Here is a 72,089-nt window from a genome sequence, read left to right as displayed (position 1 = left end):
GCTTCTGCATCAGTCCTTCCAGTGAATATTCAGGACTGATTTCCTTTAGGATTAACTGGTTTAATTTCCACCACAGTTCAAAGGCATCAATTATTTGATGCTCAACCTTCTTTATGGTCCAACTCTCACATCCGTACATGACTACTAGAAAAATCATGATTCTGTATGGACCTTTGTTGACAAAGTGATGTCTCTGTTTTTTAATATGCTGTCTAGGTTTGTCATAGCTTTTCTTTCAAAGAACAAGTGTGTTTTAATTTTGTGATTGTAGTTACCATCCACAGTGACTTTAGAGCCCAAGAAAGTAAAATCTATCACTATTTCCACTTTTTCCCATCTATTTGCCATGAAGTGATGGGACTGGATGCCATGATCTTAGTTTTTTGAATTTTGAGTTTTAAGCCAACTTTTTCACTCTCCTCTTTCACCTTCATCAAGATACTCTTTAGTTCCTCTTCACTTTCTGCCATTAGGGTGGTATATCTGCATACCTAAGGTTGTTGATATTTCTCCTGGCAGTCTTGATTCCAGCTTTGCTTCATCCAGTCTGGCATTTCTTGTGATGTACTCTGCATATAAGTTAAATTAGCAGGGTGACAATATACAACCTTGATGTACTCCTTTCCAATTTTGAACCAGTCCCTTGTTCCATGTCCATTTCTAACTGTTGCTTCTTGACCTGCATACAGCTTTCTCAGGAAGCAGGTAAGGTGGTCTGGTATTCCTGTCTCTTTAAGAAGTTTCCACAAGTTCATTGTGATCCACACTATAAAAGCTTTAGTGTAGTCAATGAAGTAGCTTATACTCTGGTGCCTAGCATAGTTACAGGCACATAGCAGCTGCTCATTAATACATGCTATATTTGAATGAGAACTGAACCAGGAAGTGAAATCTCTACATTCGGTTTTTACTTGATTACTTATTAGGAGTGTGAACTTGGACTACTCTGTGTACTTTATCCTCAGACCACAGAAGGGGTACTGCTGCAGATTCCAGCCCTATAATTATACACCAATGGTATATGCCCCACATTCATTGTCTAACATAAAGGTCATGTATTTTCTTATCATAACTAAAATCAAAGGTTCTATTCAAATGGTAGTAGCTTTGAGTCATATGTAGTCCACCAAAGCCCAGTTTGGAATGACGACAAGGCAAATATACCAGGAAGCCAAAATCATTGAGAAACAAAACCAAGAGAAAGCAGGAGTTGTTCTACAGAAAAAGATGCAATAAGAAGCTGAGAGAGAGAAGAGAATGTGTAGCTAAGGAGAGAGAGAGAGAAAGAAAGACAGAGGGAGGGAGATGCAGAGGGACAGACAGAGCATGTGATTAACTGTCTTGTGACTTTCCAGTTTTCTCTGAGGCCTGACTCTATTCCCAACTTCACTATTCCATGATATTTACTGGTGTCCTTGGAAAAAGTTCTCATTTCTTTCTGAGCTACACTTTGTGAGTTTCTCTTCATTTCAGCCAACAATGCCTAACTAAGACGTTGAATTTAAGTGATCTGATTCTCAGTTGTCTCATTTTAAGTGGATTTTATAGCAAGTCTGCTGCCTGTTTCATAGTTTATTATAATAAACTTAAATAAGGCATGTGAAAGCACATTTATTCATACTATTTTGATTGACATATTCCTATACTCATTCAATAAACATTCATTGCATGCCAACTATGGGCCAGATATTGGGCTTAGTCTGAGATTCAACAATGAGTTAGTTGCTACAATACAGTCTAGTCAAAGCTATGGTTTTTCCAGTAGTCATGTATGGATGTGAGAGCTGGACTATAAAGAAAACTGAGCATGGAAGAATTGATGCCTTTGAACTGTGGTGTTGGAGAAGACTCTTGAGAGTCCCTTGGACTGCAAGAAGATCCAACTAGTCCAGGAATGTTTTACTTTCCATTTTTTCTGTAACAAATTATCTAAAATTCCTTGTGTCAGTTACTAACTAATCAATCAAGGACAAGATATCAGTTATTTCACTGAAATCTATTACCTCATGGCTGTATGGAATTGTCATTGCTGTATGAAATTTAGTATGTTTTACTTAATGTAAATAAGTATTTAATTACTCAAAAAGATCTAACTAATCACAAATGCAGGGAGCTGACTGTTAAAAAAAAAAAATTCCCAACACAAAGCACATATGACAAATATTACTCAGTAAAGCCTTAATCCTTCAGAAGAGATTATAGTCATGCTCACAGTCTGAGTATTTGAATATAGCATATCCTTTGAGAGTCAATTAAGTGCTGCTAAAAGTCTGCTACTAAGACCCTAGTGGTCTGCAAGATTTTAGTTTGCATTATGTCCAAAAAAATATCCTGAGGTAAACAAATAGATTCATTCTTAGTTGTTTATTTAAATATATTATATATATATATATATATATTTATATAGATGTGTATATAATATATATTTGTTTTAAAATGTTACATTCTTAAGAAAATTTTGGGCACCAGCTATCAGCAATGATGGGTTAATTAGTCTCCCAATTATTTAAACCATATGCTAAGTACTTGGGACAGATATGTTGGCAAACAAAACAGTCATTGCTCCTGCCCTCTTCCTCAAGAAGAAAATAAATATATAGTAAACAAGAAATGTACAGTAACAAAGTATGATAAGAACTATAAGCAGAAACAATAAAATTCCATGTGAGAGCATTTCTATGGGGAGGGGTTTGAGTCTATGTGAGAAGGGAATAGGAAAGTACTGTTATAGGAAGTAACATTTAAGCTGAGACCTGAAAAATGAGATTAAGTTAGTTAGTAACACAGATTGTGTTCTCTGGAAAGCAGACTTAGAGATGGAGATTGGCATCCAGAAAGTCAACATCTGTACGGGGCAGCAAGTGTGCTGAACTGTTGCAGGGAGAAATTGGGCTGATACTGTTTCAGTGGATGCCTCTGCAGTCCCCACAGAGACCTCTGAATCTGGAGTGGCCCCAAGGAATTGTCCACTGTTGGGAGGAAAAGTGAAGATGAATCAGATGGTGAGGGAAATGTCCATTGGAATTAGTAATACTTAGATGCTCTAAAATAAATGAAATGGAACACTGCTGAATAGAGTGGTAAGGTGTATCTGAGGTTAGAGATCATGACATGATGTCCATATGTGTTGTAGAACTGACCAGACCCATAGAAGACAGATTTTAGGATTTTTCCAAGTAGAGAAAAATGAGGATAATGGAAATTAATCTATTTTACATGAAATAAGTACAATGATGAACTATGGACTGTAAGAGTAATGAAGAGAGAATCAACAGCAGGAGGATGCTAAAGAACAGAAAGAAAGTGAAAGTCACTCAGTCGTGTCCAACTCTTTGCAACCCCATGGACTGTAGTCTACCAGGTTCCTCCGTCCATGGGATTTTCCAGGCAAGAATACTGGAGTGGGTTGCCATTTCCTTCTCCAGGAGATCTTCCCAACCCAGAGACTGAACCCAGGTCTCCCGCATTGTAGGCAGACGCTTTACTGTCTGAGCCATGTCAAATACTAAGAACAAAAAGGAGTCAATCAATTAACTCAGTTTCTAAGATCTAAGATTATATAAATCAGCACTTGCACTTAAACTGAAGAGAGAGAAAGATGGAGTCAGAGTCACATATTTAGAATGATGACATTCCTTCTTGTCGAGAATGATCCTTGTTTATTCCTGTTGTTTCAGCATATGATCGGTAAAATAATTAATAGGATATCCCTTCATTCTCAGATTTTTCCCAAATTGGATATTATATGACTACTGAAGAATATTTAAATTCATGAATTTTAATGTAGTGCATATTCTGGTGTTGACAATACACTGAATGAGACCATGGAGATGTGTAGATAGTGTGGTTGGAGAATCATTGGCAATATGATGGCAGTGAGCTAGGGAGCCAAGATATCATTCACATAAATGTTGAGTCATCAAGAAGGATGAGTAATAGGAAGTTGCCCAGACTGAAATGAATGAGGAAATTTTAGAGCAGGATGCATTTGGTTTGGATTTTTTTTTTTTTTTTTTTGAAGAGGGCAATGGAAAGTTATTCCCTGAGAGTTATTCTCCTAAACTTAATTATTCAAAATAAATTTCCAGATGTCCTTTATTCATCATTCATCTCTATTCTGAGGAAGCATATATCTTGTATGATAGAATCCGATAGAAATGTCTTTTCTAAATCATCCTATTACTAACTGTCACTAGTGCTGATTGTCTCTGTAAACTGAATGAACAAGTTTACTACTTATCATTTGTTCACATATAAATAGTAAGGAAAGTTACATGAAATAGGATTTAAAGATATGGTAAATACTGGGGAGGAAAGGAGAAACAGCTTGCTCGATAAGGTAGAGGGATTTACCACTTACCAAGTGTATATATGTTGCTCCATATTTTCCAGCCTCTTTCAGTTAGGTAGTGTTATGTGATCATTTCTTTGTACAAAAATAATGTGTGTCATTTATGAGTCAAAGCATTTAAGAGGAGATTTGAGTCCCATACTCTCTTCTCCTGCTATGGAAACCACAGGTTGAGATCATGGAGCCAACGATGGAGGATTCCTGAGTTCTCACTTGGATGCTACCCTGGGAAGCCTTTGGATATACAGCAGAGTTTGCATGAGCTCTAGTATCCAAAGTCTTCGAGATTTCAGTTAGGCAGCATAACCTAGCCCATTGTGACTCACATACCCAGTGCACAATATTTGTACATGGAAAAAAAAAAAAAAAAGAATGGAGCAAACAAGAAAAGTGAATCATCATAAGTAGTTATTTTAAATCTCTGATTACTATGGCATATTTTAGAACATCCAAATCAAAACTATAAACCATATGAAAGGACATGTTCCTTAAGGAAATTTAACTAACAGATATTAACATCACTCCTCTTTGGAAAGGAACGTCCTTGATATGTCCTTCCTTCCAGACAAGGAGAGCTGGTGAACCCCACACTTGAAGTAGTCCAAGAGGCCTCTTTGAAATACTTAACAAATACACACTCTGACATTTTTTTTCAAAACATTCATTATGCTACATCCTCCTGCCCTTTACCAAATAAATCTCCCTTTGTAAACAGAGAAAAGCCCTGGTTTTAGTCTGAAGTGATTATGGGAACACAGATTTATTGTTCTCCTAGACCTTGTGTTCCTTGGATGAATTGTGCAATCTTAGCTTCCTAGCTCCTCCTTGTAGCCTCATGCTGCTGCTTGGGTAGAAGGCAACTGATCACAGAGTCCTTATTTCAAAAGTCCAGAACATATTGGTCTTTCGGGGCCCAATTCTCACATATCGTTGATTTGAAGAATGACTACAGTGCATACCTGGAGAAGCAAGTGGCACTGGTTGGAGTAGGGGAAAAAACAAAGGCAAAGACAATTCTGCTTTGTGAGACCCCAAAGAGATCCCATCGAGACTCACCAAAATTATGAATTAGATCTGCATGTCACCTGTCCACTGAGCCCTCTGACTGCCCTTTTCAGAAACTGCATGGGGTGATGGCAAGGCCAGGACAACTGTGGCAGAAACCCATGAGTGACCCTTCAAGGAGACCAAATGGCCAATACAACAGCATCTGGAATCACTTTGCCCTCAGTTAATCACATATTTTATCTCTGCTACATGGTATCCTTTCTAATAAATCTCTTGTTTTAGAGCAAGGAGCAGGGAATTTTTTTACTTTGTTTTGGCAAACTCTAAAGGGGTAAATAAACCCACATGCTTTGAAAGAGGATAAAAGGTTAAATATCAGGATGGGACTGCCAAACCCCTCAGGAGCCCTCTCAGGCAAGAGCAAGAAATGTAGGCTCATGGATGGAAAGAGACTCACATGAGGACCCTACATGCATTCAGCATCCCAAAGAATTCAACAAAGCAATTAACAATTGGGTAAACTCTGTATTCAGCATAATCCTCACAACCATCATAAGACCATGCTATATCTCCTTTGTTCACCTCATTACAAATTTTCAGCTCTTTTTTCCTCAAAAAATGTAATGCCTTCAGGCTTCCCTAGGTCTCTGATGGCATAAAGAAAGATAATTAAGTGACAAATCAATTAGCATTAACCTGTGATTACTAAATGCCTTCACTAATATTTCACTAAATAATAAAGAATAAAGAATACTGTGAGCCTGTAACTGCAAGACAATGCAACAGGGTGAGCTCACACTATTTTCTACAGAAATCTTAATACATAAGTGACCATATATATATATATATATATATATATATATATAATGGGATAATATTTTGGACAGAAGAGCATTTCCAGCAGTCATCATATGATCCTGGATAGCTGAACACATAATGTGAATAGAAATAATGGCAAACCTAGAATCTAAATCTACTTTGTTTCCTTTGCAAAAAAAGTATCTTAATTAAATTAACATATTACTAATACTCCAATCTTCCAAAATTTAGAACAGTATCTATAACATAATTTTCATTTATCAACTATTTGCTGAATGTTTAGAAACTACCTTTTGATAAATGACAGCTGAGTTTTGACAGGTGCTTTATAGCTATCTTTTTATTCTTTTCAAAGAGCCAGTCACAAGCGGTAAAGAAAAAAGTAAGCACCTTTCTCCAAGTAAAAATAGACATATCTATGAGTTTAATAAATCTTAAATTCCTAATAGAAGAGCTGTCCCTATTCCCAAACTGGCTCACTTTCTTATACTAGATTATGATATTTTCATCTACCTAACTGCACACTGGAAAGGTGACTGATGTCAGCTGAGCAACAAATATCATCTATGCACTATTTTGGATGTTACATTTGTTATAGATTTTCATATTCATAATAGTGTTGACTAATTACTACTATAACCACATTTTATAGACAAGAAAACAGACCCAGAAAAGTTGAGTAATGCTCAAATTCTCATAGCTAGTAATGTAAAAAAACTTAGGATTAGGATTCAGACAATTATTTTCAGTTCTAAAGCCTGGAGATTGTCTACCTCGATACTGAATAAGAAACTCTGCTTTAACACTGGATTATAGGACAAAACTGAATCTTAAATTATATTTGTATTCTGATCCATTAAATTATCTTCAGTGGATATTGTGACTATGTACATGCAAATAAAACAAATTTTTGTTGTAAAGATAATAGAATGTGTAAATAAACGTGCCTGAGTAACCACGGACCCTGCAAGAATTTCAAAAACTCAGAACATCCACTATCAGTCCCTGTGCCTGTGTTTTCTCCTCAACTAACAAGGTAAATTCCATCATTGTATCCAGCATCCAAAGACAGGCAAAAGGTCTTTACACACAGCATACTAGCAGATAACCATGCACCAGAAAATAATGAAGGAAGGCCAGCATCAAGACAGAGAGGCACAAAACTTAAAAATACTTTTTTAAAGAGATACAGTTCATTTGTTTATTTTTAATTTTTTTCTTTAACTGTGCTGGGTCTTCATTGCTGCCTTAGGGCTTTCTCTGTTTGTGGCAAGCAGAGGGGACTCTCCAGTTGCAGTGCACAGGCTTATCATTGCAGTGGCTTCTCTTGTTTCAGAGCATGAACTCTTATGCTCTGAAGAGTTCGTGGGTTCAGCAGTTAGGGCACATGGGCTGAGTTGCCCTGAGGCCTGTGGGATCTTCCCGGACCAGAGATCGAACCTATCTCCTGCACTGGAAGGATTCTTTACCATTGACCCACCAGGGAAGCCTAAGAGATACATATTAAAAAGGCAAAAATAATCAATATTTTCTTTAGAGACATTTAGCGAGATAATGTTCCCATAAAATAATACAGAAATGATTATGATATTGGAAATAAAATTATTTGATTAGCAAAATGAGTAAGAAAAAAGTCAAAGACAGGTTTAAAAATAGAATGGGACAACAGAAAAGCTAGTTAGTAAGGAAGAAGATAGCCAGCCCTTGGTAATGTACCATGTTTTGAAAAGGGTTGAAAAATATATGAAAATTCAAGAGTCAGAAAATAAATCTATATAATCTATATAATAGAATTTCCAGAAGGAAAGAACATAGCCAAAACAGAAAAGACAGTAAAAAGTAAAATAATAGAAAAAATATTCTAGAGTCAGGCGTCCCTGGGGTGGTAAAGAATCTGCCTGTCAATGCTGGAGATCGGGGTTCTATCCCTGATCTGGGATGATCCCTCATGCTTTAGTGCAACTAAGTTGATGGCCCACACTGTTGAGCCTGTGCTCCTGAGCCCTGGAGACAGTGTGGAAGCCCACGTGTCCTGAAGCCTGTGCTCCACAAGAGAAGCCACCATAATGAGAAAACCGCACTGCAAGGAGAGAGCAGGCCCTGCTCGCGGCAACTAGAGAAGGGTCCATGCAGCAAGGAAACCCCAGCACAGCTGAAAATAAAAAAACAGTTTAATAAAAACTTTCTAGAGTTGAAGAAGAGCAAAGATCAAAAAGCTCATCAATTTCTATGAAAACTATGACTGACCAATACTAAAATATACAAGTGGGAATTTTTTTTAACCAATAATAATAATAATAATAGCTTAGCAATGAGATAAAAGTTTAAAAGCTATCTACTAAAGATTAATATTCAGATTAACCCTAGGTTTCTCATTGATTAGAGGCTATAAGTCAGAGAAACAATGGCTCCTGACAGAGTGAATTTGAATCTCAAATCCCATGGTCAGTTAAATTAGCTTTCACATGGGAGGATAAATTGTAGATATTTTCTTCAAATGAAAGAACTTACGTTTAGTACAAATACACAATTCTAAAAGAGTAACAAAACAAATCAAAATTTAAATATGAATTCAGAAAAAGGAAGGCATGGATTATAAGAAATAATACTGAGAAAAATAAAATGAAATAAAGTGACACTTCCAATTAAGTATAAAGTGTATATAAATCAATAAAATAAGTAATAAATATATTTATATAATAAATATAAAATATCCAATGTTATAATTTTAAGATATATAAGATAATTTTATATAATAAACTAAGAAGTGTACAATAAAATAGAATTAAAATTCCAAATTAAGCATGGAATTTAGCCAACTGATGGAAGAGCAAGGAAGTGATATACTATAATTTTATTAGAAAACAAGAAAAATAAAAATGTAATGACCCAACTATATAATCTAAGAAAGTGTGGCAGGGAAATCTTAAAAATAAAATTTAATAACATTGAAAACAACAAAAGCTGAATTTTTCCTGTTTTTTTTTTTTTTTTTGCTGTTCTGATCAGGTAATTATAAAAAAAAATACATAGGCATATCATTAAGAAAAACAGAGACAAAGCTAGAGATAAATAAGAGTTTTTTTAAATTCTGGGAATAATAGATATACTTCAGTAAGTGTATTTGAAAAACAAAAAAAATTGAAGGATTTTGCATTTAAATGTAGATGATCAAACTTGGACCAAGAAAAATGAAAATACAAAAGTTAATCAGACCAATACTAGAGAAGAAGTGTAACATGTCAAAGATCCACTATAACAGACATAAAATCAAGGTAAATGTGTAGGAAAGTTCTATCAAAACTTCAGGCAATAATTATCATTTCAATTATTCCATAACATAGAAAAATTATTTAATAATTTTACTCATCCTAACATTAGTCTGGGTTTCCCTGGTGACTCATTGGTAAAAGAATCTGCCTGCCAATGCAGGAGACCTGGGTTTGATCCCTGGGTTGGGAAGATCCCCTGGAGAAGGAAATGGCAACCCACTCCAGTATTCTTATCTGGAGAATCCCATGGACAGAGGAGCCTGGCAGGCTACAGCCCATGGGGTCGTAAAGAGCTGGGCATGACTGAGCAACTAAACTACAACAACATTAGTCTGCTGTGAAAATCAGTGGTGATGAATACAACAAACACACACACACACACACACACTCCTCTAGCCCAAATTTCATGAGCATGTATTTGGAAAAAATGCTAATGTAATATTAGCAATTAGAATCCAAGAAAATACTAAAAGATTAATACATCATGGCCAGGGTTGATTTACTCCAGAAATAGAAAAATATTTCAATATGGCTATTTGTTGTATTATGATGTGCCTGCATGCTCAGTTGTCAGTAATGTCCAACTCTGTGACCATATAAAGTGAAAAAGTGGTTATCTTCATAGATATTGATTACATATTAAATAAAATTTGACATCCATTTCTAACTTTAGAGAAAGAAAAATACTCAGTTTGTTGTTATTTGCTAAGTTGTGTATGACTCTTTGTGACCCCGTGGACTGTAGCCCACCAGGCTCCTCTATTCATGGGATTTCCCAGGCCAGAATACTGGAGTGGGTTGCCTTATCCTTCTCCAGGGGATCTTCCCAACTCAGGGATCAAACCCACATCTCCTGCTTGGCAGGTGGATTCTTTACCACTGAGCCACCTGGGAAGCCTGATGCTCTCTTAGGAAGCTGAAAGCAAAAGTTAGAAACAAGTTGATGATGCTTCCTATTGTCATTACTTGGAGAAGGCAATGGCACCCCACTCCAGTACTCTTGCCTGGAAAATTTCACGGATGGAGGAGCCTGGTAGGCTGCAGTCCATGGGGTCGCTAAGAGTCGGACACGACTGAGCAACTTCACTTTCACTTTTCACTTTCATGCTTTGGAGAAGGAAATGGCAACCCACTCCAGTGTTCTTGCCTGGAGAATCCCAGGGATAGGGGAGCCTGTGGGAGGCCATTTATGGGGTTGCACAGAGTTGGAAATGACTGAAGTGACTTAGCAGTAGCAGCAGCAGCAGCATTGCCATTACTAGTCAACATTGTTCTAGAAGGTCTAAAGGTGTTAGGTGAAAACAATGCAACAATTCTAAACAATGAATATAGTAAAATAAAGAAAAACAGCTATTATTTTTTTATTTTACTGTAATTGGGCTTCCCTGATAGCTCAGTTAGTAAAGAATCTGCCTGCAAAGCAGGAGACTCCGGTTCAATTCCTGAGTCAGGATGATCTGCTGAAGAAGGGATAGGCTACCCACTCCAGTATACTTGTGGCTCAACTGGTAAAGAATCTGCCTGCAATGCAGGAGAACTGGGTTTGATCCGTGGGTTGGGAAGATCCCCTGAAGAAATGAAAGGCTACCCAATCCAGTATTCTGGCCTGGAGAATTCCATGAACTGTATAGTACGTGGGGTGGATCGCAAAGAGTGAGAGAGGACTGGGTGACTTTCACTTTCACTTTTGCTACAGTTAAACATTATAAACTAACCTGCTATAATTGTCTAACTATTTTTTCTTGAGAATGGGTAGATACAATTTGTATTTTTAAATTAAAAACAAAAAAAAAAATTAATCCCTGGGTTCTCATAGAACCACCTCCTGAATTTAAAGCAGAGCTTTCTATCAGCTGGCTTTTTAACTTATTCCTTCCTTCAGGTAGAGAGAAAATAAAGAAAGGAAAGGAAAACTATGGATAAGGATAGGAGAAATGTTTTTATACCTATGCTACAGTCCTACAGGATTAAGACAATTGGAAATCATTTCTAAGTGGCAATCATTCCTTTCTCTTAAGGAGATTAAGTTCACTGATGCTAGGCTTGTGCAGAAATCTATCAGATTCTAAGAGACTGAATTCCAGCCTGAGATAATGGCTTTAATTGTTAAGATATTGAAATAGTTCTACACTCACTAAAGGCCCAAAGCAGTTTCCATCTTGTTGATGTCCATCTCTGTGCATTCTTAGTTCAGTTCAGTTCAGTCACTCAGTCATGTCCGATTCTTTGCGACCCCATGAATCGCAGCACCCTAGGCCTCCCTGTCCATCACCATCTCCCGGAGTTCACTCAGACTCACGTCCATCGAGTCCGTGATGCCATCCAGCCATCTCATCCTGGGTCGTCCCCTTCTCCTCCTGCCCCCAATCTCTCCTCTGAAGATAAAAGTTATTAAATGTTTATCTTGTTATCCTCAAGCTTCTTAATCTTTAATCTCATCTAGACTCAAGTCTTTAATCCAGTTTAGTAGTTACAAGGATTCTGGGGATAGAACTGAAAGATAAAAAGCTGAAAAAGAAATTACACTTAAAAACCTCATAAGGATCGAAACTCTGCAATTAAAAAATGAAAGAGGTAGCAACTGTAGACTACCAAGAAAAGGTTAATGAGATTCAATCCTTAGCATTTGGGGAGGTAAGACAGCCTAGTAAATGAAAGCATAAACTATCTGCCCTTTGTGGATCCTCTTGGATGCTAACCAGCTGTGTGACATTGCTCATTTTCATATTGCTTCTCTGAAATAAAGTCTTTATTTTCTATAAACAATAGTAAAGAAAATGTATCTCAAAATATTGCTGGAAATGTGTAATGATACCTTGTTTCTGATATATGATTAACAATATAGGAATAAATATTAGACAAAATAAAATATGTCACAATGTATTATGACAGATAAGATAACTTTTTAATTGTCTGATTCAAAATCAAAATTCTTTGTGTCCTCTATTAGGTGACAAATCTAAATTAAAGTTAACTGTACACACTTAGCATAGGCATTGAGTTTAAATTATGTATGCTGGATTGTATTATTAAAAGGAAACATTTTTAAGAGTATAAAGCATTTAGTGGTATTCCATAATACATTATAAACTGCATTTTTTATGCATACCATTAGTCTGCATATGATGAGCAAATGCATTTTCAAGATAGAATGAAACATGTGAAGTTAAATTTTTAATGGAAGCTCTACATTTCTATTAAATTTGGTTATGGGACAAATGGGAGAGAGCTCAAATTGCCTGTGCCATGCTGATTTTGCTTGATTTTATTCTACTTCCTTTATAATAACCTTAGAAAAGTTTTTGTATAATCATTCATCTCTTTTTCAGGAGTTGTTCTTGTTTAATCATTTTACACAGTTATGTCCTTGTGATCAGATCTTATGTCAGACTAGTCAAGACAATTGTCCTTGATTTATTTTAGTAAAAGACAGGGTATATATAAAATCTCTGTTTTCTTCTGGCTGAAAAAAAAATGCATGAGGTAGAAATCATGAAATCTGAAACTTTATGAACCAAGAAGAAATGGGACTTGAGATACTAGGTGGATATGTATACTTTTATCAAAAAAGGCTGAACTCTCTCTTCAGTAGCATATTATGTAGATGAAAAAAGTAACTGAAGAAAATAACATCACAGGTGGTGCAAGAAATCTCAGCTGCAGCCATTGCGCATGTTAATTTCATTGGTATAGCATCCAAAAGGCAGTTTGGCTGAGGGGTTCGGTATTTGGGCTTTGGATTCAGGCAACCTGGGTTTGAATACAGCTCTGTCAATTACCATATTTGCAATCGCAGACAATTTATGTAACCTCTCGAAGCCTCAGGTGTCTCATTTGAAAAATAAATGGTACCTACTTGAAGAATTGTGATAATTAGTGAGGTGATATATGTATGAGCACTTACCATGCTGTCTGAACATGATCAGAACTGCATACACATATTATATATTATATTAATGAATAATTATATTAATTAAGATAAGTGTGTGTGTGTGTGTGTGTGTGTGTGTGGAGGAAGGGAATTAAAGAGGAGAAAAGTCATAGGTGGGGGACACAGCATCACCAAAATATTCCATCAGTTTTTCAGTTTTTTTTCCCTTACTTTGAAACACTAAACCCTGGGAATCAACTTCTTAATCACACCTCTTTTTCCTTTATTGTAAAGAAAGCCATTAAATGAAATGAAATATGATCAGAGGAAGGCATTCCGCTTCTCTTATTCTATTTAGGTTGCGATTTTATTACTAAATAGTCTTCCTCTTTTGTAATCAATATATTTCTAACCTTGGCCATTGATCTACTTCATTGATTTGGTAGGAGAATCCACTTATTAACACCAAAACTAAGAAACGGGCTTCCTATCTTGGCTCTGTTACTGAATACTAGTGCAAGATTGGTAGCATCTTCAATATGACATTTATACTGTTGGAGGTTTGAGGGCCCCCATAATAATAATACTTCTATTCTCCTACCAGACTGAAAGCAAATTGAGAAATAAAGAAAATAAGGAAGATGGAGTGGGGACCTTCATTACTGGTAAAGCAAAGATTAAAGAATATGATATACATGCAGCATAATTGAGCCTCTTGATGTGATTGGCTCGCTTGCATCTCCAGCCCTTCCTGGTCTCTGAACTCTCTCTCACCTCCACCGCCAGCTGTGAAGGGGCCCAGTGTGTAGCATAGCAGGAATGCTCTGTAGGCAGCTTACTCCTAAAGAAAGGAAAGAGAGAGGGACCTGACTACTCTCTTTGAGTTACCTGTAGTATCTCCTAGCATCTCCTCATAGCCAAGAAAGGCATGAAGGAGGGGATGGAGAGAGACCCGGGATTAAGCTAATATATGTTTTTAGGTGTAAGGAACTATTGACAGCGGAATTAAATGCATCACTAATTAGGATTTCCCAGTTTAACCCCTTGATTAAGCCTTAGCCTCATTTTGCCTATTATCTCCCACGGGTGCCCATTAGAGGGGGACTGAATGGAGACCAACAGACTATCAGGACAGGTTGCTTGGTACCTTTCTGGGTCCATGCCAATCCCTACTTTCCTTGGTATTTTCTTGGGGGAAAATATTAAGGAAAATATAGACACCCTCAAAAGTTATTAAACAGTACACTAAATCAACTACAAGACCACTCTATACCCAAAGTTAAACTGCATTGTCTGCTCTGTTTCAAATCCTAAATTATATCTATTTGCATTTTTCATTATATCTAACTAGAACTTCTATAATATGAAGTATCATAATATCATAGAGACATTCCAACAATAATACGGTAAATTTTACAATAAAATAATGTCAGAAACAGAAAGAAGCTCCACATTTGAATAAAACACCCCTCTTCTTCATATTCTCTGAGAGATCAAGTTTAAAAACCACTTATAAGACCAAGTTCAAAGATTAAAGGAAACTAATATAAATAATTTTCTTGTTATAAGCTGAAAGTCCAAGGTATTAAACACACATACATACACAAACACACCCATTTTATTATTATCCTATTTCAACCATAGAGATACTTAGTGCTGAGGTGAAGCTGAAGTTTCTTATGCAACTACACCATCTTCAGTGGAAATAAATGTGCTTCCTTAAAGACTTCAGAATTTGAATTCACCCAATGCCAAACCTCTGCTCTGTCATACTTTTTAGAAACTCCAATAAATTAATGGAATGTGCAAGATAATCATAATATTGGCCTCAAAGGAAGTCATTCCCCAGTGTCCAAAGTGATTATCCAGGAGGCAGTGATATTCCTAAAAGACAACACATACGTTTCCAAAGACTAGCGATGACTCAGAAGTGTTTGAGTGAAGTAGGACAAAGAAAAACCTTCCTGGTTATAGCCTCAGGAGGATGCTAGTCAGTATTTGCTAATTGCCTGTGAATTTATTTAACTGGGAGAATTCTCTGAGCAAGATGTTAATTTTTGCACAATTGCTATTCCACTATCTGGGGAAAATTAGAGGGAGCATGCCTCCTCTAAGAATAGTACTTGTATATTGAAGATATCTTCAAATGTTTATAAATCTGAGAGGGCGACCAGTCATCTTGGAGGTGTCTTTCTTTCTCTGCCAGTATATTGACTAACCTTGATTTCCATTTCTTTTATGTCCTGCCTACCTGTGCCTGACACTAAGAACTCCACTCTAGAATTTCATCTGTGCTCTTCAACACAGAACTCAGCGTCATTGTGGCTTAAAATTAATAAATTTTGTGCCATCTACCTAAAGACCTATAGAGAAAAGGGACCTTTACTCATTGGCTCTTGACCACATTTATTGCAGCTTGTGCAGCATGCTTGAGTCTGCAAAGTTTCCTGGAGAGCCTGTGTATATATATTAAGAGGCTGGCGTCTATGAAGTTCAAGATCAAGCTGTAGAAAACTGTTTGACAAAGTCCTCTTTATCAATAGTAGCTCTTTTCCTGAGACCAGTGTAACTCAACCCATGTTTCCTGAGTTCCACAATATTCTGCCTACTTCCCCAGGTAACAGAGAGAGATCCACTAACAGATGTTATTCTTCAGGAAAGTAATTATTAGGACCAGGAAAGGATCACTCCTTCCCCTTCCTTTAAATGTATTTGTTAAAAAAAAAAAAAAAAAATAGACCCACAGAAATCACTTCAGTTGCAAACTGGCCAATAGGATGTACTCACATACTCAAAACACTTACTCCAGAAATAAAATGTTAATAAGCATTATTATCATGAGCAATTACATTTTATTAAAATTCAATGGTATAATTGTGAGTTTAAAAGCTAAGTTGTTTTAAGTTTATTAAGCTAAAACAACTTTTTTTTAAATTTAACTCGTTAAGAGAGTTTATTAACTCACTTTTCTTTTAACTTGCATATTTGAGTTTAATTATAATAGGCTTTTCTTTCAATAGATATAATTAATGTTTGAATCCTACAGCACCCTTAAGTGGACATGATCCTACCAATGACCAGTTAGTAATTATCCTGGAGGCTAATGCTACAGTGGGAGTTTTTACAAATAGCTAAAACTAATAGATGATACAAAAACATGTGCTTCTTCTTTTACTTATAAATGATATGAAAGTCATTTGTATAAAGATACCCATGTTCAGCCATAACAATAAAAAATATTTCTATAGATGAAACATGACAAGTGTTTCCCTCATTCCTTGTAACTTCACTGGAGTAGGTAGGGGTTTGGTTGCTGTATTTACCTTTTATCCAGTGCTGCTCCTGCTTATCTTACTTACCTCTTTGAAGCTGAACATTAAGGGTCCTTGAGGCTTTGCCTTGGATACCTATTAATGATTTAAGTACATCTAATTTTTCTTCTTTAGCCATTGTACCATTAAAAAAAAAAAAAAAATCAAGACCACTTTATTCCACAACCCAAAAATGTTATGGAGGAGGTAACTAACTAAATGTTTAAGAATGTGTTATTTTAGTTATCATTGTCATTGTTAACACTCATTAGAGCTTTTTATCTTCAAAGTGCTTGGTAGGCATGAGGAACCCCCTCCCTCTCACCTCCTGTCCACCTTCCCTCTCTGTCTCAAGAACTGTGATGGATCTTTAACTCTCCGTGACCTTTGCATTTTTATAAAGTTCAGTCATGGATGATGACTACCCTTTCGGGGTCAGTCTTATCTGGTGGTAAGGAGGAACATGTGCCTTAAGGTTCAAAATAATTAATAAGAAATAAAATGCTTTCCCAATGGAATTCAAGAGCTCCTTTGAAATACATCTTGCTTTACTCACCTCTCCAGCCACCCCCACTACATGTCCTTAAAGTAATGCAAACACACCCACTGCTCCAAGACACAGGGTTGTACATGGAACAGCAAGCCACTATGCCTGGGCCCAAATATTTCATTGTTGGGAGATAACTGAAAAGCCAAAGTTTACAAGACTACAAAGAATTCAACTGAAAATTAATCACAGTGTAGAAGAGATTAATACCAGAAAATATTATTTGTGAAATAACTGTTTAAAAGAAATGAGGTATTGTGGAATCTAAAAAAATGGTAAAATGAACCTATTTGCAAAGCAGAAATAGAGACACAGACATAGAAAACAAACATGGACACCAACTGGGGAAGGGGAGGTAGGGTGAGATGAGTTAGGAGATTGGGACTGACATATATATACTATTGACACTATGCATAAACTAGATAACTAGTGAGAACCTACCGTATAGGACAGAGAACTCTACTCAGTGCTCTACAGTGACCTAAATGGGAAGGAAACACAAAAAAGGGGCGTATATGCTAAAGTATAGCGGATCACGCTGTTGTACAGCAGAAACTAACACATTATAAAGCAACTATACTCCAATAAAAAAAAAAATTTTTTAAAGCTCCTATATAGAAGGGATGCCTACTGTTCTTCCTCTATGTCTACCTCTAAAGGAATATTATTCATAAAGGAGAATTCATTACCAAAGGTCACACAGGAAAGATCAGCCTTAAACATATAGACGCTAATCAGCTAACTGGCTGAACATGCAGAAGCCAAAAATAGGCATGCTGCTGCTGCTATTGCTGCTGCTGCTGCTAAGTCGCTTCAGTCATGTCCGACTCTGTGCGACCCCATAGACGGCAGCCCATCAGGCTCTTCTGTCCAGAGGATTCTCCAGGCAAGAATACTGGAGTGGGCTGCCATTTCCTTCTCCAAAAACAGGTATGGATGTCAAGAAATGCTGAAGAGGTATTCCTGAAATGCAAATAAGATTTTATTTTTGTTAAAATAAGCCACAATTCAGGGTCTCACCTGGGAAGCACTAAAGCAGAGATAACAATCTTGTCAGCAAAGCCTGTTTTTTTTCTGGGGCACCGCCCTGAGGACAATGGGAAAGGAAAGTTCTGATAGAATTTTTGTGTGGGGGATGCTTTCACATATGTGATAACTCCAGAGTCAGACTGAAACGCATTTGCTATTTACAGGTGTGACTGGTGCTTTTAGTATTAACTACGATTGCAAGGGTCTGAAGAAAGGCTAATTCCCAAGGTCTCATCTGAAGTTATCTAGTTTTGAGACCTTTTGGTCTTCTTCCCTTAATTCTGAAAGGATCACTCTGCAGCAATGAAAGAATGTGTTTCTCCTTTTTGAAAAAGAAAGACAGGCTTGTGTTTTCTTTTTTAACTGTTTTAATCTGGGATAGGTTAGCAGGGATGTAAAGTGTTTGCCTTGGGCCAAAAAAACAAATATTCAACATTCACATTGTAAAACTCTTCAGCAATGATTTAATGTTTAGCAAATGGCAGTCTAAGGAAAGTTAACTTTTGATGAATTATTACAATGTTTCAAAGAACACTCACAATTATAGATTTTTGTATCCTTTGTTTTGTTTCTAGTCTTTTTTTTTTTTTTTTTTTTCCTGTCTGAAGAAAGTATTTGGTCTTGGTTAAAGTCACTTTGATAACCGATTGCAAGTTAATCAGTTCCACATTTCTAATTGTTTTCTCAAAGAAGCTAAGGATTATTAATTTGGTGAAAGTTGTAAATGTTTGGTGCTGGAGTTTCCAGGGACTACTCTGGTAAGATTTGTTGGAACCATGTATTATAAACTATGCTCCACACTCTACATTGATAGAATAACAGAATCTGATGTTTGTAAGCCTAATTGCTCTGTAGGGATCAAAGACATGTTACTCATCTTATGCTGGGTTTTGGGATCACAAGGAAAGTAGTTGATCCCCCAAAAAGCTGTTCTGAGGCAAAAATGGAGTGCAATAACCCATATTTGATCCAGGAAAAAGGAGCAGAATTGATTTCCAGTCAGTTTTATACAATGGAGGATATAGGAACTATATGATCAGTAGAAGGAAAAACAACCAAAAACAAATGTAACACATAATTAACTTGGCAAATATAATTAGAAGGTTTATAAAGAAAGTTAGAAAGTATTTTTTATAAAGATTTTACAAATCGCATATATTAGCTTAGTTTTAGATTAACAGTCTTTTCCTAAACTTAATCATTGAAGAGAAAAGCCTTTTGTCTGGCTTAAGGTTTTTTACAGGTCTAAACTTCTAAAATCTTTTCTTGTTTGCATAAGAAATGGTGACATTTTAAAGAATCAAAAACACCTAATGAAAAACATGATGGTTAGAGTCCTTAAGATATTGAGAAGAGTAGAACAATTTATTTCCCCAAACTTAAAAAATGAAGTAGCAGAACTTCTTAATATTTAAATTCAGAACTCGTACCCGCTGTCTGTATATATTTGATAAAGACTCACAGAACTTTTCACTGAATTTTCTGAAAAAAAAAAAAAAAAAGAAAGAAAGATAGGAGAATTTGCTCCTTTCCACTCTTCCAATACATACACTATTGGAGTCATACTTTTCACTCCTAAAATGAGTAATGGTATATTTAGTTCAAGAAAATCTAAATAATAACAGCTGACATTTATCAGGCAGTCAATAAGTCATTGACCCAGATTTAAGAATTCCACATCTGTAATCTCCTTCTATATATAGAACAAGTCTAAGGGGTAGATTATAATTATCCTCACATTACAGATGAGGAAACTGAGTCAAAGAAGGTATAAATGACTTGCTCGATATAACACCAAGATGGCAGATTACAGAATTCGTATTTTTGGTTGCAGTCTCCAGTTTTGTAAAATCAGAGACACTATTTATTTTACTTGTATTAATTATGAATCACATGTAGATACACACTTCACCTAAACTGTTTCTAATTTTATTCAATTTCCTTATTTGCATGTCTGCCATTGCATGTCCTCCCTTATCTGCCTTTACACCAATGAAGCATCATTTAATATCTTGGTACCTCATGGAATACAAATACTTTCCCAGATCAGATAGTATATATGAAAATTATATGGAAAAACACTGTAAAATTGACTCCATTCAAAAGAAACTCTGATCTTCCAGCTAATAGATTAAAACAATAACAGCAAAACACACACACATAAAACTTCCCTTAACAAGTAAGAGATTTTCTTTTCTTATTCAAAATATGCAAATTTCATAGTTTGCATTCTATTTATTTCTTCCTTTATCTTTCCTCTTCCTTTCTTTCCCTTTCTTTCTCTCTATCCTCCGTGTATTAATTTATTTGCTACTTCCACACTATCAAAACTCATCAAAATTCAAATTTATGATCCTTTAGAATGGGATTGGGCTGACCTATAGACCAATTAACTGAAACAAATAACAGGAAATAAGTGATATTGACAGTATTTCACTTAAATGCTCAGCATACTAAAAGACAGTGAATGTTTGTGTGATACATATATCTACACAAAATCATAGAGCCAACTATATTGTTAGGGGAAGCACACTGATTGAAACCTTCCACCCTGACCAGGCACCATGGTAACCATTTGCATGAGTTGTTTTACGACAGGAGGTCCTGGTAAGGACCATGGAACTAATAAGCCTCCACCAACTGGAATAGTTCGGGAAAGATCAAAAGGAGACACCACAGGTCCGACCACCTCTCAGAATCCTTTTCTCTGGCATCCATCTTGGCTGAACAAGGCGTACACCACCAGGAAAGACTCTTGAGTCAGAATGATTGGCTAAAGACAACCCAGAAACTAATCCCATCACCATAAAACATGAGACTGTGAGCCACATGGCAGAGCTGTTCTCCTGGATTCCCTTACCCTACTGCTGTCCACCCGGGTGCCCTGTCCCAGTAAAATCTCTTGCCTTGTCAGCACATGTGTCTTCTCAGGCAATTCATTTCCGAGTGTTAGACAAGAGCCCAGTTTCAGGCCCTGGAAGGGGTCCCCTTTCCTACAACAATATCATAACTTAAAACTAACCAAGCTAAAATGGATTCCAACGGACCATTGCCATATCTTTGTTAACAGAGTTGGAGTTTCAGATTTGAATTTGAAATAAGACCGTTTCTGTTAAAAATTCAGAATCTCAATTAATCCAAATCTCCAATTAAGTCAAATCTCCAACTGGCAATTTGACCCATATCATTAGACTGCTGTGGTTGTGTTTCACTATCCTATGGGTAATTTTTTTTAGTAATTTCCATTTCTCTTCATGTCCTTAATATATTTACTGAATCAACTTAACATCTGTTTAACTGTAAATATTCAAGATAGGGACTTCCTTTTTACTTGGTAGACTAGAATTGGGAATGCTTGAATGATTAATAAAATACCTGATATGATGACTATAAGGATGATAAAATGACAGTGATAATCTGAGTTTGAGGTTTTAAATCAATAGGTTTACTTTATAAATTTAAAATGGTCTAAAGGAAGAACAGAACATAAAAAGGGGGGAAAAATTCTCAACACTGTCATTTGTGCCTTTCCACTTTAGTAATTATTTATTTTTGAAATATTCTGATTATAGGTATATTCCTTTACCTTCTTCCCCAGTTGTATGTTTTTGTTTTTGTTTTTGTTTTTTACCTTAACTGATTCCTTCCCTGGGTTAAAAACAGAGCACATATTTTGCAAGGCTCCTTCAGATAGAAACAGCTTCACCACTGCTGTGTGACCACTGGAACTATCCTTATTCAAGTCTTGAGACTTCTAAAACAATGTCTGCCCTGCGTCCACATTGTTTCCAATAGGCAGCATGTATTTGGGAAGCATTAATAATTTTAAAAGGCTCTGGTTCTTAGAATTTTTCTTCTTAAGATCCTTTGCATTTTTCTTTTCAAAGGGCTTCAATATGGAGACCTGGTAAAGGAGGATTAATGTAGTTTAACAAAGTGAAAAACTAATTGAATCATTAACTCACCATTCAGATTCAAATATCTTCATTCCAAACCTTATTCACTATTTACACTTCTGCTTTGCTCCTCTGCCTGACTCTTTTCTTCTCCCTTATTGGTAAAACTTCTTAGTCTTAGTTCTAACCCTGAAAAGGTCATGTGAAAATGCACATTAAGCATGTAAGAGACAGGCCTGGCTGCTGGAATGAGGGCTCAGAGGGCTTTTGCTCTAAAAGTTTGAAGTCTTAACATTTTTGTGTTCCTGCAAGACCCCAGAACCTTGTTAACTTACTTAAATTGGCACAGAAACATAACTGGCTATAACTTTGTTTAAAATTAGTATTTGATAGTTCTCAGTCATTTTGTAAACTTTATTGAACCATCTCATTTCTCCTTGAAACAATCTGAATTCAAAGTTACAATGTAATTTCCCTGAAATTTTTCATTTGACAGTAGTTTCTTCACATAGTAACATTCTGCAGTTTTAATATCACTTTTTAAAAATAGTATAAAGTGAAAAAGTGAAGTTGCTCAGTCGTGTGCGATGCTTTGTGACCCCATGGACTGAAGCCTACCAGGCTCCTCCGTCCATGAACTTTTCCAGGCAAGAAGGGTTGCCTTTTCCTTCTCCAAGGGATCTTCCCAACACAGGGATTGAACCCCAGTCTCCCACATTGCAGGCAGATGCTTTACCTTCTGAGCCACCAGGGAAGCCAAAAAATAAATAAATAAATAAATAAAATAAAAATAGTGTAGATATTACTATACTCCAATACTGAAACTCCAATAGTGTGGCCACCTGATACAAGGAACTGACTCCTTGAAAAAGTCCCTGATGCTGGGAAAGATTGAAGGCAGGAGAAGGGGACGACAGAGGATGAGATGGTTGGATGGCATCACTGACTCTATGGACATGGATTTGAGCAAGCTCTGGGAGTTGGTGATAGACAGGGAAACCTGGCATGCTGCTGTCCATGGGCTCACAAAGATTCAGACATGACTGAGTGACTGAACTGAACTGAGACACTACTATATATAAATAACCAACAAGCACAGGAAACTCTACTCAATAATTCATAATAATCTGTAAGGGAAAGCAATCTGGAAAAGACTATATATATAACTGAATCACTGTGCTGAACACTTGAAACTAACATGATATTGTAAATCAACTATACTTCAATGAAAAATAATAAATTCATAAAACAAAGCAGTGTGGATTAATTTAAAATGTATATAGAATACAAGGTACAGTGACCATCATTTCACACAGAGAGATGAAGGAAGAGAGCTACAGAGGGAAAAAGATGTGTAAATTTAGGGTGGGAGAAGGCTGTGCTTTCTGGATGCCATTTAACAAGCTTACCAGCAATAGGATCTTCCCAGTGGTTGCTATCTATTTCACCTCTAAAATTTTTCTGGACCATAGTCAAATTTCAATCTTAGATGCTAAACTGACAACTAGAAAATGTCATTTGCCATCTGGTTCTAGGGGAATGAAGTCATAAGCCCTTGCACTCACTGACCTTTTACACACCATGAAAGGAAGGATTTCAGGATGGAGATCAGGAATGAGGCACTCTGTGCTCTGGGAAAATTGGCAGAACAGCCCTTCAAATAGACATTTTCAGGAGAAGTATTTTTATAAACTCAAATTCTTGCATCTTCCCTTACTTAGGAATGCCCTCAAACCATTAACTAAGATACCTGCTCTTCATAGCTAGCAGCAACTTTCTACTGAGATGTGTGGTTGATTTCATGTAAATTACATATATGTTGACTTCTCTCCCACCTCTTCAGAACAGTTCTTCAAAAGTATCTGAGAGGATTTATCTCAGGCTATTGTCCTCAGCATGTCCCCAAATATAACTGAACACATACCTCTCACATTATGTGGGGTTTTTTTAAGTCAACAAAGTTAGTGATGATAACATAACTACTATGTTACTGTTGTTGAACCTAAGTTAGCATGTCTGATGCACAGTAAGGCCAAACAAATCAAAATATTAGAGTTTGGACCACAGAAAAGTTTACTGCAAGGGCCAACCAAGAACAAGTAGCTTATGCTCAAAGAAAACAAACTACATATGGTTTTCAGGGAAGAATTTTTAAAGTTTCCCTTGGGGTGAGGGCTGCAGGTGTGTGACTTTCTTGATTGGTTGTTGGTAAAGGTAACGGAGTGGTGCTCCAGGAGTCTTGTGCTCAGGTTGAAGTTACTGTTCTTCACCTGGATGAGGGTATTAGTTCCTATGTGTGTATGTGCTAAGTCGCTTCAGGCATGTTTGACTATTTGTGACCCTATGGACTATAGCCTACCAAGTTCCTCTGTCCATGAAATTCTCCAGGCAAGAATACCGGCGTGGGTTGCCATGCCCTCCTCCTGGGGATCTTTCCATCCCAGGGATCAAATCTGTGTCTCTTATGCCTCCTGCATTGGCAGGTGGGTTCTTTACTACCAGTGCCACCTAGGAAGCTGGCTCTTAGTTCCTACAGAAGAACTCAAAGATTCATTGTTTTGTATATCTCCGGAGAAGGAACTAGAACTCTGAGTTAGCGCTTGCTGCACTATAGTTTCTTGACTGCTTTTCCTTTGTTTACATATTCCTTTCCATCCCTAGTTGCTGCTGCTGCTGCTAAGTCGCTTCAGTCATGTCCGACTCATGCAACCCCATAGACGGCAGCCCACCAGGCTCCCCCGTCCCTGGGATTCTCTAGGCAAGAACACTGGAGTGGGTTGCCATTGCCTTCTCCAGTTATTAACTACTTAAATCTGTGCTTGGAGACTCAGGAGAGGTCTAGGAGGCTGAAGTCTTTCCCTACAAATAAGAAATAGGGGATATAAAGGTCCTTTGGTACCAATGAGAGCCCCACAGGGTCCTGCTTGGTATCAGTATGTTCACTATGTTATAAGAAATTGCTACATTCCTATTAGTCTCATCTATTTCACACTCAATAGTGTTTCATAGAAGGAAACATACTAAATTATATCACTGACATAGTACAACATTTATTTGACTAGAAATAATTTAACTATGAGAACAATTCATAGACTTTTACAAGTAAGCAGTTTTCTCCTTGATCACTGGTAGACTCAAGTCCTTTATAGTTCATTCATCTCAATAGGTGGGCTATAAAACAAACATTATGTGCAATCACTCAGATTTGTTTTAATCCCCTAAATGAAACTAGTTAGTCCTGAACTTAGATTTAAAACAAAACTTACTCTCAGCAATGTTTAATTATTTGAAGAAAAAAAAAATAGCTATTTTAAAAATAAGATCATAGCAGATAAAATTAAGTTCTAATTATATACAATTCCATTTGTGGAAGCACCAACTTAGTGCCTTGCATGTAGTAGGCACTCACTTGGTGACAATTATAGTTATTAGCAGAATCAGAACTAGACCAAATGCTCAGGACTCCCAGTCCCTTTCCCCACATGCCATTTCCCCTTATAAACCTCCAGCGCCTTGTTCTCTGCAATTTTTCATCCTTGATCTAATCCCACTCAAACTGTAGTTTCCAGGACCAGAAGAGACATAAACAAATCACGAAGATTTCCATGCCTTATCATGAGCCTTCTTAAAAAGGACCTTATTTCAAATATTTATTGTTTCAACTATGTTACCGGACTGAACTTTGGGTTCACTCACCTGCTGTGCAGCAAAATCAATTTATTGACACAAGTTTATGGTGAAAGAAAGTATAGTGTTTTATTGCAGGCACCAAGCAAGGAATATGGGTGGCTTATGCTCAAAAGAACCAAATTCCCCAGATGGTTTTCAGGGAAGCATTTTTAAAGGCAGCATTTGGAGCTGAGGGCTGCAGGATGTGTGACTTTCTCCTGATTGCTTGGTGGTAAGGAAATAACAAGGTGGTGTTTCAGGAATCTTAATCATCAACCTTCTGGTTGCAAACCGTCTGTGTTCCACATACTTATGCTCAGCATTTAGTCACCTTCCTCCACCTGGATGGGTGTGTGTGGTGGCTAGAGGGGTATTGTAGCTCTGGAAGAACTACTCAAAGATAACTGTCAGATTGTTCTGTATATTCCCTCAGAAAGAACTAGGTTTAGGTTTCTGTTTTATCACTGAACTGTTATCATTACTTTTCTTGCTTGAATTATTTTCCTTTTTTTTTTTTTTTTTGTTTTGCATTCCTTCACTTTCCTTCTCAGTAACTCCCTGTTCAGCTCTCTGTAACTCAGGGAAGGCCTAGGAGACTAAATACATTTTCTACAAATAAGAAATGGGAGACACAGAGGGGCTTTTGTGCCTGGGAGACTCTCAAAGGGTCCTACTTGGTTTCAACCACAAGTAGCCATTCTTCTTCTTCAACTAGCTTATTTCCAGAAGCCAAATATGTACCTGAATATCAGTGCCAAACCTAGGCAGAACATTAAAAAGCAGAGATGTTACTTTGCTGACAAAGGTCCGTCTAGTCAAAGCTATGGTTTTTCCAGTAGTCATGTATGGATGTGAGAGAGAGTTGGACTATAACGAAAGCTGAGCGCTGAAGAATTGATGCTTTTGAACTGTGGAGAAGACTCTTGAGAGTCCCATGGACTGCAAAGAGGTAAACCAGTCAATCGTAAAAGAAATCAGTCCTGAATATTCATTGGAAGAACCGATGCTGAAACTGAAGCTCCAATACTTTGGTCACTTGATGCGAAGAACTGATTCATTGGAAAAGAGCCTGATGCTAGGATAGATTGAAGGCAGGAGGAGAAGGGGGACGACAGAGGATGAGATGGTTGTATGATATTATGGACTTGATGGACATAAGTTTGAACAAGCTCTGGGAGTTGGTGATAGACAAAGAAGCCTGGCATGCTACAGTCCATGGGATCACAAAGAGTAGGACACGACTGAGCGACTAAACTGAACTGAATCAGTGCCAAAATAATTTCAAAAGTTAAAATATTCTTATTGTGTTCATTGAAGTAAAACTCTAAATCAGCCTAATCCTAGATTTTGGCAATCTATCACCATCATAGATAATGAAATTTGTTGCCTCTTTTGCATATTAGAACAAAGGACAAATGGTCCAGGCCTTCAGTGGGTCTCTTCTTGAAGAGAATCTCAAACTTAAGAAGAAGAGATATAAGAATAAGATTTAAAAACAAGGGTAAAATTGGAGTTTTCCCCAGAGTTTTTAAAACACAGTTTTTTTTCCCTCTGAACTCTCTTTTCTAGTGTAGTATCCTTCAATCATCAAAAAAAAAACCTGAGAAACTGAAACAGCAGTAAAACTCAGAGGAGACATTTTTTTTTTTTGCTTACCCTACACTCGTTTGAGTTGTTCCAAGCCCAGAGCTGGTGTTGAAATCCAGGACAGAATACCAGACCAGGAAGGGGCTCCAGAAAAGGGCCCCAGGGCTGTTCATAAAGTTTTACAATTTTCTTGATGGTAAGAAAGACTTCAAGATGATTCCTTCTGAGGGTGGGCGTCTGAGGCATATGCTTCAAACTGATGCTACAGGCAGAAAATGAAATAAACGGCTCCCTCTGCTTTTTTCAGAGCTGGTTGCTTGATCTAAACAAAAGGAGAACGCGATTTGGATTTACCTCACTTTCACTCTCCTTGGCGAGGCAGATGTCTTCAGCACTCTATTTTAAGGATTCAAAGCCCATAATATTACTAATAACTCCACATCCTTGTTTGCATTTCCCATGTTACATATAAATGTCAGAAGCAATGACTTGCAGCCCCCTTTAATCTCGTGACAGCTTTATTATCATTGGTTGGCTGAACTTCAAGAAAAGTTATGACAGTGGCAAAGTTCTGCAAACTGCAGCACATATTTTGGTAATTAGGTAAAGGAGGGAGAGCTCCATTTAGAATGCACAGCTGAAATTATTTGCTAAACACTTAAGATGCTGAGGTATATCACATTCCTCCCAGGACAGCTTTTGAAGGATGATTTACAAAGCATTTCTTTTACCGTTTTACTATTTTTTTCCCCCGTTAGGCTATTTGAGCAGCAGCTTTTACTTGAAAATGGATCTTCTGATAATGGAAATATTGTATTTGCAATATGAGAAGGTGGAAGGAGGGAGTGGTCTGGAAGGCTGTGGTTTTCATTTTCTCCTGTTTTGAACTTAGCTTTCTCGAATGACAGCATCTCTCTCATGAATGCTTTAGGACTGAACATTGTAGCTGATTTTTTTTTTTTTTTTTCCATTTTTGGAACCAGGTCAAGGTTTTCCAGTCTTGGGGAAAAAATATAAACTGCTTAAGATACATTTTGATCCCGCCCAAACGAAACCATTTGTCTTTTTTAAAATCAGTAAAGCTTATGCTAACAATTAACTAATAAATTGCTGTTTTTTGTATCTTGTTAAAAGGTCATATACTTCAACAATTTCTTAAAGGATTTTTCCCTCAGTATGGCGATGCGTTTCAATGAAAACCTTTCATTCAGATTCTTTTACAGCCAAGATCACAAACAGAAAGAGAGAACAGAATCCGAAACTGAAAATTATCCAGATATTGCTTAAGAGCATAAATTTCATCTAATTCACACTGACTTTTAATTCCAAAGTTTAGCCTGTCCAAACCCAAAGTTAATAAAGCCTGTTCATCAACTACTAAAACCTCCAGTTTTATTTTCATCTGAAACTCCAACTATTTTGATCCAACCTTATAGCTTTCTCAAAAGTTAATTTTAGTATCATTTAACAAATTGACATTCTTAGAGTTTCCACAGGAGAAAATATGCTTATTGCAAATTGGAGGAAAATAAACCAATTCTATTTCTATTCTGCCCTCTGTTGCAAAGTATTCTGCCTCATGCTATGAGGAATGCAAAGCAAATTCTTCTCCTTCTAACTCTCCTCTCCCAAACTATATATCTTGACCCTTTTATCCAAAAGAAATCTAAAGAAACTTAAAATATGAACAAACTAAAGCAAAATAAAGTAAATCACAAATACACAAAAAGATGAAGCCAAGGAAAAGAACAATAGCTAGAAATGAAATCCATGAAAAATGAAAGCTGTGACTCCCCTGGTGGTCCAGGGGCTAAGGCTCTGTGCTCCTACTGCAGGGGGCCCAGGTTCCATCCCTGGTCAGGAGACTAGCGTCCATGTGCCACAACTAAAGATTCTATGTGCTTCAGTGAAGATCAACCCACATGCTGCATCTAGGACCTGGGGCTGCCAAATAAACAAATTTAAAAATATTTTAAAAAGAAAAATGAAAGCCATTATCCAACACAGTTCCTAAAAGTTGTTTGTAAACTGACCTTCAGTAGGATAAAAAAAAAAAGTTTTTCTGGTCGTCTGATGACATTCTCATTGTTTTTTACAAGGAGCAAAAGCAAGTAGTAAGGAAACACAGGCATCTGTGATCATAGAATGAGAAAGAAATAAAGACACTGTGTCATTTCATTCAAGAGTGTCAGTTACCACAAAAAAAGCACCACTAAGAACTTTATAGCTTTATTTGTTATCCTTGTCTTCTCTTTAGTCTCATGGCTTCCTTCCAAGACCCCGTTCAGTAAATGCCACCCACAAGTGGGCTAGTATGCTTTGGATGGCTTGGCTTAATTCAGGAGTATATTGTTTACTCTCTAAAACAATAGATGTACTGTGTATCTTTCAGGTGATCTTACATCAATATTATTTTTTTTAGTGGAACTTTGTTAGATACTGGAAACCACTGAATTCAATATTATACTTTCAACAAGAATCTAGAATCCAGCTAGTCTGTATTGCAGTATGTGACATATGTTTATGGATTATCATTCAGAATTCCAAGAGATTTGACCCTCTCTTTGTTTCATCCTAAGTAGATATGTTCTAAGGATTTCCCCATTACCCATATCCAAGTTTACCATTTACAAGATTACCAACAAATAGATACAGAGAGGGAGAAAGCACTAAAACACGACATGCTTTTCATTAAAAGAATTAAGAGAAAGTTTAATAAGTGTGCCACTTTAACTACTTTTATTTGAATAAAAATTTTTGTGTCATTTGCATGTTTCAAATAAAATTTATTTTATAAAATATACACACAGAAAATTATAATTTTGGCTTCCATTTTCTGAAACACATTTAAAACAATTTTCCACCCACCACACTTTATCTAAATAGATGAGCTTTTGTCAGCTATTTTTATTTTTTATTATTTGGCTTTCAAAATAAAGATTAGCATAACTTAAATGCAATAAATATTGATTTAAAACTTATATCAAAAGTAAATATGATACAAGCTCTGCACAGATAAGTATTTTGACTTCTCTGAAAACCATTTATCTAAAGCTTAATCCAGTATTTGTTTTGTTATTAAAACTCATTAGTTATCCAATATTTTTAAATTAGAAGTCAGAACTCATATAAAGCCCCTCCTTGGAAGTTATCAGGATCCTGGCAAATTATGAGACTAAGTGTGGTAAGTAATTTAAATGCCCAGATACAACCTTGAAAAGAATACTTGATAGAAAATGACATCATTAAAAGGGCACCATAGGTCATTCCTGACTTCATTCTCCCTTCCAAGAAGAAGAATTAACAACCACTCAAGAACAAGACACCACTGAGAGTCTCCTAGAACATGGGAGTGAGGCTGAAGCATGTCCAGCATCATGGAGACAAGACAGACTGCATTAGAAGGGTAAGAGAAGCAGGATGCATTGACCATCTTGCTTCACCCCCCTGTCAGCACAGCACCATGTAGAGTCTCTCCTAAGCCTCTGGCTCCTCCAGTAGGAAACGAGGACTCAAGGAGCCAGTGGCCCCCCAAACCCCAGCTCTGTAGGTCGCTTCATGGGAGTTACTAGTCTGATATCTCTCCATGGAGATGGCTGGCAAATTTGCAGGGCTCAATCAATGGGGCTCTTGACTGTGATGGAGAAAGGGAGACGGCTTGCTACTGAAACAGGAGGGAAGGGGGTAGGGCACACTTTTAAAAGAATGGCAATGGGAGAATGGCATTCTATCATGTATACTATCATGTAAGAATTGAATCGCCAGTCTATGTCTGACGCAGGATACAGCATGCTTGGGGCTGGTGCATGGGGATGACCCACAGAGATGTTATGGGGAGGGAGGTGGGAGGGGGGTTCATGTTTGGGAACACATGTAAGAATTAAAGATTTTAAAATTAAATTTAAAAAAATTAATTAAAAAAAAATAAAAGAATGGCAGGAAAGACATAAACTGATTAAAAATGACCTTGAGCCTCAGAATAACTCATTGTTACACATCAGCAAACTAATGACATACCCACAGGCACCACAACCATTCCAAGTATGGATATAAAGGTCAAAAAGTGGGCAATGGCCCAACTCCTGGAAACCTCTGCCCACTTCCCCAAAATACTTGGAGTAAATCCTCCCACTTATTAGCCTATGAAATTACCCATCCCATAAAAGTTAACATAGCATATTTCAAGGCTACTCTTCCTTCTCAGATGGCCCACACTCTATGGAGTATGTTTCTCTCTAAATAAATACACTGTCTACCTATCATTTTGTCTATCACTGAATTCTTTCTCTGATGAGACATCAAGAATCTGAGTTTTCCAAATCTGTTGGCATATTGAATGCAGCACTTTAACATAAACTTAGCTCACTTGAGTTTATGTTAATGAGGTGACTTAAGGTGGGACCCCTTAAGTGGCCTCAGAAAGGGGCTGATCACCAGAAAGACCAAGTGATTAGTGGGTTGTATTTAATCCCTACCTACCAACTTCTTGGAAAGGTAAAGGGGGCTGGAGATTAAGCTCCATAAAGACTCTTGAATAATGAGATTTGATGAGCTTCTGGGTTGGTGAATACATCCATATGCTGGTATGGTGATGCACCCCAGTTCCACAGGGACAGAAGCTCCTGTGCTTGGGGACGCTTCAGAACTTTGCACTACACACCTCTTCATTGAGCTACTTGTTTGTATTCTTTATCATATCCCTTATAATAAGCTGCTGCTGCTGCTGCTGCTAAGTCACTTCAGTCGTGCCTGACTCTGTGTGACCCCATAGACGGCAGCCCACCAGGCTCCGTCGTCACTGGGATTCTCCAGGCAAGAACACTGGAGTGGGTTGCCATTTCCTTCTCCAATGCATGAGAGTAAAAAGTGAAAGTGAAGTTGCTTAGTCGTGTCCGACTCTTAGCGACCCCCATGGACTGCAGCCTACCAGGCTCCTCTGTCCATGGGATTTTTCAGGCAAGAGTACTGGAGTGGGGTGCCATTGCCTTCTCCGTATAATAAGCTGGTAAGCATAAATAAACAATTTCCTGGTCTAGGTGAGCCATTCTAGCATTTTATTGTTGTCAAAAGCTTGGCTGTCTGTGCACCAATGCCAAACAGAAGACAGAGTTATGGAGAAGAAAGAAAGTGTGGCTTTACTTCCTTGAAATGGGGACACAGTAGGCTAGCATCTCAAGAATCGTGCTCCCCTCCCTGGTGAATTTTGTTGTTTAGTGGTGTTGGTGCTTGCCATGGGATTTGCCATCTGTCTCTGCAGAGACTGAACCTTGTGCTGCTGTAACTGCTGACCTTCAACAGGCCCTGAAGGCAGTCCAGGGTGGAGAGTGAGGCACTCTGAGCTCCAGGGAAACTGGTGGAACAGGGCTTTAGATAGTTAGATATTTTCAGGAATTTTCATGATCCCAGTGCTTGCATCTCTTCATATCTCAAAAAGCACTAAATCCCTTCAGGGTAACTAGCAGAAAACCTTTGTAAAGTAGCTCTTGCTTGCATTGAATTCTGCCTTCACCAAAATCTTATACATTGACCTTCCCCCACTGCCTATTTAGAGAAGTCTCTCAGAGCTATCTGAGGCACTGTCTCCCAGGCTGCAGTCCTTACTCTCAGGTTGCACATTATTTTTTAGCCAACAGTCACTAAGCTATGTCTGACATCTTTTGTAATCCCATGGACTGTAGTCCACCAGACTCCTCTGACAGTGGAATTTCCCAGGCAAGAATACTGGAGTGGGTTGCATTTCCTTCTCCAGGGGATCTTCCCAAGCTATGGATCAAACCTGCATCTCCTGCATTGGCAGGCAGTTTCTTTACCATTGAGCCTCCAGAGAATCCCAGGGAGAGGTTAGGTAGTCAAGCAGGAATGAGAGCTGGCCAATAACAAAGGCTGAGCACCAAAAACTTGATGCTTTTGAACTGTGGTGCTGGAGAACTCTTGAGAGTCCCTTGGACAGTGAAGAGATCAAACCAAATTCTAAAAGAAATCTAGATTCTAAAAGAAATCAACCCTGAATATTCATTGAAAGAACAGATGCTGAAGCTGAAGCTCCAATACTTTGGCCAACTGATGCAAAGAGCTGACTCATTAGAAAAGACCCTGATGCTGGGAAAGATAGAAGGGAGGATGAAATAGTTGGATGGTATCATCAACTCAATGGACATGAATTTGAGCAAACTCCAGGAGATGGTGAAGGACAGGGAAGCCTGGCATGCTACAATCCATGGAGTTGCAAAGAGTAGGTTAGGAATGAGTGACTGAACAACAACAACAAGGAGTATGTGATAAGGATCAAGGCAGTGAGGGTCTTGCATTCTTCTTTCTTCGGTAAAGTTCCAAAAGCACAGGGTTGTTGACAGGACTAGCATGTATGCAGGGTCCTAGGTGGTCAGGTCTCCTTGTCTTGATGAGCCTTTCTGGCCTTAGGTGGTTTCCTGGCGATTCCACCCTTGTTCAAATCTTCCCTTTCAAACTCAGGGAAAATTATGGAGGCTGAAGTTGCCTATGAGACAAAAAAGGTCTTCATGCCCAGTTGCCCCACAGGGCCCTGCTCAGCATCATTATCAAACCCGAGATGAGAATGTGGGAACCAAATTTATGGTTCATAGGCCAAAATACAGGTAACAACGTAAACTTGCAACTGGTGTCTAAAGTGCAGGGCTGAGCCCTTAACCAACGGACACAGATGCCATATCCAGGTAGACAGTATCAGAATTGAGTTCAATTTGTAAGATACTGAGTGGGCTGTTCACTAAGAATTAGAGATTTCCTTGGTAGTGTTGGAAAATACTCCAGATTTACTGCAGCAGTGTTCCTTACTAAGCCCTCTGATTTAGTTCAGATACTGGGCAGCCATCTGTTTCATGCACCCCTCTGCTCCCCCAGCTCCAGGGGTAGGATGTTAATTAACCTAAGCAAATCAGGATAATTCCATTCCGTTTGACAATTCTAGTTTAGTATAGGATGTGATACAAACCAGGCCAATAAGATGTTAGAAACACATTCTGGGAATTTTTTTCTTCTAAAAAGGCATATCAGCTGAATATTCATCTTATTTTGAAAGTTCTCAAGGGAGTTTGAGGTGCCTGGATCTGTCCCAGGTGCCTCTGATTCTAGGACTGACCTCCCAGGAACACTTTATGTTGAAGATAGTCTCAGTCTCACTTACCTACATGAGAGATTACTGTGATAAAAACAGATTGTTCCTAATGACTCAAAGAGAGAGCTGCACATATAGACTAACAAAATCTAAATTATTCTAGTAGTGGGAAATTAACACATTTTGACAGGCAATATTTAAGAAACTCTGTGATGTCAGCATGCAGACGGCCTTCTCACGGAAGTATCTTTTTGTTTGTTTTTATTTTTTGATAAAAAAAAGATTTTTATTTTCCCTAAGTTCTATTACCTTCTATGCATGGCTATTTTTATACCTGCAGTGTATCCTTCTATGTCTTTCTCCTTGCTCAGTAAGGACATTGTTTGTACATATAAAAGGATTGCTGTCATAAGGGCTACTTTTTAAATCATTGTAATTACCAACATGGGATTATACAAAACGAGATGCAAAATATTCTATCAAATCAGTTCAGTTCAGTTCAGTCACTCAGTCATGTCTGACTCTTTGCCACCCCATGGACTGCAGCACTCCAGGCTTCCCTTGTCCATCACCAACTCCCAGAGCTTACTCAAACTCGTGTCAATCAAGTCGGTGATGCCATCCAATGATCTCATCCTCTGTTGTCCCCTTCTCCTCCTGCCTTCAATCTTTCCCAGCATCAGGGTCTTTTCAAATGAGTCAGCTCTTCGCATCAGATGGCCAATGTATTGGAGTTTCAGCTTCAGCATCAGTCCTTCCAATGAATATTCAGGACTGATTTCCTTTAGGATGAAATGGTTGGATCTCCTTGCAGTCCAAGGGACTTTCAAGAGTTTTTTTTTCCAACACCACAGTTCAGAAGCATCAATTCTTTGGTGCTCAGCTTTCTTTATAGTCCAACTCTCACATCCATACATGACTACTGGAAAAACTATAGCTTTGACTAGATGGACCTTTGTTGGCAAAGTAATGTCTCTGCTTTTTAATGTGCTGTCTAGGTTGGTCATAACTTTTCTTCCAAGGAGCAAGCGTCTTTTAATTTCATGGATGTAACCACCATCTGCAGTGATTTTGGAGCCCCCCCCCCCCAAAAAAAAAAAAAATAAAGTCAGCCACTGTTTCCACTGTTTCCCCATCTATTTCCCATGAAGTGGTGGGATCAAATGCCATGATCTTAGTTTTCTGAATGTTGAGTTTTAAGCCAGCTTTTTCACTCTCCCCTTTCACTTTCATCAAGAGGCTCATTAGTTCTTCACTTTCTGCCATAAGGGTGCTGTCATCTACATATCTGAGGTTATTGATATTTCTCCTGGCAATCTTGATTCCAGCTCAAATGATGTACTCTGCTTATAAGTTAAATAAGCAGGGTGACCCCAGGGAAGGGAATGGCAAATCACTTCAGTATTCTTGCCTTGAGAATCCCATAAACAGTATGAAAAGGCAAAAATATATTCTATAGTGGGTATATAATAATTTTTCCAGCAATTTTCCTATTGAAGAATATTGAGAATGTTCCTCTTCTGACTTATAACATGGCTACATTAAAATCTTTCCTTTATGTATATTTATGTGTCACATATACTTCTACATTGGAGAAGGAAATGGCGCCCACTCCAGTATTCTTGCCTGGAGAACCCCGTGGACAGAGGAGCCTGATGGGCTGCTGTCCATGGGGTCACACAGAGTCGGAAACAACTGAAGCAATTTAACATGCATGCATGCATTGGAGAAGGAAATGGCAACCCACTCCAGTATTCTTGCTTGGAGAATCCCAGGGACAGGGGAGCATGGTGCGCTGATGTCTATGGGATGCACAGAGTCAGACACGACTGAAACGACTTAGCAGCAGCGGCAGCATATTTCTACATAAAGGATAGATTTCCAAAGGTGAATTGTTTAAAATATATGGAATACATCTTTCTTTTCCTTTTAAATGAAGATTTCCCCCTTTTGGAAAAATTTATATACATATATGCATATATATGTGTATATATGTTTGTGTGTTTTTTGTTTTATTTTCCAATAATACCCAAATTTTTTCCTTATTTTTTTTTCTTTTTTAATATTCATTTATTTGACTGTGCCACATCTTAGTTGTGGAACTTAGGACTTCTGATCTTCATTGGCATCTTCTTTAGTTATGGCAGGCAAACTCTTTGTAGGGGCATGTGGGATATAGTTTCCTCACTAGGGACCAAACCTGGGCCCCCTGCATTGAGAGCATGGAGTCCTGGCCACTGGACCATGAGGGAAGTCCCAATTTTTCCTCTTGCAAAGAATTAAAATATATTCTGATATATTTACACATTTAGTTGCATAAAATATATTTTATATAAGTTACCAAAGAGACTGCTATCTCTATGGAACCACCTGACTGACTTTCATTTTATTTGTCCATTTTGTAGTTACATACAAAGAAAAACTGATTTTACAACACTGTCCAAGTTCTCCCATTCTGAGACTGCTTCGTGTTGATGCAATTATCTGAGTACTGAATTAGTTTGCAAGTGCTACCCTGCTGTAGTAAACCTGCAATGTATAGTTCAAGTTCTTTCTTGGCGTTTTATTTAAAACAAGCTGACCTCATATCTTCTTGGTATTTAATCATCTCTTCCAGTTTGCAAAAGAGGTCAAATAAAGAAGTACTCACTGATGATAAATAGTGAGGTTTCTTTTAGCATCTCTTCAGTTTAAAAGTCAGCACTCAGAGCCAGCTTTGCAGTCTTAGGAAGTATCTATTCTTCTGAAGAGACAGGTGTGAAACAGCAGTCAGGCCAGCTGTGGAACTGGCAGTGTTTCTAAAATAGGATGCTTTGTTAAAGCAGGAGGTCATAAAGATAGTCAGACTGGAGTCCAGGGAAGACTTTTGTTTATTAGTTTATGCCTCTGTATCAGTCCTGGAGCTTGAGACTAACAGACACATAATTACAGTTGGCATTTGCTAAGATACCTTTGGCAAAGAGACGACGATGGAGCCTCTTTTCTTTCTGGCCAAGGGCAGTCCTGCTGGCAGGCTACCACATAGACGGGTGTCTGCCTCCTCTATTGACTTGGGAGACAAAGAGGTTTGTGTCATCTGTCAGTCTGGCACCTTTTACAGGCACAAAATCCACCCAAAAATGAGAGATGGAGAAGGATCTTCATTAGAAAGTGATTGTGTATAGCAGTCATCTGGGGAAATGAGACTTCTGGAAGATACAGGAGGCATCGCAGTGTGGAAAATTAAAGTGACGTTTCTGTTGAAAGCGCTCATTACTAATGCTGGAGTGACTTATGAAACGTTAAGATGAAATACAAGACCAAGGCACATGAACAAAGTTTAGCAAAAAAGAGAAGCGTTTCACCACTCACACTCTGCAGTCCAGTCTGTGGTTAGCTTTACAGCCACTACATCTTAAGGAAGTGATGGCTATAGTTGAATCTGCCTGATAACAGAATATCTTGGAGAATAAGTGTAGAATCGTTTACTATATAACGTCCTCTCAAGCACTACAGGACAAGGAATATTAACCCTAATATTTTTAATACTGATTTAACTGTCAGAGAGCCCTGAATTATGGGAGAAACTTTTCAGTTATCCATTCAAAACTTAAGAGACTGACACCCTTTGTCTTTCTCTCTCTCTTTTTAATACCTGTGAAATTCAAATATTCCTTAAAATCATGAAGCTAAAATATAATGATTCATATAATATCTAATAAGTATAGGTGATCTAAAATCGCATGCTATATGCAGGGAAGAATAAGGCGATGTAATTCAGATATCAGACTTTGGAATGAGTCAATCTCAGCCAAAATTCCGCTTTCCTTATTCTCTGTGGAACTTTAAACAAGTACCTTTTTGTGTGTTCTGATTTCTTCATCTGCAGAATGTGATTAAGAATAATTATAGTGCCTCTCTTAGAGATTTTTAGCAAACTGTAAGACAATGTCAAATTTTAAAATATAAGGTAGAGCATTGCACGTGCCCAAATAAATAATAGCAAACATCATTTGACAGATCGTCTTCACCAGGCCTGGCTCCCTCTTATCTTCCATAGCCAGTTATTTAAATACTTGATCATCCTGTATCACCATCCACATGTGTAAGGAAGAAAGGTCAAAACGGATTCTATTTTTCTCCTAGAATTTTAAGTCAGTGCATTACCTCTCTCAGTGCTATTTAACTCTTGAGGGTATTTTTCCCCCCTCTAATTGTGCAATTAAAGGTTTGCCATCTGTCACAGATAAAGCAGCAGCTCTGAATGAGTCGGGAAGGTATTTCATGCCCAGAGGTGTGATTTCATGTCACAGAGTAGACAGTCCTACATTACTAATTCCACCTCCACATACGGCCTGCCCAGTCCAAACACTTACAGGAATGGAAATCAGATATCAAAGCGTTAAAATATAAGGATCAGCCTGTGCTTTCCAAAAATAATTATTTTAATGTCTGACAAGAAAAGATTTTTATTTTGTACTGTTTCATTTACATTTTTCTCATCATTCTTATTCCAGTATTGAGATTTTCAATAAATTCTACCTCTTTTTCTCTCTAGCTTCTAAGAGATTTGGAGAGCATAAAACCCCAAATTAGCTCACTGAAATATCACCAAAAGTAACAAATTCCTTTCAAAATAAAATTAACTATCTACTCATTCTTATCTGTCTAGATCGACATGGTTATAGGTAAGAGCCACCTTAACAACATGCAACAAGTGAGTGCTTAAGATATGGCTAATACAAATTGAGATCCAACTGAGAGTAAGAGGCACACCATATTTCAGACTTAGTTTGAAGGAAAAGATGTAAATTATATCATTGTGAAGTAAAATGAATGGTTTTTATATTGATATCATGTTGAAAACACTTTGGGTTCAATAAAACACATAAAATTAATTTCACCTGCTTACCTTTTTTAAATGTAGCTCCTAAAAATAGAAAATTACATATATATCTTGCATATGTGACTTCTATTGCTATTGAATAGGGCTGCTCTAGACTAATAGAAGTGAAACATTGTTGTTATTAAAAAAAAAAAAAAACCTCCACATTAAATGGAATTTTAAAATAAAAATTTAGTGGAGAAAATTTTTGGGGGGGCCCCCAACGCACCTTGCACGATCTTAACTCCTAGACCAGAGATTGAACCCAATCCCCTGCAGTAGAAGTGCAGAGTCCTAACCACTGAACCACCAGTGAATTCCCTAGAGAAATTTAATCCCCAAATCTTATTTTAAAATCTAGTGATGTATTTCTCTTGTTAAGAACAACTATGGAAACAAAGTTTATTATGTCTCCCCCCTCACTCTACAACAAAAAAGGTGTTTGAAAACCTCAGAGGTATAATGAGGCAAAACATACTCGAGAGTAGAATCCTAGGAGGATGGCCAATGTGCAGGTGAAAACTGAAATATACAAGCATCAGGGAACCAGGCAAACTTTGCTGGGAGACAGGAAGGCCACAGAGCTTTTGACCATCTTAAAAGACTGCAAAAACAAAAATTGTGGTTTAGAACTTACAAACATCTAGGATTGAAATCCAAGATCTTGGAGAGAAGGGAATAATAAAGAAGTGGGCCCAACTCTAGTCAATTTCCAGTTCACGTGTTTGCCAGATTCTTAAAGCCTTTAAAGGCAGAAGACTAAAAGGCTAAAAAGAAAATGTCTGAAAAGTAGAATGAAGTTTTGTTGGCTGTCTCAGGACTCTAAGGAATAAAGGCTGGCCTTTCAGGAGATGTCCAAAAGATGGTGTCATAATAAAGACTCCAGGCTCCCTACTAGAATCCCTGGAGAACCAAACCCTATTTAAAAAGAGAGTTTGATGGGGTCCTAGGAAAACCCTACTCCAATCTGGGTAGATAGAGCCCCCAGCTCTATCTGTCAGAAGGGAATGAACTCTCTGCTGAAAGATAGTGCCATTCAGAGCCTCTACATTTTCTTGTACATAATATTAGTTTTGTTGGGGCTTCCCAGGTGGCACTAGTGGTGAATAACCTGTCTGCCAATGCCAGAGATATAAGAGATGTGGGTTTGACCCCTGGGTCAGGAAGATCCCCTGGAGGAGGGCATGGCAACCCACTCCAGTATTCTTGCCTGGAGAATCCCATGGACAGAGGAGCCTGGCAAGCTATAGTCCGTAGGGTAACAAAGATTCAGACATGACTGAAGCAACTTAGCATGCATCCACACATTAGCTCTTTGGTTAAAAATTACTATGCATGTGAAGGAACAGAATACAAAGGGAAAAAATAATCAACAGATCTATAGATGATGCGTGCTATGGTCTGAATGTATTCTCCCTAAGGACATATGTTGAAACCTAAACTCTAAAGTGATGGCATTAGGAGGTGGGACCATGGAGGGGTTTGCTGCTGCTGCTGCTAAGTCACTTCCGTTGTGTCTGACTCTGTGCGACCCCATCGATGGCAGCCCACCAGACTCCCCAGTCCCTGGGATTCTCCAGGCAAGAACACTGGGGTGGGTTGCCATTTCCTTCTCTAATGCATGAAAGTGAAAAGTGAAAGTGAAGTCACTCAGTCGTGTCTGACTCTTAGAGACCCCATGGACTGCAGCCCACCAGGCTCCTCTGTCCATGGAATTTTCCAGGCAAGAGTAATGGAGTGGGGTGCCATTGCCTTCTCCAATGGAGGGGTTTAGGTCATGAGAATAGGGCCCTCAGGAATGGGATCAATGCTTTCATTAAAGAGATTCTGGTGTGCTCCCTTGTCTCTTAAGCCACTTGAGGACACAAGAAGGTGCACTTTAGGATGTGGGCCTTAACAATACTTGACCATGTCAGTGTCTTGATCTTGGTCTTTCCCTTCTCCAGATCAGTGCAGAATAAATTTCTGTTATTTATAAGATACCTAGTTCATGGTTTTTGTTTTTGTTTTTTCCCTAGCAGCCCTAATGGACTTAGATAACGTAGTAACTGAAGTTACCAGATATAGACTCTAATTCATGTGTTTAAGAAAATAGCTAACAGATATAGAAGTTAAAAATGAAATGGAAACTCTAGAAATAAAAATTAAAATTGAAGAATTTAAATTGAAAAAATTTAAAAAATAATAAAACAGAAAACTCAGGAGATTGGTTCAGTTGCAGGAGAGAGGATTGCTGAGCTTTAAAATGTCAGTGAAGATATTTCAGGAAGACTGTGTTTGTGATGTTAGTATTTGTGTGGTCAATCAAATAACTTGATTTGGGGGAAGAAGAGGAGTCTCACCTAACTTCTTTGTGCTTAACACTTAATGCTTTGGGGTCCTTTATTTTGCAGGGAGAGTTGGTTAAGTGAGTAACACACTATTTTTGGAACATGTGTGTGTGTGTTAGCTGCTCAGTTGTGTCTGACTCCTTGCGACCCTCATGGACTGGTTCCTCTGTGGCTGAACAGGTTCCTCTGTGCATGGAATTCGCCAGGCAAGAATACTGGAGTGGGTTGTTGTTTCCTTCTCCAGGGGATCTTACTGACCCAGAGTTCGAACCTGGGTCTCCGGCATTGCAGGCAGATTCTTTACTATCTTAGTTACCAGGGAAGACCTTTTGGAAGATAAACCTAGACAATTTGAAAATATTACATTTGGGCACAATATTTAACCCTGGAACTTCACCTTAAAAACCAGCAGACTAATAGACTGTTCTGTTGTCCAGGTGCCGTTTGAGATTTATAAGGAATTCTTAAAGACACTTGAGTATGCGCAGGTCTATTAAGATAGTACAGTGAGCTGGGAGGCCCAGAGACACTTTCAGGTACCCTATGAGGTGAAAACTTGTCATAATGACATGAAGATATTGGCCTTTTTTGCCATTCTCAAGTAAACCGTGGATTTTCTAATAAATGGAAAGCAGATGCCTGTGAGAATCTAGATGTCTTAATAGAAATCCATGTCAATTTCTAATGTATTCATGAATTGTAATAAAAATGCCTACATACATAAAAAAATAAAATAGGTCAGTGAAAAATATTGAGCTTACTCAGAGAGCAAAAATGTTGGAAAATATGCAAAAGAGGTAAGAGGTATATGAGTCTTAATAAAATGTTCCAATAAGAAATATCACTGGAGTCTTGGAAGAGGAAGAGAAAGACAACAGACAGTAATCCTATTTGAATAGTCACTGGCTGAGAATTTTCCACAACTGTCAAAAGATATCAGACCTCAGAGACAAGAAGCCCTACACCCTGAACAGGATAAATATAAAGAAGATCACATTAGGTATATCTTAGTAAAACTTTGGAAAAACAGAGGTCAAGAGACAATTTTTAAAGCGTGGGGTTCAAGGGTAGGGGGCCAGAGCTAGTAGACTATGCACTTGCCAGAAGATAAAAGAATGTAGCTTGGCAAATTGTGAGGGTGGATGAAATTAGGCATCAAAAGAGTTCTGCAAAGCTCTTAAGTCAATATCCTCGGAAAAGCTGCTGCAGATTAAGGTACACCAGCTGCAGTTCTCAAACTGATCCATGCATGGAAATGGTCAGTGAGCTGTAGCAAAGTACAGAGATTATATGGGTGTGCAGTATTGTTAGTCCTCGGTTAACTATGGTGACAACGTCTACCAGAAGAAAAATTCAATAATAAATGGAAATTAAGAAAGGTGAGGAACTTCTCTGGCAGTCCAGTGGTTGACACCATGCTTTTACTCCAGGGGTCAGTGCCTGGTCAGGAAACTAAGACTCCCCATGCCAAGCAGTGTGGCCAAGAGAAAACAAAAAAACACTTTAAAATTAAGAAGGGCAATTCATTTTTAAAACCATTTCACTAGTCTTTAAAATTGTCATTACTGGGGACTTCCCTGGTGGTCCAGTGGTTAAGACTCCATCCTTCTATTAGAGAGGGCACAAGTTTGATCCCTGGGCAGGGAACTAAGATCCCACATACCACGCGGTGGCCAAAAAATAATAAGAAGAAGAAAATAAGAAAATAAAATAAAACTGCCCTTATTTTGACATATGCTACCAATGATAAAGAGCTTCTCAGGTGGTGCTAATGGTTAAAAACCCACCTGCCAATGCAGAGAGACACGAGACACTAGTTCAGTCCCTGGGTTGGGAAGATCCCGGGGAGGAGGACACAGAAATCTGCACCAGTATTCTTGCCTAGAGAATCCCATGGATAGAGGAGCCTATCAGGAGCCTACCAGCAGTCCATAGGGTCTCACAGAGTCAAACATGGCTGAAGTGACTTAGCACGCACACAGCAGTGAATAATTTTGGAGATGTTCTTGAGAGTCGTAAGAGTAGAACAACAATTGTTACGATAGCACCTCACTTCCTGTTTAAATGAAAACAATATAGTTAGACCAGCCTTACAAACAACACCATAACTTCAATTTTTTATAACTATAAGATGTTTATCAAATTTACTTTCTCCATTCATATTTTGCTCACATTCTTCTCCAACAATAGATGCTATATGTGCCTATTTGCTGCAGTAAATAAATACAAACAAAACCAGATCAAAGCAGAGATTTTCTCCATCAAACATCACTGAGAAACATCAATAATAGGAAAGAAAAAGAAACAGGACAAGTATAGCCATGTAAGTGTTTGTCTATCACTGTACACTGTACATGCATCAGTTTCATCACTCGTCCCCTGTGCCTTGTGGCCAGAACCATGTGGTTCACTGTGAAGTGAATTCCTGTTCCAGTGGCCTAACCCCAGCTGATTTTAACTGTCTTCAACACCTCTCCCTCAGCCATTTATTCGTTTACTTAGCCCTTTATAATGCAGATATTTATCGAGGACCAGTATGCACTATTCTAGATATGTTACCTAAATGGAAGAGACAAGATAATTAAGTAAAAGACACGAAATGTCAGATACTGGTTAGTGTTATGGGAAAAAGTTAGGTAAAGAAGGGTCAGAAACTGATGGGGTTTGATTTTAAATAGAGCAGCCCAGTAGTATATGGGTTAAGAAATAAAGAATCTTATGGAAGTGATGGAGCAGAGAAATCACTATTTGCCAGTGGCAAGCATTTCAGTCAGAAATTCCAGTAAATGCAAGCCATGGGGCAGGGACAAGGCTGCTGTGTTCAAGGATAAGAAACTCCATGGGACTGGAGCAGAGGGAACTTAAAGAGTGAATGAGAGATGCGGTCAGAAAAGTCCCCGGGAACAAGTACTTAAAAGACCTGATTCGGTCGTTGAAGAACTTTGGCTTTTACTCTGAATGAGATGGAGAGTCTTATGCACAGGAATTAAATGACTGAAGAGTGTCAGTCAATCAGTCATGTCTGACTCTGCAACCCCATGGACTGTAGCCCACCAGGGGCCGCTGTCCAGGCAATTCTCCAGGCAAGAACACTGGAGTTGGTAGCCATTCCCTTCCCCAGGGGATCTTCCTGACTCAGGGTTCAAATGTGGTTCTCCTGCTCTACAGGTAGATTCCTTACCATCTGAACCACCAGGGAACCCCTAAAGAAACATCCTGATTGTTGAGTGGCAGACACAGATTGAAGGGGACTGAGAGCAGGTAGACCCGTTCTGAGGCTAATAAAGAATTCAAACATAAAATAATGATGCCTTCATTTAGGGTGGTGCTGGTGTGAATGGCAAGAGCTCACTGGATTTTGATAGAACCTATTGATTTTGCTGATGGATTAGCCATGGGAAAGGAGAGTTAAGGATGACCGTGTGGACTTTGGTCTAAATATCTATGGAAAATGTTGCAGGCATCTACTGAAAGGGAGATTGTGGGAAGGGCAGATTTGGGCAATCTCAGTATTAAACATTAAATTTGAGATGCTAGATGCATATCTCGAAGTGAAGTGAAGTAGCTCAGTCGTGCCCAACTCTTTGTGACCCCATGGACTGTAGCCTACCAGGCTCCTCCCTCCATGGGATTCTCCAGGCAAGAGTACTGGAGTGGGTTGCCATTTTCCTTCTCCAGGGGATCTTCCCGACCCAGGGATCGAACCCAAGTCTCCCCCATTCCAGGCAGATGCTTTAACCTCTAAGCCACCAGGGAAGCCCTTAGACTTAGATGCATATCTAAGTGGTGAGTCTTTTCTTTACATGTCATATGGCAAAGACTAATTCAAAATGGAAAGTGGTCTATACATAAACTCTTAGGAATTTTCCACAGTTATTTAAATTCATAATGTGAGTTATTAGAAGATGCTCTTGAATTTGGCTCCTGAGCATACTGTCTTCTCCACCTTTTTACAATGTTAAAAGTATCTTTCTACACCAGAAAGGAGGTCCATGTGATATAATCTTGAGTAGTCACTGAACCTTATACTCTTTGACATCACAAGGTGACCATTATGCTCTCCTTCCTGTTACCGATACACAGGTACTAAAGCAAGAGAAATAAATTCTTTTTCCTTAAATTTACAAATTATGTAAATCTGCAGTTGGCATTTATCAACTTCCCTTATTGCAGGGCATTCTGTACTAGAAGACCATGAGGCAAATATACAGCCAGAGTATTGCTGAGAGGTAGAAGGCAAGCTTTAAGGACCTGTACCAACCTTGACTAAAACCAGCTTTACCCTAGGACTTCAGTTCAGTTATGTCATTCAGTCATGTCCAGCTGTTTGCAACCCCAGCGACTGCAGCACGCCAGGTCTCCCTGCCCATCACCAACACTCGGAGCCTACTCAAACTCACGTCCATCATGTCAGTGATGCCATCCAACCATCTCATCGTCTGTCATCCTCTTTTCCTCCTGCCTTCAATCTTTCCCAGCATCAGGGTCTTTTCAAATGAGTTAGCTCTTAGCATCAGGTGGCCAAAATATTGGAGTTTCAGCTTCAACATCAGTCCTTCCAATGAATATTCAGGACCAATTTACTTTAGGATGAACTGGTTGGATCTCCTTGTGGTCCAAGGGACTCTCAAGAATCTTCTCCAACATCACAGTTCAAGGGAATCAATTCTTTGGCGCTTAGATTTCTTTATAGTCCAACTCTCACATCCATACATGACTACTGGAAAAACCATAGCCTTGACTAGAGCTTTGTTGGCAAAGTAATGTCTCTGCTTTTTAATATGCTAAGTTGGTTGTAACTTTCCTTCTAAGGAGTAAGCGTCTTTTAATTTCATGGCTGCAGTCACCATCTTCAGTGATTTTGGAGCCCCCAAAAATAAAGTCTGCAACTGTTTCCACTTCAGTTACTTGGGTTCAGGCCTTAGGTTCAGTTACTTAGTTCAGGACTTTTACTTAGGTTCATAAATTGCTTTTCTCCTCCTCCTCCCTTCCCCACCTCCTCTACCCTTCCTCCTACTTCTGTTTCTTTTTCTTTGTCTTCTTCCTCTTCAATTAAACTATTTTAAATTGAATTTCTCTCCTATGCAGCCAATACAAACAGAATATAATTTTTTAAGAATAAAAAATTGTTCTTTAGAGGTTTCTTCATTTCCACACATTAAAAACTGAGGCATGTCAAGTTGATAACTTTTTTTGGCTGCATTTAAAAGTAATTCCTATGGAGACCAATAAGTAAGATTGTACACTATAAAAACAGACATTATTTTGAAATCGAAATTTTGTTAATGATTTATTCCAATTCTTATCAGAGCCAACTTTCAATCATCCATGTAAGTGCAAGACAAAAGAACTAAAGACAAATAGATATTCCCCCAGAAAATTCATTATCTATACTAAAATCAAATACTTTCATCCTCTTTACTAAATATTTTATATAAATTCATAATTTAGGGTACACAATACATATCTAAGTGGTGAATCTTATTCTGCATGAATCTAATATGAGTTATAAAATTTCACCAAACTTTTAGAATCATTCTTCTTTTGTTGGAAAGACTAAGTGCCTATAGAAAGAGAACATACCCAGAGTTCATTGAATCCATATAGTCTGTAATTTGCCTTGAATGATTCATAGCTTATTATATTAACAATCAAGAGCCCAGAAAACTTTCCAAAAGAAGCTGAGTTATAATTAAATCAGTAATAGATGCTTGGCCAAACTCTGGGTTGCCATTATAATGTTCAATCTCCAGAACAGTCCAGTTTATAATTATGTATTATTTACTATATCAGCTGATGGACAACGTACCTTCTAAATTCAACCATTTAAGCACATACTTGAAATTCTTTTTATAGAATTTGTTGGCTATTTTATAAATGTAACAGTGCTCCCTGAAGCTGCAACTTTTGTTCCATGCTCTTCACCTACAAAAATGTACACACTTATTTCTATCAGAAAATTCAGTATTGACAAACCAAACTTTAAAAACTCAAATATATAATAAGGGACCTCCTCGAAAACATCATCACATCTTTTGTTAGAGGAAACCCAGTACTTTAATTGTAAAATAAATTCCCTCCCCACAAAGAGAATTGTTGCCAGATGAGAGTAAATCAAAAATAAAAATGTTTAGATAATATTTGTCAGGGAAACTATGAACCTAAAGATCATTCATGTTTCCATTAAAGGTATTTAACACAAATATAGTTAGCATCTGGAGGAGGAAAAACAAAAAAAGAGATATGTCATTATAATTCCATGACTTGGCTACATCAGATTTTTCTTATTTAGTTTATTTAATTCCTGAGTAACTGTGTAAGTCTGAGGATTAGAATGCCAAAAAGAAAACAAGAGGAGACCTAAGATAGAGTGAGCTTAGTCTAAACAAGAAGCAAGGCCCCGCACACTACCCTCCTTTGAATGGAGATGCCTTGGATAATGACTATGAATCGGACAGGAAAAAAAGGCTTTGCATAGAGCTCCCTCATTGTTCTGTCTTTGTTGGAACCAAAATAAGTAGAGACTTGCTTTTCAAGCCCAGTCTGTGAGGACTGAGGAGAGGAATGCCACTGGATCCCAACAGCGTTTGATGTCTTCATTTTCCAGGACTCCTTCCAGAGAGACCTGGCAGGCGGGGGTAGTCTCCACAGACAAGAGGCAACTCCTGAACCGAGTCACTTCCTTGGTAATGAGCACCGGAGCACGTTTATTATAATAATGTGCTTTTATTGTCATGGTAGAGCTAATGGAGCTGTGATAACATCGCATGTTCTGGGCTGAAACAAAAGGGAAGAGGAAAAAAGTCCCCAGAAACTGTGAAATTCCCCAAAGGACCACAACTAGTATTGGCAACAGTGCAGTGGACACATATATGACAAATTATCAATACATTTGGGGAGAGTATGATGAAATGACTTTTAAGCCATCCTCTCCAACTTCAGTCTAACTGGCCCATCCCCCAGAAGGATATGAAATGAGAAATAAACAGATGAAGATAAGCAAATATTACAAGTTTTCTGGGTCGGCTACTGTCAGGGTTTAGAAGTTTCCTTAAAACTTAGGAGTTTAGTATGTTTTATTCCTCCTATGACTATTTATGCATATTCAGATATTTTCAGTTTTAGAAATATGATCATATTGTAATTTAAAATATATTCTAAGGATGCACTTTTACAAGCCCCAAGATTGTGTCAAACAGCCATTTTACAGCTCTCTAGATTTCCACTCATCAGCAAAAATTACTGGCCTTAGAAAAAACCAAGTTCATTGTCTTGTAAAATACTGTGGGTATTTATGTCGCAGTATGATAAATCTGAGAGAGAAAGGAAAGTGGGTATGAGATTTTTAGATCTATCACACCATTTAACTCAAAGAATGTTTATATGACCCACTGCACAAAGTTTAAATACATGAGGCAGTTTTGATTGTTAACTCCCTGAACTTGCTGGCGGAGCAGAGTGAGACAAGACATTTCTAAACAGTGCGCTCTGGTATTGTTATCTGCTAGAAGGCACTTTCTGTCTTGTCAGCTGCTTCAGACATCTGCTCAGCTCCATAAAGCCTTCACACAAGCCTGGGTCTTTTCTGTTTGTTGGGAGTTGAGATGCATTAAGCATTAGTTGACTATAAGTTAGTTCTGTTACTCAGGTTAGATAAGACAAAAGATTTTAGTCCTCAAGAAAAAAAATTTTGTTTAACCCACTCAGTTTGCTTCATAGATACATTTCCTTCCAAAAAGTATATGTTACAGCAATTTGAACAATAAAGAAAAGACAATCTTCTGTACTAATTTACCACGTGATGTAACTACTAGATCACTTTAGAGTACTTTTACAGATTTTTATATAAAAACTTGTGCATAGATTAAAGATAAAGTAACATAAAACTCTACACTCGGTCATTTTCCCTTAAGATATTATTTCCTGTGTTGCTTTATTCTTTTATAAAGCATAATTTCAGATTGCTATGAGATAAGAAGATAAGAAAATTCACTTAATCTTTACCCTATTGTTGATTATTTAATTAGTGCAGTATTTCTGTGGGACCCATTTGTAAAGTTAACCCCATGTTTCCTTCTTTGGTTTTCAGGTGTCCTTTCTTCCATTACATACCCCAAACCAATTCCTCTTCATTTTACTGGGGGAAAAAGTCTAACTTAACATATTAATATTTGGACAAATTGCTGTGTTTTTGACTAGCCTTTAAAATAGATGCATGATAAGATGAACTCAAGATACATATTAGTACACTGGTCATTGTTTAATTGCTAGGTCATGTCTGACTCTTTTGCAACTCCATGGACTATAGCCCAGGCTCCCCTGTCCATGGAATTTTCCAGGCAAGAGTACCGGAGTGGGTTGTCATTTCCTCCTCCAGGGGATCTTCCCAACCCAGGGATCAAACCCCCGCACGTCTTGCATTTGCAAGTGGACTCTTCTACCGCTGAGCTGATAATCCAGTGCAATTCTTTTCTGGAGCCCACAAATACTCTCAGACCCACTTAGTATGTTCATTCTATCAGCATGATTCCTGCCGATAGGAGTTCATCCTGCTTGGGAGGAAGTGGGGCTGGATTATTGTAGCCAAGCTCTTCTTCCCAGGCTTAGAAAGAAGAGAACTAATAAAACTATAATTCTAGAGACAAACCTGCAAATATAGATGCTAAATTTACATAGAATACACAATTAGACCTGGAGGGCTGTAAGGACATGATAACATTTGCCTTTTGGCCTCTTCCAACCATCTCCCTTCCTGTCTTCCTCTTTTATCCTCTTCAATAGCCACTCTCCATCTGTCGAGTCCTTGGCCTGGTTATTAATATTCTTTGGGAAATCGAAGGCTTGGCAGAGGTGAGTTACCATGCTACTGCTGCCAGCCCTGGCTCAAACTCCCTCCCCACTGAGATAGGTCTAAATTTAGCCTGTTGATGCTCTTGGTATTTGTTTAAAAGTTACTTGACACTAGAAATCCCGGGAATAGGGCCAGGAGAGAGCTGGGGTATTATACTGAAAGCTGATAACAAAAGCACATCTCCATCTTATCAGAATCGAGTGTCCAGTCATGAGAACATATCCCCATAGACCCATGGAAATAGAGTTGAGCTCATACATTTTAAACAAAGACCAAGACTACAGCTTTAGAAAAGTTTTATTCACCAACTAAAATAATTTTATTTGATTTTAAAATATAATTTTAAAAGATATTTATTCTTTAAACAATAATTTTAAATAACAATATTCTAACTGTTTCATTAATTATGTAGGAATGCAATACATTCTTTGCTATCTGCTAAACTGGTGATCTGTAAAGCCAAATTTTTGTCTCTGATACTATTATCATGCAAACATTGTTTGTCAGTACTAGTTTGCTTCAGCAAGACAGCGTCTCAAAATTTGTGAATAAAGGAAACCAGCATGTGCACATGTGGCAGCAGATAATAATCTTTTGATCCACTTAATAATCTCTTGAGTAAATAATAATCTCTTGGTCTACTTCCCCCTCCAGTTATCACACCAACTTTTTTACCCTGTTTAAGTAAAGCAGCTAGCTAGAGTCACTGATACTGGCTTTCTTCAATTCCTTTATTGTCAACTCATAAATCCGAGGTGATGCTAGTGGTAAAGAACCTGCCTGCCAATGCAAGAAACATAACAGTTGCACGTTTGATCCCAGGGTTGAGAAGATTCCCTAGAGGAGGACATGGCAATCAACTCCAGTTTTCTTGCCTGTCGAATCCCATGGACAGAGGAGCCTGGCAGGCACAGGATCTCAAGGAGTCAGACACAACTCAGGTGACAGCACACATGCATACTTAGCCCATCTTTCATCCTAAGAGATTCTCTAACCCTGCTCTTGTCAAGATCACCTATGACTACCAGGTTGATAAATCTCATGCCTTTTCTCAACCTTTCTCTTAAAATTCTGGCCTAACTTCCCTCTTTCATTCATGTAACATTTCTTCACTTGATTTCAGTATATCACATTTCCCTGGTTCCTTTCTACCTGACAATGCTGGGCCCTTTTTAGCTCTCACACTTACAACTCTAATGCTAGAAAATGACAAGTTTCACTTGCTGATCTGCTAGTCTTTTAAAATCTACAGTCATCTCCTTACTCATTGGTGGGTCTAAGGGCTTTAAGTACCAAATATGCCTCAACAACTCCAACCTCATGTCTCCAGCCCAGGGCTTTGTTTTTTAGTCTTAACCATTCCACTTGGAAGAATAAAGCATAATTCAAAATTATTTGATCTAAAATCAGACTCCCAATATTTCCCCCCCCCAAAACCTAACCCTCTTCCCATAGTCTTAATTATTTTACCAAAGGATAACTCTATCCTTGCAGTGGTTTAGCCACAGCCTTTGAAGTCATTATGAGTTCCCCCATTCCTCCCACTCACAAAATCCACATCTTTCAGTGTATCATTTCGTTCTATCTTCAAAGTATATTCTGAAGAAAACCAATTCTCATTACTACTTCACCATTATCATTATTACCTGGTCCAGGCTAACCACCTATTCTATATGATTATTGCAATAGTCTTTTAATACTGTTGCAGGAATGATCCAAATTAAATTAATTCAGATAACTAAGATAAGTCAGATAACATTATACCTTTATTTCAAACCCACCCTGTCTTTCTCAGAGTAAAGCTCAGAGAAAGCTCAGAGTAAACTCAGTAAAGCTCAGAGTAAACTTTACTTAGAGTAAAGCCCAAATTCTTTACAATAGCTTAAAATAAAAAACATCTTCTACTTTCTTTGTGCAATCTACTCCTTGGTACTGCCATGTTCTTCCTAGAATGTTCTTGGTAGAGGATTTTGCCTAATTGTTTTCCCAAACTCAAATATTATTCTTCCAGAGAGCAGCATGGCTCATTCCCTTTCTTCCTTCCAGGCTTCATTCAAATGTCATCTTTTCAGGAAGGCCTTCACTGATCACCATCTAAAATGGACACCCCCAACAGCACTTGCCATTTTGTTTCTATTCTATTTTTCACCATCTACCATACTATATATTTTACTTACCTGCCTCTGGCAACTTAAAAATAGCCTCCATGAGTAAAATAACTTTCCATTCATTCATTCATTTCTATGTCCTCATAGCCTAGAATAGTGCCAGGCACTTGGCAGGCACCTGATAAATTCCTGTTGACTGAATATATAAAATAATGAAAAGAAGAAGCAGGGAGCTAGGACACTATCTGAATATTACAAGTGAGAAATTATGGTGACTTGAACCAAGTTGGTACCAGTGGACATATTGATGGATTGCAGAGGTAAAGCAAACAAGAGTATTAGGATTCCTGTTACTGCTATTTTTCTCATCATACAAGTGATAAATCTAAACTGCACTTGAATGCATCAATATTGAGTACTCATTAATGTGAGGCGTCCCCCCAAGGACCTGATCTGCTGTCAATATGCCAACATCATTCTGTTTATCAGCCTAGAGAACTAAAGACAGAAACTGGTCTAGATTTGCCAGGTAAAATACATCATACACAGCTGAGTTTGTATTTCAGATAAACAAGGAATAAAATGTAAATATGCTCCCAATACTCCATGAGATGTATTTATATTAAATATTTATACATAAACATATAAATACATACTATATACATATATATATACATATATATATATGTACATAAACATATATTTAGTATAAGTATGCCCATGCAATATTTGGAGCTGTGTATGCATGTATGTGTGTGTGTTTGTTATTTATTTTAAATCAAATAAAACAGTGTTCTTTTTTGTTTTGTTTGTTTATTTATTGCTAATGATGACAACTCTAAGCTAAACTACAGTAAATTCTCTGAAGTAATGAAGATTACTTTGAGTTTTTACAGGAGAAATCATGTTAGTTTTCTGCTGGCTAGAATAAATCTAGTTAGCCTAGTTTTTTCCATTCAACCTCTGTTTTATCTTTTAGTGGTAGGAGCTATGAAAGATCAGAGCCATGGTTACTTGTCTTTAATTTCACTTACTCTCCTTTTTCACTAAAGAATAATTGCTAGCCAATAATAATATCAAGAGAGAAAAATAAACCATTTCTATAGTCTAGCTACCTAATATGACCTTGCACTTAGTAAAATTACATTGATTTCATAATTCCCTTTCTCTCCATCTGATTAAGTGCCTGCAATGTAGAGTAGTCAATAAAAATGTTTGTCTAACAGGCTCTCCCTTCACTCAGCTGAAGCTTCAGCAAATGGTAGCTAAACTCAAGCCCTGCTTCCCCCTTCTCTCTACCCCCAACTCTCTTGAGTTGATGCACTGTATATATCACATACTATATCATGACCTTGTAACCCTGCCCTAGGATAGCCCTGGATGAACTTCTTCCCCGTTACTACTGGGGGCTCCCTGGTCCTTAGATGCCTACATCTTACCAGAACACTGTAACAGTAGGTAAAGAAAAGTCACAGAGGAAGGAGAGGAACAGAGCAGTCTTAATGAAACCAGCTTAAGCAGTAAAAGAAGAAATTTAAGCAGAGAGTGGCATGGATAGAACTGGCAGCTCCCTAAATGTATAATCATATAACCCTTTATAGTAAAAAAGTATTATCTCAAATACATGTCATTCCTATTTTTATTTTATTTTATTTACAAATATACCCACTGAAGCTCATGTTTAGAAATTGGATTATCAGCCACTTGGCTGTTCATATGAAGAAATCTGGTCAGTGATCTAAGTTCAAGTCCAAGGTGCTTCCCCCTTTCCACCAGAGCCTTCTGACAACTAGTATTGAGTGAGAAGTAAAAAAATAACTCTAAAAAATATGTCTTCAACCTAAAGGAATTCTGGAAAAAGTGGAAACAACAAAAATGCATCAATATATATTGAACTGTTAGAGACATCAAGCTGTTCTATGACTGGCTCTCTTTGGCACATATTTTCACAGGGAAGAAAAGATAGAAAAACATTAGAAAGTGAACTTTAAAAGCGCTTAAAGACTAACCTGTATTCAAAAATTATTGGTATATCTTACATAATCACATTAGGTAGCTGCTAGAGTATATTTGGAAACCAATGGGTTTCATCTGGTTTGCCCTTTATAGTTAGCTGTTTTCCCCCCTCCAATCTTAGTTAATTTGCATTAGTTGTTTGATTAGTGTTTCCTTTGCTGGAATTGGTTCCATAACTTTACCTCAAGATCCTTGCATGCCATCTTGTTTACAATATTCGCTGAAGACAGATTTCTTTATTGATGAATGAATTAGAGAAATCATTATGATAAATCTCCTCTCCGGACAAGTTATTCTTTCAGTATTCTATGCTAATGTGTACTTCTTTTTCAATTCTTTATAGCTGCATGTGTTGATTTCAAAAGAAATGTACTCTCAGTCCTTTTCCTGTCCATATCCTTCAGTTCAGTTCAGTTCATTTCAGTCGCTCAGTCATGTCCGACTCTTTGCAACTCCATGAATTGCAGCATGCCAGGCCTCCCTGTCCATCACCAACTCCCGGAGTTCACCCAAACTCACGTCCATCGAGTCAGTGATGCCAACCATCCATCTCATCCTCTGTCATCCCCTTCTCCTCCTGCCCCCAATCCCTCCCAGCATCAGAATCTTTTCCAATGAGTCAACTCTTCGCATGAGGTGGCCAGAGTTTCAGCTTTAGTATCATTCTTTCCAAAGAACACCCAGGACTGATCTCCTTTAGAATGGACTGGTTGGATCTCCTTGCAGTCCAAGGGACTCTCAAGAGTCTTCTCCAACATCACAGTTCAAAATCATCAATTCTTCAGCACTCAGCTTTCTTCACAGTCCAATTCTCACATCCATACATGACTACTGGAAAAACCATAGCCTTGACTAGATGGACCTTTGTAGGCAAAGTAGTGTCTTTGCTTTTGAATATACTATCTAGGTTGGTCATAACTTTCTGCATCCTTCCCATCCTTCAAAATCTTGCTCAGACTCCATTGGCTTTTTAAATGTACACTCTTCACTCCTATTCTAAAGTTTCATGTCACCTAATGCATTTAGCATTTAATCATATACCATCTTTTTTTTATTCCCTATCTTTTCAAGATTAATGAATCCTTGAAATCAGAATGTCTGATTCATTCACTTCCATCTATCTCAAATGTCTTCTATCAAAATACTTTGATTTATTGATGAGATAACTGGAAATAATGAAAGTGAAAATCTATTGAAAGAATAAGGAAGGAATGGGACCAGTAAAGAACACAAGAATTCACAGCATAGTAATGTAGAATACTAACCCTGTTGGATCAGTGTCAATCCTTGAATGTAATAGCAAGAGTCAAAAAATTGCCTAGTGCTGTACATATATTAAATGTTCAGTAAATTTATGTGGGATGCATATATTAATACATTAAGCCTACACTTAATTAATCCATGCTCAGTAACTCCAACAGCATTATTCTTACAGCCATTCAAAATATGAAATCACTACTTTTATTTTCCAGTCTCTCATTTTGACTATATAAACAAGCTTCATCTAGAGGAGTTGAAAAACACATGTGATCCATGGTAGGTTTTTCTTACTTTTCACTACATAGAAAAGAAAAACGGAGTCTTTTCCTTCACAGTCACCAGGCTATGGAGAAGCAGCTGTGTTGTAATCATATATTAAAGGTAAAAGTTATTAATGAAATTTAGACATAGGTAGAACTTCAGGGGAGTTGGTTCATTTGGTGCATAAGAAAATACAAACTAATAATAAAAAGGCAAAATAACCTATCCCTTGGCTATTATTATGTGTAATAGCTAACTTGAAAGTAAACAAAAATGCTGAGTTGGATCTCAATATTAGACCAGATTCAGATTTCAATGAGCCTGAGCTTTAACCAGTAGCCAAGGTAAAAACAGTGCTGGGAGAACAGAAAGCACTTCTGAGAACTCTGGTTACCAAGAAGATAACCAACGTCAGGGGAAAATACCAAGAAACTATTGAAACCTGAGGGAATAGTGTGAAGGAGTTATTTCATTTTGTTTGTCAGTAAAATGAGCTTTCTGCAGAACCTTTAAGGAAATGGGCTGTGAGCGTGACTAATTGGGAACTGAATGTTTGGTTTGGGATGCTGCAGAGTAGAAGAGCATGTTTGGGTTGATACAATTCCCACAGCTCAGTAATGAACAATCACAGATAGATATTGCATGATCCAGACCCAGAGAAGGCTGTTCTTGCAGATATAGCCAAGCTGGTATTCCAGTCTCGATAAAAAGCCATTATAAGGTCTATTCATTCTGAGAAGAGTGACTGGGTGAAGGCAGAGAAAACAATCAAGAGACTGTCTTAGCAGGGTGCATATTTTTAAATGGTTATTAAGCAAAAAAGGTAATAAAGCAAATATTTATAGGAATGAAGCAAGAGGAAAAAGTCATGAGACTCACCCCAGTAGGGTGGAAACTTCTAAATGACTATTAAGAACTGGGCTTTGTAGTAGAGCCTGAAGTCAGGCAAGTTGATTCCTCCAGTTCCATTCTTCTTTCTCAAGATTGCTTTGGCTATTCCAGGTTTTTTGTATTTCCACACAAATCTTGAAATTATTTGTTCTAGTTCTGTGAAAAATACCACTGGTAGCTTGATAGGGATTACATTGAATCTGTAGATTGCTTTGGGTAGTGTACTCATTTTCACTATGTTAATTCTTCCAATCCATGAATGTGGTATATTTCTCCATCTATTAGTGTCCTCTTTGATTTCTTTCATCAGTATTTTATAATTTTCTATATATAAGTCTTTAGTTTCTTTAGGTAGATATATTCCTAAGTATTTTATTCTTTTCATTGCAATGGTGAATGGAATTGTTTCCTTAATTTCTTTTTCTATTTTCTCATTATTAGTGTATAGGATGCAAGGGATTTCTGTGTGTTGATTTTATATCCTGCAACTTTACTCTATTCATTGATTAGCTCTAGTAATTTTCTGGTGGAGTCTTTAGGGTTTTCTATGTAGAGGATCATGTCATCTGCAAACAGTGAGTTTTACTTCTTCTTTTCCAATTCAGATTCCTTTTATTTCTTTTTCTGCTCTGATTGCTGTGGCCAAAACTTCTAGAACTATGTTGAATAGTAGCGGTGAAAGTGGGCACCCTTGTCTTATTGCTGACTTTAGGGGAAATCCTTTCAATTTTTCATCATTTAGAATAATGTTTGCTGTGGGTTTGTCATATATAGCTTTTATTATGTTGAGGTATGTTCCTTCTATTCCTGCTTTCTGGAGAGTTTTTATCATAAATGGATGTTGAATTTTGTCAAAGGCCTTCTCTGCATCTATTGAAAATTGGGATAAATAAAACACACATTGATGGAGTTAAAGCAAAAGCCTAAGTACAGCACTACCAAAGGTTGAGAGGGTTGAAGGGACCCCAACTTGTCCCCCAATATTAAAGTGCCTCAGACAAGCCCAATTCATTTCTCCCAGTTTGGAAAAAAATTTTAAAGCCTGAATACAGGGATTACAATTAGAAATCTGACCAACAGTCATTTGTACTTGTGGCAGGGGTTGAGGAGAAGAATCAAGTTAAAGATTGACAAGTGATCCAGTGGTCCCTTGGCTTGACTCCTCACTGGGGACCCAAAGCCTTTTGTACAGTGTGGGCAAAATAGGAGGGAATGAAGGAGGACTTTCCAAGACTCCTTGATATAGGAACCCCCAACTGTGGTACCAAAACCCACTGGTGAAGCCTTGGCACAGGCGAAAATTGGATTGAGAAAATATGAGACAGAAAAATGTGAGAGCCAGTAAGACTTCTATATCCTGATAAGTTGGAATGTTTCAACAGACTTTATGTGAAATGGTTGTGTGTTCCTTACCTGAATGTTTTATGGGGATAGATACTAGGTCTGGCTGGGAAACTCGTTCTCTATCTAATATTGTAAAGCAAAACCCTGTTGATGAAATCCTAATAGAGGCTACAGTTAGGAATATAAGAGTTGATGGAATTATAGTAAAAGTTTATGGGAGAATTGATATGTTTGGACAGACTTTAAGTGAAGTGGTTGGATATTTTTTAAAACTTGACTATATTCACAGATGAGGCTTGTGTTTGGGGAATGTTTCCCCTATTTCTATTGAAAAACAGAAGGCATGTAAATCTCCCTTCCAAAGGATACTAATTGGACAGGCTAGGACATGCTAAATAGAAATTAGTAAGATTGACTGAGCTCTCATAGTGTGGAATAGAAGCTGGAGAACTGGAGTGAGAGGTGGTTGGGGACAAATTCTCATACATGATAATGCTACCTGGAGCCCTGACTGAAGCTTATGGCAGAAACCTGTGGGCACCTCTCAGCAACTATTACTGGAACTCTGGATTAGAAAATTTTTATTTGAGAGGTATTTTCTACCTCACTGTGCATACTAAGGCCCTTCAGTCATGTCCAACTCTTTGCATCCCTGTGGATTATAGACTGCCAGGCTCCTCTCTCCATGGGGTTCTCCGAGCAAGAATACTGTAGTGGGTTGTCATGCCTTCCTCCAGGGGATCTTCCTGACCCAGAGATTGAACCCGTGTCTCCTGTGGCTCCTGCATTGCAAGCAGATTCTTTACCACTGAGCCACCAGAGAAGTCCATTCTACCTCACTATCAGACATTAACTGAAGCTACCCAGTGACTGAAAGACATAAAATGATCTTGATATCTGCAATACTCATAATGTCTAGGGCAATATCAGAAAAATACTCTAATAGGGATGGAAATACTCCCAAACAGTTCCATAATATAATGGAAATTATTTATACAGAGTAATGTTGCTGACAAAGGTCTGTGTCGTTAAGGCTATGGTCCTTCCAGTAGTCATGTATGAATGTGAGATTTGGACCATAAGGAAGGGAGAGCACCAAAGAATTGATGCTTTCAAAATGTGGAGCTGGAGGAGACTCTTGAGAGTCCCTTGGACAGCAAGAAGATCGAGCCAGTCAAAACTGAAAGAAATCAATCCTGAATACTCATTGGAAGGAATGATGGTGAAGCTGAAGCTCCAGTCTTTTGGTCACCTGATACTAAGGGCTGACTCATTTGAAAAAACCCTGATTCTGGGAAAGACTGAAGACAGAAGAAGAGGGAAGCAGAGAATGAAATGGTTGAATAACATCACAGATTCAATGGATAGGAACTTGGGCAAGCTCTGAGAGATCGTGAGGGACAGGGTGGCCTGATATGCTGCAGTTCATGGGGTCGCAAACAGTCAGACATAACTTATCAACTGAACAACAAACAACATGTTGCTTGAGGAAAGGCAAGGCAGAGATACTCATGAGCAAGGAGTCACTTCCCCTAGGACTGACTTTAGAACTGTAGGAGGAGCTACTGGAATCTATTGTCACTTGAATAGTGTCCTTCAAACAGCTCTTAACTAACCAACTGTGGATGGCAGTTCCACAGTGAATGGATAGCTTATTTGAAAAGTCACTGTTCTAACTGAAGAAGGTAAAAACAAATCAGCTCAGCTCTGTGAGCTGAACTTCATGCTGTTTACCTAGCACTGATGGAAGAATTCAACAGTGGAAAAGAAAAAGCCCCTATGTTTGGGTTTTCACTGGTTCATGGGCGGTGGTCATTGGCATGGCCATATGGTCCAGAAAGAGGACAATGTAAACCTGGTCCATTTGGGGCACATCCTTACAGAAACCTCTGTAGGAATTTGGAGGGTACATTAAAAGAGGATATATCAAGGCTCATCCAAAATAGCCCATCCAGATTTAGAAGATGATTAGAATTTATGGGGTCCAGGGCAGGCCACCCCCAAGTATGCTACTTTGGCATATTAACTGTATTGAACAAAAGTCACCTAAGAAGCAGCCAATACAAGGACATTCTGGCCATCCTTTGTTCCCCTGAAAGCAGGAAATAAATCTCCCATGTGAAATGTACCCTCCTTGTACCAGAAGGGAGAAGGCATCTTTGTCACTGGAGATAGAGAATTTAGGCTGAGAAGCCTATATAAACAAACTGTTACTCCTTCACTAATTTCTACCCCAAGCCCCAGACTTCTTTGTCATGTAAATTCAAATTTATTGTTTCTTTGTATAAAAATTGCCTGTTTTGGTCATTTCTTTGAGTCTGATATTTCTATGAGATACCATACTTGTAAAATAAAAATTTGTGTGTTTTTTTCTCTTGTGTCAATTTAATTATTCAGTCAGCCAAAGAACCAAGAGAAGGGAAAGCGTGTTGTTTTTTTTTTTTTTCTCCCTTTACAGAATCAACAAGCATTTATCCCTTTGTGCTCACTTATTCTGTTTTGGCTTGTCTACCCTCTCCTTAGGTTTTTCTTTTCACTAATGATTCTGGAAAACTTAATATACAAATGAATTATACAGGTGAACTTAATGTAGTGCCTTGTGAAAAATGTATGATTTCATCTTGCTTAACTCTTCAATATAATGTTTGTTCTTTTGTGGTGTTAAAACGTCCACCCTATCTTATGGTGTCTGTAACTGTAACTACTTATTGGTATGATAATTATGGTCTTGCTGTGTTACAACAACTACAAGATTTAATGCAATCACTACGGTTGTGGGCTTACTAATCTTAGGGAATTCAGCCTTAATAACAACTACTACTACTGTTACTGTTACTATTACTGTTACTGTTACTGTGGCAGCAATATCATTGACTCAACAAGTGCAAATGCCCGATATGTTGAAAAATCATATTTTAGGTGTTTGGCAGATATTAGTTTAGACTTAGGGAAACTTCATAATCAGATACAGACCATGGAACACTCTCGATTGGACTTCACTGCTGCTGGAGCCGCTAATGACTTTTTCCACACCTTCTCTAACTTTACTTCTGGAAAAAACATTCTGTCTAATATCTTTCGTTATGCTGCTGTTGGTGCTCTAATTTTGTTTCTTGTAATCATTCTTCCTTGTATTGTCAGGATTCTTCGGCAGAACATTCAGAAGCTCGTGACTGAGCCACATCTGGCTCTTTTAAGAAATAAAAAAGGGGGAGATGCCAGGAGCCAGCATGAGGAACTCTGCCCGTGGCAAAGGTCATGAGGAAGGAGGCTCAGCATATGCAAAGGCGGGATCGAGCCTCAGGAGACCCCCTGTTCCCGAGCATCTACCCCCAAAACCAGAGTCTGCCTACTTTACTGTTTTATGCTCTCACCTACACCTCTGACTTTACGGGGGGCTGTCCCCCACCACCTCTCTCAGAGAAGGAGTTAACTTACAGCTCCAGTTAATAAAAATTCTTGGGCATGACAAGAGTGTTTCAACTTACAAACTCCTCTGAAGTTTCTCTAGCCTGCCTGAGCAGGTCCATCTGGCCACATGTGATTATTCACAGCCTCCCAACCGTGAGAGGCATGAGATGCTTTAAACTTTTTAAATACAGATTCTATTGAGAAGTTAGAAAATTATTAGTATAGTATAGTGGGTTGCTTAGTAATTGTATTGGTGAAGGGTTTTTCATTTGTTGAGCCAATATTTGCTGCTAAATCTCCATATTCCCTGCCCTTATAACGAATACAACTAGCATATAGGAGAAATAAGTATTAACCTTTGATATTAATCATGTTAAACCTTAGGCTAAGTAAATTCCTTTCTTAATTGTAACCCACTACACCCTCAACCTATAGGAATGCAACTTTATCTGGTACCTTCGGAGGGTGGTGTCTGGTTTAAGCAAAAATCACCCCTGGAAAAAATAAATTTTCTGGTTGACTGACCATTATCAGAAAGAAAGGGTCATAAAATGTCAGCAGGCCTTATGGGCAGAAGATGATGTCAAACCCCTAAGACCTTTGTATACATTTGTATAAAGCACCTGATTTTGATAATGGTCATGTCTGTTGACCCTGCGTGACTCTGTATTCATCCCAATGTATAACAAAACGTATATAAGCGAACCTGAACAATAAAAACGGACCAGTTCCTGGAAAGACTGGTTTCCCCCGTGTGGTCTTTTCTCATTGTCTTCTTTTCTGGCTGAATTCCCATCTGGAGCGTGGAGGCTCGCCATGTCTACTTACTTGCCCTGGCTTCTAAGACCCACACGAGAGGGACCCCAAGGTGGAGCACCCTCCGCTATTCAAGTGGGCGCTGGTGGCCTACATAGTTGGTGCAAACTCCTTGTCTTGGAGTTTTATTGGTTTTCCATGTAAACCAAGTTATTCAGCCTCTTTTTCTCCACTAATTTTCCTAATATACTATCCTTTTCTAATCTCTCTTTTTATCTGTAATTAAATAAATTCTTTCCTAGGACGCTGACTCCGTCCCCCCTTCAAATTCCCTGGATCCACCGGGACTGGACCCTGACACTGGGGGCCCTGGGCCCTGGCAGAAATGGACACTATCTCTGGACCAGGCTTTGTTCACCCAGTGATAGATGCAAATGCTCAGAATATTATAAAATAATCAGAATAGAAAAAATTGTCCCAATCTGGATAACTGGCCATAGTTCCTTCAGGCTAAAGAACACAACTTGCAAACCAAAATGTCTAACAATGAGCAGTGAGACATCCTCCTCAGAGTACTAGCTTGATGGAGAATTAGAATGGGCAATGGCAACACTGGTCTTCTAGAACTGTGGGAGATAAAGGCAGGAAGGTCTAGCCTTCACATACCGTCATGAACGTGTGCTTGCACTCAACATGAACATGAGCAGGGTTGGGGAATATCCTAACTGGATATTTCTGTTTTTCTGTTGGATCTGGGAGAGAGTGGGTGGGGAAGATGATGGTATACTTTCTTCTTTATATCATCTCAACATTTTCCCCTACTTGATCAGTGGTCACAGGACCAGGGCTGCAACTTCCAGGGCTGGAAATAAAAATGATTCTTAAGCAAGAGATTGAAGCCATATTTTACATCTTACACCAGAATTCCTAAAGGCCTGATGGGGCAGGACATGCCTTTAGCATTCTGTCAAAATTAGTGTAAGAGTAAAAGCAACCAGAAGGCCTGATGGTAAAGATAGCTCACCAATCTTTTCCCCGTGTAACCTTCAGTTCAGCTCAGTTCAGTTCAGTTCAGTCACTCAGTCGTGTCCGACTCTTTGTGATCACATGAATCGCAGCACACCAGGCCTCCTTGTCCATCACCAACTCCCAGAGTTTACCCAAACTCATGTCCATCAAGTCGGTAATGTCATCCAGCCATTTCATCCTCTGTCGTCCCCTTCTCTCCTGCCCATAATCCCTCCCAGCATCGGGGTCTTTTCCAATGAGTCAACTCTTCGCATCAGGTGGCCCAAGTATTGGAGTTTCAGCTTCAGCATCATTCCTTCCAATGAATACCCAGGTCTGATCTCCTTTAGGATGGACTGGTTGGATCTCCTTGCAGTCCAAGGGACTCCCAAGAGTCTTCTCCAACATCACAGTTCAAAGGCATTAATTCTTCGGTGCTCAGCTTTCTTCACAGTCCAACTCACATCCATACATGACCACTGGAAAAACCATAGCCTTGACTAGATGGACCTTTGTTGGCAAAGTAATGTCTCTGCTTTTGAATGTGCTATCTAGGTTGGTCATAACTTTCCTTTCAAGGAGTAAGTGTCTTTTAATTTCATGGCTGCAATCACCATCCCTATGTGAACAGGAGTGGGTGAAGGGTGAAACACTTGTAGACTAGTATTGCTACCAGCAAGCTAGACCAGAACAGTGGCCAAACCTAATGTCTATTCTAAAGAAGGAAGAGTTGGAATATAAACAGTGAGAAGGATGAATAGGCTCTGAGTAAAGTAACAAATAAATAGGTTTTATAATAAGGAAAATGAAATCAAATATTGAATTAGTGCCTCAAAAGAAGGTTAGAGAAAGAGATGATATTGTCTCTTAGCTCAATTATATCAAGTGCCTTGAAAGGGTGAATCTATAGGGTTGTCTGGACCACTCCTGCCTTTGGAACCTGACAAAATGGAATGGAAGCCTACAAACCTGAGTGACCTTCCCTGGGAGACATTTTCAATATGTCTTTCTTTTCTATATGAGGAGGAGCTAAAATGATCATTAATGACTGCACGGGATTCTAGTAAAGTGCCCGAAACAGAGCTCCTGAAACCCTAGAAAGTGTCAGAATTGAGTTGAATCTTAGGACTCCTAGTTGGGGCCACAGAAAAGTGCTTGGTTCACACTTTGGTGACCAGAAGTTTATGTGAATAGTAAAAGAGGTTTACAGGGAAGAAACACACAGTAGGGAAGAATTGGGTTTTCCCTACACAGGTGGAAAGCTGAGTTTTTCATTTTGAGATTCCATGTCCAGAAAGGGAATTAAACAAGTATTTGTTGAATTGAATAGAATGTACTTGAGACCAGACTGTTGATGCTTGCATCATGACTGTCCTCCTCAAAGAGAAGCCTGGCGGGGTTACAAAGCATGAAACCCCTTCTGTACATTTTCATTCTGCTTTATAAGAACAAAATAATCTTTAAGTAAAGTGAAGTTTATCTATATTCCTGTAGAAATAATATGCAATCCCTTCCTCCTCCCAAAAGACTAAATTCTGGATGATTGCAGTAGCATCTAATCAGTTACAATTTGTGTGGTTTCTTTTTCTTTTTTTTCCCCAGAAAGCTAACTGCATTTACATGATCAGCATGATACCTATAAAAATATGTGTTTATGTGAGTTCAATCTGAATGATACCAAGTGTTACAAGTTTCATGGAGCAGATTCACCAGGTGGGAGAGCTTGATTTTTTTTTTAAGTTTTAAAAAATATTTTGAAATTTTAAAATCTAATAGTAAGCTTAATTAAGGTGAAAAGAAAAAAGAAGTACTTAAAGGAGTTATTTTAAGATATTTAAATTTCAGTAAGTCGTTATACCAAATAATTATGGGTGCTGATATAATTTTCAAACTTCCTAATTATGCTTACATCGTATCTTCATTTTTTTTTTCCCTTTGTCTTATTCCAGGATTTAAGTTCCTTTTGAAGCCTGAAAGTAAATTGTTAGATTTACTTTCTTTCCCATTTGAGCTTTTTGAACTAACATTTCTATAAGATTCTATCTTATGGAATAATCTGTGAGTCAGGTATTACTGATTGGCTCTAAGATCTATAGTCCTCTTTTCCCTTCTGGCTGTAGGATCTTCTGGAAATGTCTGTGCAGTTTAAAAACTCCATTTCTCCACCATATTTATGAGATGTGGCCATGTGACTAAGTCCAGGACAATGAGATACGGAAGTAATGGGTGCAGTGAAATACCTGGACTTCACATTTTTGTCTTCTTATCTGGCTACAGCCCATGGTTTAGCTCAGTTCAGTTCAGTAGCTCAGTCGTGTCCAACTGTTTGTGACCCCATGAACTGCAGCACGCCAGGCCTCCCTGTCCATCACCAACTCCCGGAGTTCACTCAGACTCACATCCATCGAGTCCGTGATGCCATCCAGCCATCTCATCCTCTGTCGTCCCCTTCTCCTCCTACCCCCAATCCCTCCCAGCATCAGAGTCTTTTCCAATGAGTCAACTCTTCTCATGAGGTGGCCAAAGTACTGGAGCTTCAGCTTTAGCATCATTCCTTCCAAAGAAATCCGAGGATTGATCTCCTTCAGAATGGACTAGTTGGATCTCCTTGCAGTCCAAGGGACTCTCAAGAGTCTTCTCCAACACCACAGTTCAAAAGCATCAATTCTTTGGTGCTCAGCCTTCTTCACAGTCCAACTCTCACATACATGACCACAGGAAAAACCATAGCCTTGACTAGACGGACCTTAGTCGGCAAAGTAATGTCTCTGCTTTTCAATATGCTATCTAGGTTGGTCATAACTTTTCTTCCAAGGAGTAATCATCTTTTAATTTCATGGCTGCAGTCACCATCTGCAGTGATTTTGGAGACCAAAAACATAAAGTCTGACACTGTTTCTACTGTTTCCCCATCTATTTCCCATGAAGTGATGGGACCGGATGCCATGATCTTCGTTTTCTGAATGCTGAGCTTTAAGCCAACTTTTTTACTCTCCTCTTTCACTTTCATCAAGAGGCTTCTTAGCTCCTCTTCACTTTCTGCCATAAGGGTGGTGTCATCTGCATATCTGCGGTTATTGATATTTCTCCCGGCAATCTTGATTCCAGCTTGTGTTTCTTCCAGTCCAGTGTTTCTCATGATGTACTCTGCATAGAAGTTAAATAAGCAGGGTGACAATATACAGCCTTGATGTACTCCTTTTCCTATTTGGAACCAGTCTGTTGTTCCATGTCCAGTTCTAACTGTTGCTTCCTGACCTGCATACAGATTTCTCAAGAGGCAGGTCAGGTGGTCTGGTATTCCCATCTCTTTCAGAGTTTTCCAGTTTATTGTGATCCACACAGTCAAGCGCTTTGGCATAGTCAATAAAGCAGAAATAGATGTTTTTCTGGAACTCTCTTGCTTTTTCCACGATCCAGAGGATGTTGGCCATTTGATCTCTGGTTCCTCTGCCTTTTCTAAAACCAGCCTGAACATCAAGGAGTTCACGGTTCACGTATTGCTGAAGCCTGGCTTGGAAAATTTTGAGCGTTACTTTACTAGCATGTGAGATGAGTGCAATTGTGTGGTAGTTTGAGCATTCTTTTGCATTGCCTTTCTTTGGGATTGAAATGAAAACTGACCTTTTCCAGTCCTGTGGCCACTGTTGAGTTTTCCAAATTTGCTGGCATATTGAGTGCAGCACTTTCACAGCATCATCTTTCAGGATTTGAAACAGCTCAATTGGAATTCCATCACCTCCACTAGCTTGGTTTGGGCCAAGAAAAAGAAGGAAAGGAACACCTTAGGAATAGCTGGATCAGCAAAAGAAGAAATCTGGATCCTTAAATGATCATGGGGAACACGGTACCCACTGAGCTGGATCATCTTTAGGTTGATATGTGATAGAAGTAAAGTTTAATCATATTTAATACATCACAGTTTAAAATCCCTTTGTTTAAGCAGCTTAGCATTTGATCTGATACAATTTATCTGAGTTCATCATCTTAACATTAGGAATGTAAATAGATGGCTTTTGTTTTTCTTGTGTTAATTGACTCTTTTGACCTAGGTCCTCAGCCCAGGATTCTGTTCTTACTATGCAACTGAAGTGAAAGTCACTCAGTCCTATCTGACTCTTTGTGACCTCAGAGACTACACTGTCCATGGAATTCTGCAGGCCAGAATATTGGAGTGGGTAGCCTTTCCCTTCTCTAGGAGATCTTCCCAACCCAGGAACAGAACCCAGGTCTCCACATTGCAGGCAGATTCTTCACCAGCTGAGCCACAAGGGAAGCCACTATGCAAGCCCTAAGCATCTATTTCTGGCTTTCAAGGCAATTCTTGATTTTATATATATATATATATATATATATAAAATATATAACAGTATATATTCTAGATATGTATATATATAGAGATTTTTCTTTTCAACGCATTAAATTCTTTTTATTGTCATTTATGTCTTATTTCAACAATATCATAAATTAATTAATTGCAATCTTATGGACAGTATGTCTTTATATACATAGAATTTCAAGATACAGATTCTGAAATCCTTTCTTTCTTAAAAGATTTGGGGAGAAGAGGGGGTGAAAGAGGATGGATGGCCGGTTGGCATTATCAACTCAATGGACATGAGTTGATGCAAACTCCGTGAGATAGTGGAGGACAGGGAAACCTGGTGTGCTGCAGTCCATGGGGGTCAGAGATGGACTTTTTTTTTTAATATTGTGGTGGTAAAATAATTGTTCACAGCACCCACCAATAAAGCAGATTATGTTAGATGCCTCCGGATTAGAATTCTGGTCTTTTTGGTAGTCTTGGAAAAAGAAATGGCAACCCACTCCAGTGTTCTTCCCTGGAGAATCCCGGGGACTGTGGAGCCTGATGGGCTGCCGTCTTTGGGATCACACAGAGTCGGACACGACTGAAGCGATTTAGCAGCAGCAGCAGCAACATAGAGCAGTTTCATAGATTTCTAGTAAGAGCTCCTTTTTCATAAGAATCTTGAGACTCATTTTGCTTGTTTTTAAGTGAAGCTGAGTCTTAAGTTTCCCCTTTGCTTAAATACCTGTTTCATTTTACAACAGATCAATAGTATTTGTTGAATGTATGAGTAAGTAAATACCTTTATAGAATAAAGTTTTACTAAGTGGCTATGAAAAAAATCATAAGAATGTTTCACGATGACATGAGATGACAGGCATCTTCCAACTTTCCATTTGCCACTTAAGAGCAAAATATTCCCTTTGCCACAAGATTTTACTCTGTGAGGATAGTTTTGTGAATTTCAAATTAAATCTTAACAAGAAAATCTCAGTTAACATAACAGGAAGACACTGCATGAAAAAGCAGAGAAAAGCTATTAACATAGATGTCAAAATAGATATTATTGGCCCTGTTGAAAAAGGTGGATATATCACCTACATTAAGCTCATGCTTTACAGAAATTGAACACTGGTATAACTTTTAACATTTTATGTATTTTTACAAGCTATTTATTATTAACTTTGATATTGCAAAGAAGGACGCATTTTGTTCAACCTCCTAGAAAATATCTTCTGCTTGCTTTTTTTTTAGGAAATTAATTCTGATTTAAATGTTTAGTTGCATCTCGATTTTTAGGCCCTTATTCTTTTGAGATAGATTTAATTATATTAACATTCTTCACACTTTTTGAAAGTTGGAAGGCCGCATCGTACCCCTTGAACCCTAACTACTTCTGTGTTCATTTTGTAAATACAAAGATACTTTCCTATCGTTGTTGTTGAGTTAGTCATTCAACTGTGTCTGACTCTTTGTGAGCCCATGGACTGTAGCTCACCAGGATCCTCTGTCCATGGAATTCTCCAGGCAAGAATACTGGAGTGGATAACCATTCCCGTCTCTGGAAATCTTCCTGACTCAGGGTTCGAACCTGGGTCTCCCACATTACAGACAGTTTCTTAACTGTCTGAGCCACCAGGGGAGCCCTAACTATAAAACTACACTAAAAGTCAGAAAGTTAACATTAGAGCAATACTATTATGTAATGGAGAGATGTTATTCGAATTTTTAAAGTCCTTCCAATGAATATTCAGGACTGATTTCCTTCAGGATGGACTAGTTGGATCTCCTTGCAGTCCAAGGGATTCTCAAGAGTCTTATTTTTCCTTTAAAATTCTGGTCCAGAGTCCAATCCAGTATCACATTAGATTCAACTATTCAGTCTTTAGTTTCATTTAAGATGAAGCAGTTCCACAGATTTTCTTTGATTCTCATGACCTAGATATATTGGAACAATATAGAGCAATTATTTTGTAAATGTTCCTCAGTTTGAGTTTGTCTGATATTTCCTTATTTTCAGATACACCCTGGTGGCTCAGATGGTGAAGAATGTACCTACAATACAGGAGACCTGGATTGAAACCCTGGGTTGGGAAGACCTCCAGAGAAGGGAATGGCAACCCACTCCAGTATTCTTGCCTGGAGAATTCCATGGACAGAGAAGGGCTACAGTGCATGGGGTCACAAAGAGTTGGACACAATTGAATGACTAACACTTTTCACTTTGACTTTCAGATACAGATATGCCTGTTTGATGGTAATACAGAAGTGGCGTGTCTTTCTTTACACATTCTAGAAAGAAGCATGGATTTGGCTATTACTGAAGATGTTGATTTTGACCACTTGCTAAGGTGGTGTCTGACATATTTCTGTACTGTAAAATTGCTAGTTTTGCAAATAATCATATTTTGGTTGGAGATACTTTGAGGTATGTGAATATTCTATTCCTCATTTAGTTTACATTGATAAATTATTAGTATAATGAAGGCTGAATGGTGATTTTTTTTCCTAATCATTTCTTCTAAATTCATTACTTTGCATTCTACCATAAGGAAGAACTTTTCTTTCTCCCCACTCATTAATTTATATCAGTATGGAGTTATGGGGTTTTGTTTTCTTTCATAGGTTATATTCCATTATTATTTCAAGATTCAGATTGTCATGGATTTAGTTAGTAGACTTTCCTTCAAGCAGACCCTTGAGTCTTTTTGACATGTTTATCATTCTTTTTAGCATATCTTATATTTCAAATGTTACAGGCCCATCATGCCCTTTTCCCATGCCAGCCTGGTATCAGCCATTTCTCCAAACAGCCTTGGTTTCTGGTAGCAGAGAATGATTTAGAAACCAAGATGTGAGCAGTAGGTTTGCTCATTGTTACTTCAGAGACATTGATTACAGACTCTCTCAGAGGACAGAGCCAGTAATTCTAAGCTGGTTTCTCTCTCTAGCACATGTGTGTTTAGTTGCTCATTCAGGTCCAGCGCTTTATGACCCTTTGGACTGTAGCCTGCCAGGCTCCTCCGTCCATGGAATTTTTCAGGCAAGAATAATGGAGTGGGTTGTCATTTCCTCCTCAGGGGATCTTTCCAATTCAAGGATCAAACCCAGGTCTCCTGAGTCTCCTCCTTTGCAGGTGGATTCTCTACCTACTGAGCCATCAGGGAAGCACAAGTTCATCTATTATTTCAACTTCGTCTATCTATCTATCCATCTATCTATCTATCCACCCATCCATCTATCTATGTATCTATCTATGCCATAAGTATATGCTGATACCTCCAATTCCAACCTGACACTGGAAAGTTTATGCTAGCCTGCCCTCTCTTAATATTTATTTCTCCCATCTCTGACAGTGAAACTGGGCTTTCATTATCATCAATAGATTTACTTGTTTGCTCAATCCTAGAATACACTGAAAGTAGTTTCAAAACTGGCAAAAATCAAACTTACTGACTCGAGTTGAATATTCGCTTACAGTCCTTTCTGCCTTTATCCCAAATGCGTATAAAATACTTTTTCAACATTATTTGTCTTAGTTTTGGTTATTTTCCTACATTTTCAATGTGGTTATATCATTATTTTGAAATGGAGTTAGAATTATTCTTATCTATTGGTATTTAGTATTAGAGTTTCCCTGCCTTTGTTGATGTATTACTGTTGGTGGTGCTGGTGGTGAATATATACAACATTATGATTCCAGGAGCCTCTACACTAGAAGGTGGACTCAGGAAAGTATCCCTCCACCCCTCGTTTCCACTCATTCTTACTTCCTGTTCCCTTCCATTTTGTTTTCACCCTCTCATTGCTCCTACCATCTTTTAAACCATTCTATAAGATATAATATATATTTTACATTATACCACATTTAAACCACCCTGTATATATATATACGTGTATACACATGTATATGTATATATATGTGTGTGTATATAAATCTATATATATATGCTGTCCATTATTACACAAATTTTGCTTATTGTTGGTATTTTATCCACTTTGCTCTATTCTATTTAATACAACCTGGGAACTATTATTTATATGTTCATAGATATTTTCCTCATTCTATTTGACAGCAATATAGCACTCCATTCTATAATAGCTCATTCCATCATTCTTCTATATATGGGTATTTAGGTGGTTTTCCAAACTTTACAATTCTAAATAATGCTGCAATAAATATTTGAATATATATATATATATATATATATACACACACATACATAC

The sequence above is a fragment of the Capricornis sumatraensis genome, chromosome 13 (assembly GCF_032405125.1).
Source record: "Capricornis sumatraensis isolate serow.1 chromosome 13, serow.2, whole genome shotgun sequence".
NCBI classification, from domain to species: Eukaryota; Metazoa; Chordata; class Mammalia; order Artiodactyla; family Bovidae; genus Capricornis; species Capricornis sumatraensis.
Note: the sequence above shows the minus strand (reverse complement) of the source record.